At 36.1% G+C, this 68,922-nt stretch overlaps 7 protein-coding genes across 10 annotated transcripts; 4 read left to right on the top strand and 3 right to left on the bottom strand.

Moving 5' to 3' along the window:
• Positions 1 to 26,882: 26,882 nt before the first annotated feature.
• LOC105799161 (phosphoinositide phospholipase C 4) lies at positions 26,883 to 30,253 on the top strand. 2 transcript variants are annotated; one of them, XM_012629568.2, is made up of 9 exons: positions 26,889 to 27,447; positions 27,844 to 28,040; positions 28,178 to 28,313; positions 28,401 to 28,640; positions 28,748 to 28,983; positions 29,132 to 29,249; positions 29,390 to 29,542; positions 29,629 to 29,715; positions 29,819 to 30,253. In XM_012629568.2, the coding sequence occupies exons 1-9, from the start codon at positions 27,133 to 27,135 to the stop codon at positions 30,110 to 30,112; spliced, it is 1,776 nt and encodes a 591-aa protein (XP_012485022.1). In that variant the 5' UTR covers positions 26,889 to 27,132; the 3' UTR covers positions 30,113 to 30,253. The 2 variants fall into 2 exon arrangements, with proteins under 2 accessions (XP_052476373.1, XP_012485022.1); XM_052620413.1 differs by lacking the exon at positions 29,629 to 29,715 and having other exon boundaries at positions 26,883 to 27,447.
• A 1,368-nt stretch (positions 30,254 to 31,621) lies between these two features.
• LOC105799160 (zinc finger CCCH domain-containing protein 66) lies at positions 31,622 to 34,234 on the top strand. The gene is made up of 2 exons (XM_012629567.2): positions 31,622 to 33,752; positions 33,886 to 34,234. Exon 1 carries the CDS (start codon positions 31,645 to 31,647, stop codon positions 33,673 to 33,675), a length of 2,031 nt encoding a protein of 676 aa, XP_012485021.2. The 5' UTR covers positions 31,622 to 31,644; the 3' UTR covers positions 33,676 to 33,752; positions 33,886 to 34,234.
• Positions 34,235 to 41,491: 7,257 nt separating this feature from the next.
• Positions 41,492 to 43,561, top strand: LOC105799159 (zinc finger CCCH domain-containing protein 66). The gene has a single exon (XM_012629565.2). It carries the CDS (start codon positions 41,492 to 41,494, stop codon positions 43,559 to 43,561), a length of 2,070 nt encoding a protein of 689 aa, XP_012485019.1.
• Positions 43,562 to 44,881: 1,320 nt separating this feature from the next.
• On the bottom strand, positions 44,882 to 49,131 carry LOC105799158 (omega-3 fatty acid desaturase, endoplasmic reticulum-like). 3 transcript variants are annotated; one of them, XM_012629564.2, is made up of 9 exons: positions 48,988 to 49,131; positions 46,562 to 46,909; positions 46,382 to 46,471; positions 46,238 to 46,304; positions 46,056 to 46,148; positions 45,770 to 45,955; positions 45,610 to 45,690; positions 45,403 to 45,540; positions 44,882 to 45,310 (listed from the first exon to the last, which is right to left on the bottom strand). In XM_012629564.2, exons 2-9 carry the CDS (start codon positions 46,885 to 46,887, stop codon positions 45,125 to 45,127), a joined length of 1,167 nt encoding a protein of 388 aa, XP_012485018.1. In that variant the 5' UTR covers positions 46,888 to 46,909; positions 48,988 to 49,131; the 3' UTR covers positions 44,882 to 45,124. The 3 variants fall into 3 exon arrangements, with proteins under 3 accessions (XP_012485018.1, XP_052476349.1, NP_001296286.1); XM_052620389.1 differs by lacking the exon at positions 48,988 to 49,131 and adding an exon at positions 47,053 to 47,201; NM_001309357.1 differs by lacking the exon at positions 48,988 to 49,131 and having other exon boundaries at positions 45,125 to 45,310; positions 46,562 to 46,887.
• A 1,195-nt stretch (positions 49,132 to 50,326) lies between these two features.
• Positions 50,327 to 54,760, bottom strand: LOC105799157 (U-box domain-containing protein 44). The gene is made up of 5 exons (XM_012629562.2): positions 54,091 to 54,760; positions 53,210 to 53,998; positions 52,418 to 52,724; positions 51,777 to 52,241; positions 50,327 to 51,622 (listed from the first exon to the last, which is right to left on the bottom strand). Exons 1-5 carry the CDS (start codon positions 54,523 to 54,525, stop codon positions 50,508 to 50,510), a joined length of 3,111 nt encoding a protein of 1,036 aa, XP_012485016.1. The 5' UTR covers positions 54,526 to 54,760; the 3' UTR covers positions 50,327 to 50,507.
• An 8,125-nt stretch (positions 54,761 to 62,885) lies between these two features.
• LOC105799155 (selT-like protein) lies at positions 62,886 to 64,304 on the top strand. Its single transcript, XM_012629559.2, has 4 exons — positions 62,886 to 63,156; positions 63,234 to 63,307; positions 63,413 to 63,731; positions 64,022 to 64,304. The coding sequence occupies exons 1-4, from the start codon at positions 62,983 to 62,985 to the stop codon at positions 64,136 to 64,138; spliced, it is 684 nt and encodes a 227-aa protein (XP_012485013.1). The 5' UTR covers positions 62,886 to 62,982; the 3' UTR covers positions 64,139 to 64,304.
• Positions 64,305 to 64,329: 25 nt separating this feature from the next.
• Positions 64,330 to 67,804, bottom strand: LOC105799156 (internal alternative NAD(P)H-ubiquinone oxidoreductase A1, mitochondrial). Its single transcript, XM_012629560.2, has 8 exons — positions 67,245 to 67,804; positions 66,206 to 66,419; positions 65,951 to 66,111; positions 65,799 to 65,864; positions 65,526 to 65,689; positions 65,274 to 65,388; positions 64,686 to 64,865; positions 64,330 to 64,606 (listed from the first exon to the last, which is right to left on the bottom strand). Exons 1-8 carry the CDS (start codon positions 67,668 to 67,670, stop codon positions 64,454 to 64,456), a joined length of 1,479 nt encoding a protein of 492 aa, XP_012485014.2. The 5' UTR covers positions 67,671 to 67,804; the 3' UTR covers positions 64,330 to 64,453.
• Positions 67,805 to 68,922: the final 1,118 nt, after the last annotated feature.

Genomic DNA, 68,922 nt, shown 5'->3' with positions numbered 1-68,922 from the left:
CCAGTATACAACACTCTGTTTCTTGGACATTCAACCCATAAGATTATCACCAAGATATATACAAAACCCGGAAGTAGACTTGCAATCTTCAATCGAACTTGCCCAATCAGCATCACTAAAACCAGTTAAACTCATACTTGATGCTTGAAACAACAACCTATAATCAATTGTACCCTTATCATACCGCAAGATACGTTTCATAGCTGTCCAATGCACATCATGAGGTTTCTGCATATATTGACTCACTTTATTGACAACAAATGACAAATCAGGACGAGTTAAATACAAATACTACAGACTACCTACAACTTGTCGATAAAGAGTACCATTTGACAAATGTGACCCAACCAAGGATGTAAGAGTCGGTGAACTTACCATAGGAGTGTTCACTGGCTTGACATTCATCATGTTAGCACGTTCTAGCAACTCACAAGCATACTTTTGTTGAGACACATGAATCCAATCTTGATGTCTCAACACCTCAAGCCCAAGAAAGAAACTCAGCTCCCCTAATTTTTTAAATGAAAACTGACGATCAAGACAGGAAATAACAACATCTAATTCAGCACAATCACCACCCGTAACAACAATATCATCAACATAAACAAGGAAATAAACACTTCCAGCACTCATGTGCTTGTAAAACAATGAAGAATCAGCTCTTGAAGGCTTAAAATTCAGTTGTTGTACTAAAAAATTCCTCAACTTTTCAAACCAAGCCCTTGGGGCTTGTTTAAGACCATATATGGCCTTATTCAACCTACATGCCAATGGCTGCCCATGATCATCAACCACTTCAAACCCATGAGGCTGCTTCATGTAAATATCCTCAGCTAGGTCTCCAATTAAAAACGTATTGTTCACGTCAACTTTTCGAAGCTTCCACTTTTGTGACACATCTAAGGCAAGAATCAAGCGCACGGTAATGAATTTGACAACTGGACTGAAAGTTTCATGATAATCCAGTCTAGCTACTTAAGAGAATCCTTGAGCAACCAAGTGAACCTTATTGCGTGCTACACTTTCATTAGAATTCTTCTTGATCTCGAACAACCATTTACATCTGACTAAAGACTGATTTACCTATACTGGAACTAAATCCCACGTATGATTCCTAATTAAGGCTTGAAGCTCATCATTAACAGCTTGCTTCCAAGAAGAAATCGCCATTGCGTCATGAATAGTTAAGGGCTCTACATTACTAACCATTACCATATACGCATTTGGTTTGTAAATCTTCATTTTACTCCTAGTCATCATTGGGTGACAATTCATTGAAGTAGGCCTCTACTGCTCAACAATTGGCGCTAAAGTACCTATTAGACTTACTGAAGTGGAGCCAAGAACACCATCCGAAGAAGAACCCAAGGCACTAGTATCACTAGCTGGACTAGAACCAGCTCTATAATGTGCTAAAATCTCTGCAGTAGGAACCTTGAACACTGGCAAAGTAGTAATAGCTCTTGTGTACCGACCAGACTCGTTGTCAATGACAAATACTACAAAAGTAGACACTTAAGCAAATGGAAAGACATTTTCATCAAAATGAACATATCGAGAAATGTAAACACGTTCAGACCGATCAACACATTTATATCCCTTGTGATTGGAAGCATAACCAAGAAATGTACACCTGTATTGGAGCTTGTGTCGATTATATGGTCGGAGAAGTGGATAGGAAAGACAACCAAAAACATGAAGCTGACGATAATTAGGTTTGTGACCAAAGAGTTGCTCGCGTGGAGATACACCATTTAATACCTTTGTTGGAAGAACATTCATGATACAACAGTAGCAAACACATCAGCCCAATAAGAAATAGGCAAGGAAGCTTGAGCTAACAACACTATTCCTGTTTCAACAATCTGTCAATGACGACGTTCAACTAGACCATTCTGCTTCGAGGTATGCAGACACGACACACGATGAACAATTTCACATTGTTGAAGATATAATTCAAAAGATCGAAACTCGCCACCTCCATCAGTTTGAAGTTATTTGAGTTTAACACCTAACTGTAGCTCAACACATTTCTTGAATGACATAAATGTAGAAAAAGCATCAGATTTCTTTTTAAGGAAATAGATCCAAGTGTGTCGAGAGAATGAATCAACAAAGGACAAGTAGTATTGATAACCAGAGGAGTAAAAAGGAGTTGGCCCCAATACATCAACAACCACAAGTTCTAAGGGAGCAGTATACACGGAATTAGATGTACCAAAGGGTAATTTGTGCTCTTTCCCAAGTTCACAAGCATTATACAATGAGTAATTCTTACATCTAGATACTCTAATATTACAAGCATTCAAAACACTACTAACAATACCATGTAATGAATGACCTAATCTTTGATGCCACTTGTCAACTTAGCATCTGACCCCTACTGTTGAAGAGACTCTGTACGTGATATACTTACAGCATTAAAAGTGAAGTCAAATTTAACAGTATCAAATCAATATAACCCATTCAATTCATTCTGTAAAGCAACGTCTGACGAGTCTTCAGATCCTTGACATAACAACAATTAGGATAAAACTAAAAAATAAACCATTGTCCTTTGCAGGATAAAACTAAAAAATACACCATTGCCCTTTGCAAACTTAGAAATAGGCAATAAATTCTTACTAATATTAGGAACATACAATAGGTCCTTAACCAACAACGAACTAGAATCATTAGCCAACATAGTTGAACCACCAACATGTATAATAGGTTTAGAGAGAACATTACCTAAAATGACCTTACCTTCTCCATTGTACAAACGAGCATCTGAAAGTTTCACCGAGTCACTCGTCATGTGAGCAGTGGCACCACTGTCAAGATACCACACTAGATCTACAACTATAGAAGGACTAGCAAGCACAAGTGACCCAGTCTATTTCATAGTGTAACCACTCATCGAAAAAAACAACTAAGATAAAAGACCAGATCGACGATGCACACAGCCAAAATCATAAGCAAAAGAACTACATGATGTCTAATCAATGATAGAATGTATGTGAAACTGATGACTTGGGCCACGATGAGTTGAATCCATCTTAGAAATTGAATGTAATTGCCCAAATTTAAGGTTATCGGAACAGTGGTTTCGGGACCACAAATCTGATGAGGAAAAATTTATTTTTATTATATTTATATCGCCTAAAATTTCACAAAAAGATTTCATGAAAATTTCGTTCAAAAATTTTGACGTTTGGGCACTCAATTTAGTCAAAAGGACTAAATTGTAAAAGTGCAAAAGTTGAGTCCTATATGTTAGAGGTGTCCAATTGTTTATGAAATTTTAAATTGGAGGTCTTTATATGGTAATTAGACCATTGGTTAAGTTGGTGGACAAAAATGGATATGGTTAGGCATGTTTCCAAAGCTTTTCATTAAGGGCATTTTAGTCATTTAGTTATTAAAATGAATTAAAAACAAAATTAAAAGCCATTTTTTTATCACCTTCTTCATTAGGCCGAATTTAGCAAGGGGAGAAGGCATAGTTAGGGTTTTCAAGCTTCCAAGCTCCATAGTAAGTGATCCCAAGTCCCGTTTTTAATGCTCTTTACGTTTTTGAGATCCCGGTAGCTTAATTTAGCTTATTCTAGCAATTATTTAACCTAGGGTTTATATTTGGAAAAATACCCATAGGTGAAAAGTGTTTATTTTGATGTTTTATGATAGAATATGAAGCTAGAAATTATGTTAAACAACTTTTGCTAGCCGATTTTAAGCGAAAACGAGTAAGTTGACATAATCAATAAAAATCCCTAATGTACATAAGTAAGTGTTAGAGTGAGAATTTGATGTTGTCATAGAAGAGAAAAATGTTCAGCATGTTATATAACATAAGAATATGATATGAAGTTTAATTTCTGAACTTTGGGGAAAAGCGTAATTATGTAAAAGTTTAGGGGCAAAATTATAATTTTGCCAAAGTTAGAGTTGAGGGATGTTTTGATAAATGTGAGTATTAAATGAGTTAAATTTGCTATTTTAGATCAAGAAGAACGAAACTCGAGGTTAGACAAAGGAAAGAATAAAATTGAAGGCTAAGTTGGTGAATTTGGCTATATTTTGTACCGAGGTATGTTTACGGTAAATAAATACAATATTTCAATAATTATTATTAATATTGTTATTTTCCAGAAATTATGCATTTATTTTATGAATTTATTTAATGTTGACTCAAGTATGAGATGACAGAGAATCGGTGTTAAAAAGCCCCGTTGAAACATGAGGAATGTATCGGATACAAATGTCATGACATTTGGGTAAAGAGGTCCCATGTAAGACCATGTCTGGGACATGACGTTGGCACCGAGATGAGAGGTCCCATGTAAGACCATGTCTGGGACATGGCGTTGGCACCGAGATGAGAGGTCCCCCGTAAGATCATGTCTGGGACATGGCATGGGCACCAATATGAGAACATCCCATGTAAGACCATGTCTGGGACATGGCTTTGGCATGTTATTATCAGAAAAGACCCAAGTATCCTTATTATTCCAAAGTGGCTCAACGGGCTAGTAAACGAATCATGTTAATGAAAGTTCATTTAAAAGTATAAATGGCAAGCTTAGATGAGTTATAAGAGTTAAGAACTTACTATATTATCAATTGATACTCAATGTTTCAGCAAGAGAAGAATAAGTTACGATCATGAGTTAACTAAGTAAACCAGCAAGAGAACGAGAATGAGATTAAATAAAGAGTAAACTAGAGATCTTGACATTTGAGTTTAATTATTTGTGTTAAATGTTGTTATTTATTTTCTAGTAAACTTACTAAGCTTTATGCTTACTTCTTTTATTTTTATTTCTCTTATAGTATTGTAAATCTACTTTCGGGAACTTAAAGACATAGGAGATCGTCCACACTATCAACGACAATAACTCGGTATTTTATGATGAACCATGTTTGGGTTATGGCATGTATAGGGACTTAGTTATTTTGAATGTTTGTATTTATGATTTTGCTAAAGAATGATATGTAAATATTTGATGATGAATGGTTGTTAAAATGACTAAGTACGAAGGTGTTTGTTGTTACAAATGTTTAGGTGATAAATCATGCATAGAAATCATGAAAGAGTAAAATTTGCAAAGAAACAGATTTCAAGCAGCAACAGTGATGTGACTTTGAAAAATCACCTAGGATAGTATAAAATGAATTAGAATATTAATGATATATAAAATTAAATTTTATTGAGTCTACTTTCATAGAAAAATAATGGTGTAGCAAAATGAATTTTATATTTTAAGATATGTGAATTTTAGTGAGACAGGGTTAGAACTGTTTTTGGAGTCCTCTATTCTGAGTTTAGAAAATCATTAAAAATTGTACAAAAATGGTTATGAGTTTTAGTTTATATGTCTAGATTCCTTATTGATTCTATTTTCTGTAGAAACAAGTGAGAACACCATATGAAAATCCTATAATGAGAAAGCTTATTTTTAGTGACAAGAGGTTAGGATAGTCGAGTGGTGAAACAGGGGAGACTTTAACTAATAAACTGTACTAATTGACTGAACCAAAAATTTTGAAAAACTTATGGTAAGAATACATATGAGTTTAGTTTCAGGGAAAATTTACAGATTTAAAATTTTAATTTCTTAGCTCGAGTTATAACTAAATTAGTAACTATTGCGCAGGTGGACAGCTTTATTGTGAATAGTGAAATTAATATCAAAAGTAAAATTTTATGCCCCGAATTTTTAAGTTAAGTAATGCCTCAAGCTCGACTCCGGCAATGGTCTCGGGTAAGGGGTGTTACATTGAAGGCTGAATCTAACAAAAGTGGACCACATGCTGCTGGATCAGAAGCATAGTAAGGAGACAACAACCCAGACCAATGTGATCCACCATCTACACAACACATATATGCAGTAATGGGCTTTCGACCCACATGAGAGGAAGATCCAACCCAGCTAGAACGCTCACTATCATCCTTTATACTAGGGATTTCCCCTTCACCGTCGGGCACCGAATCATACCTGTAGAAATATGTTCGAGCAAAATGTCCAAACTTCCCACAGATCTGACATTGAGGTCTTGCACTACCACCATGTCATCCTCGACCTCGACCATGATGAGAAATCTGAGATCCTCGTGACGAACGAAACATATTTGGCGGCGATTTTCCGGCATATGATAGAACGTTTTGTGCCGAAGCAGTCTTATTCACCACCGCAACCTTCGCTGAAAATGACACCTGAGATAAATGCCTTTGTTGCTGAGCCTTAGCATCCCAAAGAACAGTTGTGACACCTTGTAGATCAAATGGCACTTTGCTCGTAGTGATAATCGATACCACGCGATCAAACTTCAGCGGTAAACCATTCAAAATAGCAGACTGTTGTTCTTCTACTGTTACTCGTTAACCACACATTGCCAAGGAATCACAGAGATGCTTGATTTCCATTAGATAGGCAAACATGGACAACTCATTTTTTCGAACATTATGCAATAATGACCGATAGCGCATAACCTTAGTGGTTGAGTGAGACCCAAAGATACGCATAAGAGCCTGCCACAACTCACAAGATGAACTAGAATTCCCAACTAACTGATTATGCAACGATAGACTGATAGTCGAAAGAAGTCATGCTACAATTGCAGAATCCTGTTGTTCATAGCGCACATACAAAATATTCTTAACAAAGACACCATCTTCATCAACAACCATTTTAGGAGGAATAAAAACTTTCCCTTCTAGAAATAGTTACAAGCGATGAGTCTTAACAATTAATAGCACATGTTATTTCCAAGCCAAGAAGTTCCTATCATCTACCAGAACGGCCACCTTCTGCAATGCAAGAGCCAAAAACTTATCCGTTGCCAATTCCATCGACGCCATAACTAACACAAAAACCTCTCAAGAAAAAATATACTTTGATACCATATTACAAAATCATGAAAGAATGAATCTATTCATCAAAGTTAACTATACACTATAGCAATCGTACATTATATAACAACAAAACTCTCAACTAATTTACAACAATACTCTAACAGATTCTAACAGACTCTAACTAATACAATTACTCTAACATTCATTTATCTTGTAATCTTGTTTCTATTGGGCAATTAATTTCAGACTAAGTGTCATGTGAGTGGAAGTGTGGCCGCTTCTAGGAGCTCAAGGGCTTGCCTCTGACAACACTCATGAAAAGAGGACACAAACACTTGGTATAATAGTGTCCTTGGATTCTATACATTGGTCGGTGTTGAAATCATTGTGCGAGATGTGTTCAGTTAATCAAATGGAATAACTGGTTCAAAGCTTAGTTTATCATGCAATTTCGATTAACTTTAACATGTTTTCACTAAATGAAGGTTCAATCGTGAGAAACCTTCATTTATGCAAATTGATTTCCAAGAATATCAAAATCTAAAATATTTTGAAAATGGGGGAAGATTGTTGGAACATTTTCAAATATTTATAGTCTTCCAATAATTATAAATGAATGAGTGCAATTAATCAAAAGTTAAATCTTTTGGTCATTGGTCAAGAGTTATATCACTTGATTTTTGAAAAGAATTATAACTATTTAAACTATATTACTTGAGTAGTTATAATATTAGATGAATAATTATATCTTTTAAATATGTTATTATTCATAAAAAAACACCTATTAAAAGATGTATGTTCTTTATGAAGAGACATGAAAATTCCTATAAATAGGAATGAGATTTCATTTGGAAATCTCACCAACAAATTATAAAAAATTCTTTCTATTATTCCTCATTTTTCTAATATTATTGATTGTTCTATAAAAAGTTACTACAGAAATTCTTTGTAGAAATTGAGTTTCTTGTTATACATTGTTCAATGCTTAATGAACTATTCTCGTTAATGTAAAACGCAAATAGTCATCGGTTTCATTGTATCCTCGAGGTTAATTTACTTGAAACTCTTTTGCACATCGAAGGTGGGGGCGAATATAACCTTAAAATAATGGTTTGATACATGTCTTGGAGTCTTGTCCTATTTCTTTATTTTCTGTTCGAGTTTTATTCGTGTGTTCGAAATATTCTTTACTGGAGATTTGTACTAACATATAGATGGGCCTTCAATCTCTCCAAACAACAAGCCAGTCTCGTTGGGTCATATGACCTATCGTGAACAAGATGGATCATTCAAATGTACCATGGTTGCGGACTCTCCTGCGTAATCCATAACACTAGGCCTTGCAAAGTCCTAGTTGATATTAAGGCTTAGTGGGGTGTGTACAAGCCCAATAATGCCCGGGCCCATATAAAACAAAGCACAGCCCAAATTTAACCCAATTAAACCAGCCCAACATAGTAAAGCTAAGCAAAAAACCCTAGCCTAGGTAGCACCAGCAGTAAGTAGCGCCGCAAGCCCTGCCTCCAACAGCCTCTCCAAGCGCCGTAGGACTCGGAGATCAGCCCCTCCACGCGCGCCATTTGCACAACCACCTGCAAATAAAAACGGACTAAGAGTCCACAATAGAAAAGGATTGTAAACTAATGTATTTTGGTAGGCTTGGTTCAGATTCGAGAAGTAGCTGATCACTTACAAACTCTGGCAGTACAAGCTGACACGTTGAGCGTAAAGTATGAATTGGAGTCAGACCGGGGACGGGAGTTAGCCTCGTTGCTTCAAAAAATCAAGGTCTTAAGTATTAGGGCGAAGTCGTATTTGTAGTCTATTCTATGTAAAGAGATTTGTTTTCTAATAAAGTTTTCCAAGTGGAATTGAATCATAATTAACGCCTTTCCTGCATTCATCTCATGCATCGCATCATATGCATTCAAAACTTTGAATTGATCCTAATTAATTAAAATTATTGCTCAGTTAACTTGGAAACCAACCAACCAATCCAACACCGATACGGCACTCGAGCAAAGACAAAAGATATGGATCAGGGATTAGAAAAGCTTAAACAGCACCAGAAGGAGATGCAAGACCGGTTTCAGCTACAAATGCAGGAACGGTTAGACAAGATGAAGCAAGAAATGTCTGAGAAGATGCGGGAATCTCAAGAGGATATAGTGGCAAAGTTAACCCGACTGATAACAAAGGGAGGTGACAAAGGAAAGGGCCCCATGGCAGATGTTGATGAAGGAAACGATGATGAACTTTTCTATCCTCCAGGTTTCACCCCTCCACATGAGCGAGCTCAAGCTGAATACCCGCGAAATCTACTGTCACCATCATGCCTCAGCAATTTCGAGCTGGTATTTCGAACCTCTAAACTGGGCCAAGTTTTAATCCCGAAAATAATCCTATTAACTCTGCCATGCCTGACTTTGATGAAGTGGTTGAGAAGGAAAGAGTGAAGGAAGAGTTACCGAAGCAGTTGGAAGAAAGATGCAGGTGGCTCGAAGAGAAGTTTAAGGCGATGGAGGTTGCTGAGAGTTATCGAGGCATTGACGCGAAAGAGCTGAGCTTAGTGCCAGATTTAGTACTCCCTCATAAATTTAAGATGCCTGAATTTGAAAAGTACAATGGGACAAGCTGCCCAGTAGCTCACATCACCATGTTCTGTAGGCGAATGACGGGTTATGTTAACAACGACCAACTCTTGATACATCTGCTTCCAAGACAAATTTTCCGGGCAAAGATCCAAGTGGTATAATCGGTTGAGTCGTGCCACGATTGGATCATGGAGGACTTGGCACAATCGTTCATAAAACAATATAGTCATGTGGATCGACATGGCTCTGGCTGTAATCACCCTTCGTAACATGGAGAAAAGCCGAGTGAAAGCTTCAGCAAGACGCAGAGATGGAGGGAGGTCGCAGTCAAGTTCACCACCGCCCCGAAAAGGAAATGATCATGTTGTTCATTAACACTCAAGGCACCGTTCATTACACATATGTTAGGAAGTGCCACAAAAAGCTTTCCTGACATAGTCATGAACGGCGAGATGATTGAGAACGCCATCAGGAGTGGGAAGATCGATGCTGGAGAGAGTAATAGAAGATCAGCCTCGAGGAGGAAGGAGAGTGAGGTGAACAACACGAGCATGTACAACAAGGGTTACTCAAGTCAAGAATAAAGTGAGTCACCAGAAAGGTGGTCGCCAACAAGAAAACTCGTCGAGACAGGAGGTCAGTACAAGGCGAAATGTTGAGAGGCCCCAATTCACGCAAATTCCTATGTCATACAGAGAACTATACCGAAATTTATTTGACGCACACGTAGTTTCCCCTTTCTATCTGAAGCCCTTACAGCCCCCGTACCCCAAATGGTACGATGCAAATGCACAGTGCGACTATCATGCGGGAATCACGGGCATTCCATAGAAAATCGATCGCCTTCAAGAAGGTGGTTGAAAGGCTCATTAGTATGGGTGTTGTTAAATTTGATGAAGCCACCAAAGCAGAAAATCCATTACCAAACCATACTGACAGCGGAATAAATATGATGGGCGAGGACAGAAAAATCAGGGCAGACATTGCGGACGTGAAGACTCCCTTGAGATGGGTCTGGAAAGAGATGGTGAAAAGGGGGCTAATTGTTCCGAAAGAAAGCTGTGAGAAGAGGAGGAATTACTGTGAGTTCCATTGTGAAATGGGGCATGAAATCCAAGAGTGTACGGAGTTCAGAGCCTTGGTACAGGGTATGATGGATAATAAGGAGGTGGAATTTTGTGAAGGAATTCAGAGGGAGAGTCATGTATGCACGTCAGAGTTGGCGTTGGGAGTCCCGAAGGCTAACCGTCCTGTGGTCATCATTTCGCGACCTCAGAACAGTGAGGTTGGGGCACGAATAACACCAAAGGTTATCATTCAAAAACCGGCCGTGTTTACTTACAAGGATAACAGGAGGGTTCCTTAGAATTACAATTATAATGTGACAATCCCGGGGAAGGAGGACGTGATTAATAAAGAGGACCATGATGAAGGAGAACATGACAAACAGGCGAAGGCTCAAGTAGAGCCAATAAGAGAATAAACTTCGATTGGGAAGAAGAAGAAGACAGTCGAACCTGAATTGTTGGTCAATGAACCAATCAAGGAGGAGGAAGCTAGAGAGTTCTTGATGTTCATTAAGCATAGCGAGTACGTTTGTGGATCACTACACAAACAACCACCGCGCATATCATGCTAGCTTTACTCCCGAACTCGGAGGGACATCAAATACATTCTTGAATGTGCTAAATGAAACTTACGTGGTCGACGATATCTCTCATAACAAGTTAGATCGACCGTCGAGAATATAAGCGCCGATAACTTCATCTCTTTCAGCGATGACGAAATACCACCTGGGGGTATGGGATCTACTAGAGCTTTACACATCACTGCAAGGTGTAAATGGTGCATATTACCGGGAGTTCTGGTAGACAATGGATCGGCATTAAATGTATTGCCCCTAGCCACACTCAGCAGGCTACCTGTGGATAGTTCGCATATGAAGTCGTGTCAGAACGTGGTTCGAGCATTCGATGGTACTGAGAGGAGGGTCATGGGAAGAATTGACATTCCCCTGTTAATTGGCCCAACTATTTATGAGGTGGACTTCTTAGTTATAGACATCAAGCCTTCTTACAGTTGCCTATTAGAAAGGTCATGGATTCATTCAAGAAAAAGGTACCGCCATCGTTACGCCAAAAATCAAGCGGTATCAGAAGGCAGGGTTGTGACGATAGACGCTGAAGAAGATATCATTGCATCTGTGACCAACGATGCGCCTTATCTAAAAACGAGCGATGATGCAATCGAGTGCTCTTTCCGTTCCTTGGAATTTGTAAATGCAACATTCATCCTTGAGGGGGGCAAGATCCCGATGCCGAGAATATCAAAGACCACAAGGATGGGTCTGCAACTGACAGTAGGAAAGGGAGCTTCGCTTGAAAAGAATTGGGGAAGTATCTTTAGGGCCGAGTTAAGGCTTTAGTATTGAAAGACAAGCAGGACCGTTTTGGCTTAGGATACAAGCCAGATGCTAGGTAGAAGAGGATAAAGCAGGAAAAGAAACAAATGAGAAGAAAGGCTCGTTTGATCGGGGATGAAGTTGAATGGGAACCCATGACCTTTCCTCACCTATCCAAAACCTTTGTATCGGGAGGATTTGTCTATCCAGAAATGCTAGGGGTCAGAAGTATTAACACGGAGCTAGGGAGTATTCATGCCGTGTATGAAGAAGCGACGAGGAAGAGCTTTGCCGATATCCGCCCCACGAGCCTGAAATGGAGCTAAACAACTGGACTGTAGAAGAAATACCTGTAGTTTTTAGGATTTCCTCAGAGTAATGTCCAAAACACCCTTATTGCTTTTTAGCCTAGAAGTGATAAGGATTCTTTTGTGAAATAGGCTCATGTCCAGAAAATCGTTATTTTAATAAAGTTCATGTTTGCAATCATTTTTGAAGCAAATCTTTCTTTCCATAAGAGCAGTTATTTCAAGTTTCTCTTAAACTACACTTGCATTTCATTCATGACCATATTGCACCAAACAAATTCCTGAATCCATATTGTTTTTCATACTTATAACAGGTCCCACGATATCAATGATGCGAATGCCACTCTTACAAATTTAGAGTCTCATTTTGAACGAAACATGTGTTTAGAGGAATCGCATGATTTTGAAGGCAACGAAGACTGTGGTTTGTCTCCTGACTTGTTAAGGATGGTAGAAAGGGCCGAAAAGTAAATCCTACCTCAAAAGGAGTCAATAGAAATTGTAAGCTTAGAGGAGGGTAAAGAAGTGAAGATCGGATCGGATATCTCGGCAAAGATAAGGTAGGACCTCGTTGAATTACTCCGAGAGTTCAAGGACGTGTTTGCATGGTCATACCAGGATATGCCAGGGTTGAGTACCGACATGGTAGTCCATCGTCTCCCTATAAGAGAATATTGCAAGCCAGTGCAGCAAAAACTCAGAAGGATGAGGCCTGATATCGTGTTGAAGATAAATGAGGAGGTCCAAAAGTAGTTTGATGCCGGATTTCTGTAAGAAGTCAGGTATTCTAAGTGGGTGGCCAACATCGTACCAGTTCTAAAGAAAGATGGAAAGGTACGAATGTGTGTGGATTATCGGGATTTGAATAAGGCTAGCCCGAAAGACAACTTCCCATTACCCCACATCGACACATTGGTAGACAATACGGCAGGCTATTCATTATTTTCCTTCATGGATGGTTTTTCGGGGTACAATCAGATAAAGATGCATCCTGAGGACATGAGAAAGACTACATTCATCACGTTATGGGGGACGTTCTGCTATAAAGTGATGCCGTTTGGATTAAAGAATGCAGGAGCGACATACCAAAGAGCCACGGTAGCCTTGTTCCATGACATGATGTACAGGGAAATCGAGGTTTTCGTTGATGATATGATCGCGAAATCTAGAACGGAGGGCGAACATGTGCGGGTCTTGAGAAAGTTATTCTTAAGATTGAGAAAGTTCCACCAAGCTTAATCCAAATAAATGCACTTTTGGGGCCAGTCGAAAGTTGCTAGGCTTCATAGTCAAGTGAAAAGGGAATCGAGATTGACCTGCACAAAGTCAAGGCAATACGAGATTTACCTCCACCTCGCACTCGTAAGTAGTTCGAGGTTTCTCAAAAGATCGAATTACATCGCTAGGTTCATTTCACAACCGACCGAGAAATGTGACCCTATATTTCGCCTTCTCAAGAAACATAATCCTCGGTACTTGGGATGAGGAATGCGACGAAGCTTTTAACAAGGTGAAGCAAGATTCGCCTAATACTCCAAAGGTTGTCCACCACCTAACCCGGATAGGCCTCGATATTGTATCTAACGGTATTCGACAATTCCATGGGTGTGTGTTAGGTCAACATGATGGAACGGGAGGAAAGAAAGGGCGATATATTATCTCAGTAAGAAATTCACTGACTGTGAAATGAGATATTCGCCTATTGAGAAATTATGTCGTGCTTTGATTTGGACAACCCAAGATTAAGGCAAGACATGTTATACCATACGACTTGGCTGATCTCAAAGTTAGACCCATAAAGTATATGATGGAGTCAACTGCTTTGAATGGAAGAATGGCCGATGGCGATCTTCATCGTCTCAATTTGATATTGTCTATGTGAGCCAAAAGGTCGTGAAAGGGAGTGCAATTGTCGACTTTCTAGCTAGTAGAGCTCGAGGACTACGAGCCGTTGAGTTTTGATTTCCCAAATGAGAACCGATGTGTGTAGCCGCCATCAAGAAAGTCCCCAAGAAGGTCACAATTGAAGCTAAACTTTGATGGAGCCTCGAACGCTATAGGCAATGGAATTGGGGCGATCTGGTGTCCCCAAATGGTGATCATTATCCTTTCACTTGCAAATTGGATTTTGATTGTACAAATAACATGGCAGAATATGAAGCATGCGTCATGGGTATTCGTGGCACTATAGAGCGAGGAATCAAAGTGCTAGAGGTCTATGGAGATTCAAAGATTGGTGATATATCACTCGTGGTGAATGGGAAACGAGAGATCCCAAATTAATCAGTTATCGAAAGTTGGTCCTCGAATTGATTAAGGAGTTTGAGGACATCACTTTTTGCTATCTCCCACGAGATGAGAACCAGATGGCTGATGCACTAGCTACCTTAGCTTCCATGATCAAACCGAATGCATATGGGGATATGAAACCAATCCAAATGAGTATCTATGAAGACCCGCTCATTGTTACAATATTGAAGAAGGGAAATCGATGATAGTCCTTGGTATCAAGATATATTACGGTATGTAAAAAATCGTGAGTATCCTGGCCAGGCAACGGAGAATGAAAAGAGAACTCTGAGAAGACTAGCCATTGACTACGTCTTAGATGGGGAGATCTTGTACAAGAGGGGAAAAGATCAGGTACTGCTAAGATGTGTGGACGCCGTAGAAGCAAAGAAAATTCTAGAAGAAGTCCATGAGGGCATCTCATGAACGCATGCCACGGGTTCACAATGGCTAGGCAAAGTTATGAGATTCGGTACTCATCGGTCTACCATGGAAGGGATTGCATCAATTATTCCAAGAAGTGCCATAAATGTCAAATCTATGGTGATAAAATGCATGCACCTCCTTCACCTCTTCATGTCATGGCTTTCTATGGCCTTTCTCCATGTGGGTATGGATGTTATCGGCCAATATCGCCAAGGCTTCAAATGGGCATCGTTTCATATTCGTGGTTATTGACTACTTCACCAAATAGGTAGAAGTCGCTCAGATGCTAATGTTACAAAATCATCAACAAGAAATTCTTGAAAAGAGAGATCATATGTCAGTATAGAATGCCCGAAAGAATCATATCGACAATGCGTTGAATTTGAACAATGACTCAATAGCGAGGTCTGCAATCAATTCAAGATCGACACCACAATTGTCGCCAGACGCCTCGAAAATGAATGGTGCAAGAGAAGCGCCAATAAAAATATAAAGAAGATTTTAGGAAGATGATCGAGACTTACAGGATCGGCACGAGAAATTACCGCTTGCCCTCATTGCTTATCGAACGCCAACTCGAACCTCCACCGGCAACGCCTTTCTCTTTAGTTTATGGCATGGAGGCGCCTTGCCCATCGGTTGAAATCCTTCACTCCGGGTTTTGTCCGAGCTACAATTGATGAAGCGGAATGTCATCACGTTATGGGGGCGTTCGCTATAAAGTGATGCCGCTTTGGATTAAAGAATGCAGGAGCGACATACCAAAGAGCCACGGTAGCCTTGTTCCATGACATGATGTCTGGAAATCGAGGTTTTCGTTGATGATATGATCGCGAAATCTAGAACGGAGGCAACATGTGCGGGTCTTGAGAAAGTTATTCTTAAGATTGAGAAAGTTCCACTCAAGCTTAATCCAAATAAATGCACTTTTGGGGCCGGTCGGAAAGTTGCTAGGCTTCATAGTCATGAAAAGGGAATCGAGATTGACCTGGACAAAGTCAAGGCAATACGAGATTTACCTCCACCTCGCACTTCGTAAAGTAGTTCGAGGTTTCCTCAAAAGATCGAATTACATCGCTAGGTTCATTTCACAACCGACCGAGAAATGTGACCCTATATTTCGCCTTCGAAGAAACATAATCCGTACTTGGGATGAGGAATGCGTGAAGCTTTTAACAAGGTGAAGCAGATTCGCTAATACTCAGTTGTCACCACCTAACCTGGATAGGCCTCGATATTGTATCTAACGGTATTCGACAATTCCATGGGTGTGTGTTAGGTCAACATGATGGACGGGAGGAAAGAAAGGCGATATATTATCTCAAGAAGAAATTCACCTGACGTGAAATGAGATATTCGCCTATTGAGAAATTATTTGCTTTGATTTGGACAACCCAAGATTAAGGCAGTACATGTTATACCATACGACTTGGTCGATCTCAAAGTTAGACCCATTAAAGTATATGATGGAGTCAACGCTTTGAATGGAAGAATGGCGATGGCGATCTTCTCGTCTAATTTGATATTGTCTATGTGAGCCAAAAGGTCGTGAAAGGAGTGCAATTGTCGACTTTCTAGCTAGTAGAGCTCGAGGACTACGAGCCGTTGAGTTTTGATTTCCCAAATGAGAACCTCGATGTGTGTAGCCCATCAAGAAAGTCCCCAAGAAGGTCACAATTGGAAGCTAAACTTTGATGGAGCCTCGAACGCTATAGGCAATGGAATTGGGGCAGTCCTGGTGTCCCCAAATGGTGATCATTATCCTTTCACTTGCAAATTGGATTTTGATTGTACAAATAACATGGCAGAATATGAAGCATGCGTCATGGGTATTCGTGCAGCTATAGAGCGAGGAATCAAAGTGCTAGAGGTCTATGGAGATTCAGCATTGGTGATATATCAGCTCAGGGGTGAATGGGAAACGAGAGATCCCAAATTAATCAGTTATCGAAAGTTGGTCCTCGAATTGATTAAGGAGTTTGAGGACATCACTTTTTGCTATCTCCCACGAGATGAGAACCAGATGGCTGATGCACTAGCTACCTTAGCTTCCATGATCAAACCGAATGCATAGGGATATGAAACCAATCCAAATGAGTATCTATGAAGACCCTCCATTGTTACAATATTGAAGAAGGGAAATCGATGATAGTCCTTGGTATCAAGATATATTACGGTATGTAAAAATCGTGAGTATCCCGCCAGCAACGGAGAATGAAAAGAGAACTCGAGAAGACTAGCCATTGATTACGCCTTAGATGGGGAGATCTTGTACAAGAGGGGAAAAGATCGCATCGCTAAGATGTGTGGACGCCGAAGCAAAGAAAATTCTAGAAGAAGTCCATGAGGGCATCTGAACGCATGCCACGGGTTCACAATGGCTAGGCAAAGTTATGAGATTCGTACATCGGTCTACCATGGAAGGGATTGCATCAATTATTCCAAGAAGTGCCATAAATGTCAAATCTATGGTGATAAAATGCATGCACCTCCTTCACCTCTTCATGTCATGGCTTCTATGGCCTTTCTCCATGGGGTATGGATGTTATCGGCCAATATCGCCAAGGCTTCAAATGGGCATCGCTTCATATTCGTGGTTATTGACTACTTCACCAAATAGGTAGAAGTCGCTCGATGCTAATGTTACAAAATCATCAACAAGAATTTGAAAAGAGAGATCATATGTCGATAGAATGCCCGAAAGAATCATATCGACAATGCGTTGAATTTGAACAAAACTCAATAGCGAGGTCTCAATAATTCAAGATCGACACCACAATTCGCCAGACGCCTCAAAATGAATGGTGCAGAGAAGCGCCAATAAAAATATAAAGAAGATTTTAGGAAGATGATCGAGACTTACAGGATCGGCACAGAAATTACCGCTTGCCCTCATTGCTTATCGAACGCCAACTCGAACCTCCACCGGCAACGCCTTTTCTTTAGTTTATGGCATGGAGGCGCCTTGCCCATCGAGTTGAAACCTTCACCCGGTTTTGTCCGAGCTACAATTGATGAAGCGGAATGGGTTCAATCTCGATACGATCGTTGAACTTGATAGAGGAAAGAGGCTAAAGGCTATTCAAACGCCGACGCATTAAAAAGAATGATGCGAGCCTACAACAAGAAAGTCCGACCGAGAATTTCACGAGGGAACTCGGTTGAGGAAAATTCTTCCTCTACAAAAGAATTTTAGGGGAATAGACAATACGGCGGCTATTCATTATTTTCCTTCATGGATGGTTTTTCGGTACAATCGGATAAAGATGCATCCCGAGGACATGAGAAAGACTACATTCATCACGTTATGGGGGCGTTCGCTATAAAGTGATGCCGCTTTGGATTAAAGAATGCAGGAGCGACATACCAAAGAGCCACGGTAGCCTTGTTCCATGACATGATGTCTGAAATCGAGGTTTTCGTTGATGATATGATCGCGAAATCTAGAACGGAGGCGAACATGTGCGGGTCTTGAGAAAGTTATTCTTAAGATTGAGAAAGTTCCACTCAAGCTTAATCCAAATGAAATGCACTTTTGGGGCGGTCGGGAAAGTTGCTAGGCTTCATAGTCGATGAAAGGGAATCGAGATTGACCTGACAAAGTCAAGGCAATCGAGATTTACCTCCACCTCGCACTCGAGAGTAGTTCGAGGTTTCCTCAAAAGATCGAATTACATCGCTAGGTTCATTTCACAACCGACCGAGAAATGTGACCCTATATTTCGTCTTCGAAGAAACATAATCTGGTACTTGGGATGAGGAATGCGTGAAGCTTTTAACAAGGTGAAGCGAGATTCGTCTAATACTCCATCTTGTCACCACCTAACCCGGATAGGCCTCGATATTGTATCTAACGGTATTCGACAATTCCATGGGGTGTGTGTTAGGTCAACATGATGGAACAGGGAGGAAAGAAAGGCGATATATTATCTCAAGAAGAAATTCACCGATGTGAAATGAGATATTCGCCTATTGAGAAATTATCTTGTGCTTTGATTTGGACAACCCAAGATTAAGGCGTTACATGTTATACCATACGACTTGGTGATCTCAAAGTTAGACCCGTTAAAGTATATGATGGAGTCAATCGCTTTGAATGGAAGAATGGCGGATGGCGATCTTCTTCTGAATTTGATATTGTCTATGTGAGCCAAAAGGTCAGTGAAAGGAGTGCAATTCTTGACTTTCTAGCTAGTAGAGCTCGGAGGACTACGAGCCGTTGAGTTTTGATTTCCCAAATGAGAACCTGATGTGTGTAGCCGCTACTGAAGAAAGTCCCCAAGAAGGTCACAATTGGAAGCTAAACTTTGATGGAGCCTCGAACGCTATAGGCAATGGAATTGGGGCAGTCCTGGTGTCCCCAAATGGTGATCATTATCCTTTCACTTGCAAATTGGATTTTGATTGTACAAATAACATGGCAGAATATGAAGCATGCGTCATGGGTATTCGTGCAGCTATAGAGCGAGGAATCAAAGTGCTAGAGGTCTATGGAGATTCAGCATTGGTGATATATCAGCTCAGGGGTGAATGGGAAACGAGAGATCCCAAATTAATCGCTTATCGAAAGTTGGTCCTCGAATTGATTAAGGAGTTTGAGGACATCACTTTTGCTATCTCCCACGAGATGAGAACCGGATGGTCGATGCACTAGCTACCTTAGCTTCCATGATCAAACCGAAGACATGGGGATATGAAACCAATCCAAATGAGTATCTATGAAGACCCGCTCATTGTTACAATATTGAAGAAGGGAAATCGATGATAGTCCTTGGTATCAAGATATATTACGGTATGTAAAAATCGTGAGTATCCCGGCGAGCAACGGAGAATGAAAAGAGAACTCGAGAAGACTAGCCATTGATTACGTCTTAGATGGGGAGATCTTGTACAAGAGGGAAAAGATCGAATCTTGCTAAGATGTGTGGACGCCGTAGAAGCAAAGAAAATTCTAGAAGAAGTCCATGAGGGCATCTGCGGAACGCATGCCAGCGGGTTCACAATGGCTAGGCAGGTTATGAGATTCGGGTACTACTGGTCTACCATGGAAGGGGATTGCATCAATTATTCCAAGAAGTGCCATAAATGTCAAATCTATGGTGATAAAATGCATGCACCTCCTTCACCTCTTCATGTCATGGCTTCTCTATGGCCTTTCTCCATGTGGGGTATGGATGTTATCGGGCCAATATCGCCGAAGGCTTCAAATGGGCATCGTTTCATATTCGTGGTTATTGACTACTTCACCAAATAGGTAGAAGCTGCTTCGTATGCTAATGTTACAAAATCATCAGTCAGTAAATTCTTGAAAAGAGAGATCATATGTCGGTATAGAATGCCTGAAAGAATCATATCGACAATGCGTTGAATTTGAACAACAGCTCAATAGCAGAGGTCTGCAGTCAATTCAAGATCAGACACCACAATTAAATCAGCCAGACGCCTAAAAATGAATGGTGCAGTAGAAGCGGCCAATAAAAATATAAAGAAGATTTTAGGGAAGATGACTGAGACTTACAGGGACTGGCACGAGAAATTACCGTTTGCCCTCATTGCTTATCGAACGTCAACTCGAACCTCCACCGGGGCAACGCCTTTCTCTTTAGTTTATGGCATGGAGGCAGTCTTGCCCATCGAAGTTGAAATCCCTTCACTCCGGGTTTTGTCTGAGCTACAATTGGATGAAGCGGAATGGGTTCAATCTCGATACGATCAGTTGAACTTGATAGAGGGAAAGAGGCTAAAGGCTATTCAGCACGGTCAGACGTACCAGAAAAGAATGATGCGAGCCTACAACAAGAAAGTCTGACCCAGAGAATTTCACGAGGGGAACCTGGTGTTGAGGAAAATTCTTCCTCTACAAAAGAATTTTAGGGGGAAATAGATGCCGAATTGGGAGGGTCCTTATGTTATAAAAAAGGCCTTTTCTGGAGGAGCCCTGATCCTAGCTGAAATGGACGGAAAAAATTTACCTAATCCGGTAAATTCAGATTCGGTGAAGAGGTACTTTACTTGAAAAAGGGAAGGAACCAAAGTGAAAACCCGCAAAGGGCGCTTTGATTCCAAAAAAAAAACGGAAAGGCTAAGGTGAAAACCCGCAAAGGGCACCTTAAGACCAAAGGGGATTTGAGTTGAAAACCCGAAAAGGGCAGCTCAAATTTTGATTGGCACGTGGTAGTCTTGCTGTACCTAAATCGGCAGAAAGGAATAGACGACATCTTTGGGCATCAACAAACTACTGTGAATCTCCTAAACACGTGTTGAATTTAGAAGGGTCTTCGAAAAGTTGTATAGAGAAATTCAGGCAGAGATATCTGGGGCACCTGGTCATAGTATTTGTATTGAATTCGTTGTTTTAGAATATTTTATTCTTTTTCAATATAAATGTCCCCAGATAATTCCTCTATCCTTGACAATCCGTTGTGAGCTATGCTCCCAAATTAACTTTGTTTTATTCATCGTTGTGATCTTTTCGCAAGCATGTTGCATCAGAATGACGATTAATGGACTAGTAAAACTTTCACAAGGGAAGTTTTTCATATTACTCTAGGAATCTTTAAATAGCTCAGGAACCTGAAACAGGACTATTGTTTAGACCTTCACCGGGTTAAAAGGTCGGAGATACCTAGGAGTTAAGAGTCAAAATTGAAATTTTCAAGTGTTGACGAAGCATTGTTGTCACAAAGGAAGCCTTAATGAGCAATAATGACTTTAAACATTCAATATGCATTTTTCATGACATAACATTCAAATATCATTCATACACGCCTAGTTAGGAGCATTCGATTCATTTGATCATGACATCCTAATCATTAGGCATAATTAGGCTCACGGAGTGAGTCATACAGGTCATGTTCCACAGAGAGCAGATCGGTGAAATCATAAAGCCTTATCTCCCTGAGTAATAATGGAGCAGGTTGAAAAGTGAAAAGATTGAAGCCACAACGGCGGATCTTACTTCCTTAGCAGTGCAGCGGAGCAGGTTGAAGCCACGACGGCGGATCTGGTTTCCCTGATCTTGCGATTTAAAAGATTAAAGCCACAACGGCGGATCTTACTTCCTTAGCAGTGCAGCGGAACAGATTGAAGCCACGACGGCGGATCTGGTTTCCCCGACATTGCAGTTGAACAAATTGAAGATTACAGATCTTATCTCCCTAAGCAGTAGTGGAGGAGATCAAAGATGGCGGAGTATATTGAAGCCAGTAATTCTATTCCCATGGTTGGCAGTGGAATCGATCAGAAAAAGCAGATCTTGTCTTCATGTATTGGCGTGAAGTAGATCGGAAAAAGTAGATCTTGTCTTCCCATGCTGGTGGTGAAGTAGATCGAAGATACAAGTCTTATCTCCCTGAAGTTGCAGTGGAGCAGACAGAAGTAACCAATCCAATCTCCTTGAAGTTGCAACGGAGTGGATTAAAACCGCAGATCTCATCTCTCTGAAGTTGCAGTAGAGCAGATCGCATCAGATTTATCTTTAAGTTGTAGCAGAACAAATTGAAACTACAAGTCTTATCTCCTTGAAGTTGCAATGGAGCAGATTAAGGATAGCAAATTGAGAAGCTACAGCATACGAATCTTATCTCCCTGACATTGCAGTGGAGTAGATTGAAATGCTAATTCCTGTACCTCTGAAGATGCAGTAGGAAGGAATGAAGCTACTTGAAGAAGAAAAACACCGAAGAAGTCGAGGCTCAGTAAGGCCGGGCACAATTGGGCTTTTAGTCTTTGTTCTATTCCCGTTACAAGACAATGAGCAAAGAGGGGCAGCTGTACAAGCCCAATAATGCCCGGGCCCATATAAAACAAAGCACAGCCCAAATTTAACCCAATTAAACCAGCCCAACATAGTAAAGCTAAGCAAAAAACCCTAGCCTAGGTAGCACCAGCAGTAAGTAGCGCCGCAAGCCCTGCCTCCAGCAGCCTCTCCAAGCGCTGTAGGACTCGGAGATCAGCCCCTCCACGCACGCCATTCGCACAACCACCTGCAAATAAAAACGGACTAAGAGTTCACAATAGAAAAGGATTGTAAACTAATGTATTTTGGTAGGCTATAAAAGCATAGATCTGTAACAATAAGAGAAAGATATAGACAGAGAAATCGAAAAGGAAAACTAAGAGTTCAAAGCTTTTCAAGGTGAATCGGTTTTTATATGCTTTTATTCTTTTTATTTTGTTTTTTCTAAAAAATAATATAAAAAAGGGAGAGGGGTTTACCTTTAAAGCTTCGCCGATGAAGCCCACGTTCGCCGCGTTCCAAATCGGAGGTCCGGCGGAGGGCTGAGGCTTGGGGCGAAGGCGCGTTGCGGCGGCGGCGCAAGGAGGGCTAGGGCCGAAACCCTAGCAGAGCAAACAGGGAGAGGGGCCTCTGTTTTTATTTTTATATTTTTTTAAAAAAAACATTTGTTTTACTTTACTTTTGTAATTATATACACATATTTGTAAATTTATTTGTATACTATACTTACTTGTATATATTTGTAAGCATCTATTCATACATGTTTGAAATCAGGGTATCCGTTTCATGTTATGCCTTAACCCTTTTTAGCATTTTTTTTCCAAATATATATTTTTGATTTTCTCAAAGTGTTAAAATCATCCTCTTTTATAAATTTTCAAAGTATTTGGCATTCATGATTCTCGAAGAAGTTCGTGTCCTAACTTACTGGATCGCGATTATTTTTTCGATAAATCTAGGATGCCAAGTATTTGTTTTGCAAAAAAAACTCAAATTTTAAATAAAAACTTATTCTCGGGAATTCAAAATGTTGGGTCCTAACTTACTGGTCATGACATTTTCTTCTCGAAATAAGAATTTTCAAAAACAAAAGGCAATATTCGGGAATTTTGAAGATTTAAAAACATTGTGCCCTAACTTACTGGGTGTGGTGTTTTATTTCTTTGAAATAAGAATTGTCTTATTATTTTAATCCATTCATGAAATAAAAAGTTTCATTTTAAAATCTTTTCAAATTTTTGACACTAAGGCATTTTAAAAAACTCAATTTGGTACCAATTTTGGGCGTTACGAGGGTGCTAATCCTTCCTCGTACGTAATTGACTCCCGAACCTGTTTTCTCAATTTTCGTAGACCAAAATTATTTTTAAGGTGAGCCGATCACACCTTAATAAAGGATCGGTGGCGACTCCAGTTTTGTTTTTTAAAGTCGACAACCAAATTTTTGTTTTAAAAAAAACGGTTTCGACAGGGTGTCTTATTTATCTTACCATTACTAGACCCAAAATCTTTTATTCTGTTCACATCTTGTCACAATTTTTCCAAGCTCCACGCGTTAAACAATATGATAATGCTTTACGGGTTTTGCAAAGCTTAAAAGAAAAATCCTGGACAAGGTCTTTTGTTACTTGCTAATAATGACTTACAATTGTATGCTTTTTGTGACTCTAATTTGGCTAGTTGCCCATTGACACGACTCTTTTAATAGGTTATTTTGTTTTCCTGGATAAATCTCCGATCTCATGGAAAGCAAAGAAACAACTCACCGTGTCTCGTTCTGCAGTGGAGGCTGAATATAGATCCATGGCCACCACGACTATTGAGTTGGTTTGGCTGAAATCCTTCTTAACATCTTTGGGTTTCTTTCAACAGCGACCCATGGAACTTTTCTATGATTATCTTGCAACTTTACACATTGTGGCAAATCCAATTTTTCACACAAAGCATATTGAGATAGATACTGACTATCTACGTGAACAACTTTTGACTGGGAACATTGTTACATCTTACGTGAGTACTAAGTTTCAATTTACTAATGTATTCACCAAAGCCTTGGGATATCTGCAATTTGTTTACCTACTTCGCAAGTTGAGGGGAAGTATTGAAATATCATAAATATGATAAATATTATTGTAATTTAGATAACATATATTTGTGATTGATATTGTATCCTAAATAAAATTAGTTTTGCTAGTTGTTACACTCTGAATATAAGGGATAACCAATAAATAAAAATCTCAAGACTTTTCTCCAACTAATTTTATCATATTATCTTTTCTCTCATTTTTTTTTCTTACCAAACACACACAAAATTTATTTTCTTTTCACTTTTTCATTCTCTTATTCCATCCCTTCACTTTCCCATCCAACTAAGCACACCTTAAAACTTTACTTAGTAGAGTGGAAAGAAAACCGGAAAGATGAAAAATTGAAGGGATAGAAAAAATAAAAAGATGAAACATATAAAATTTTTCCCATTGGTGTACTTACTAGGAAAGACAGAAAAATGAAAAGAAAAAGTAATTTTCTTTCTATCTATTACTTGGTAGAGTTGAAAAACAAAAGGAAAGAAAATAACTTTTTGGCCCCTAAACTGCAATTAGGTCCATTTTGGTGCCTCTACTTTTTTATTCGCTTTAGTACTTGAACTTGGCACTAGATTCATTTTGGTCTCTGAACTTAAAATATATAACAGTTTGATGACATGACACTCTGAGATTATGCCACATCATCACTTGAAAATTAAAATATTTATATAAATTTTTGGGTGATGACATGGTGCAATCCTAGAGTGCCACATACAATGTTCTAATAACCAGACCAAGGTTACACCATCTAGACCACTAGTTTTCGATTCAACCGATTTGATCGATCCAACTACTAGATCAACAATAAATATATAAATAAATAAAATTTTATTAAATCAATTCAGCTACTAGTTTTTGTCTAAATTTTCGATTTTACTAATTCCGATAAATTTCCTATTAAATCGGTTCAACCACTTCTTCAAATCAATATACTAATTGATTCTCAATCTAATCCATCCGACCAACCATTTAATCTTACTCCAAAATATTAATCACATCAATAAATCTTAACTAAATCCAAATTCATATAAAAAAATAAACCTAATTCAATGGCTAAAAAATATATTATTCCTAACAAAACTTGCAATTTAAATGTGTATATATAAGAATATATCCCGGTTTATAACTACCCTCCACGTGATAAAATAAGTAACCCATGTGCTGCATTTATTTTCTACCACAGCTGTCTTATGTCTTTGGTTACCTTTTTCTTTTATTTTTATGATCAATGCATCTTTTGATCCTCATGTTTATGTGAAAAAACGAAAATTCGTTCAAAAAAATTCCTCCTGTTTAAAATTTAAATCACGCCACTTTAATTTTTGATTAAATTGTTGATTAAGCTTAGATTGATGGCATCGGTATTGTTGTCGGTGCTTGATGGCATAAGTTCGAGTGCGTTGAAGTATATTATTCTCTTATTTAAAAGTTGAGGAGAGACTATGGATAGTTTTAAACATTGTATAATTAAAAATTGATTAATGTTGATTTTTTATTAAATTAAATAAATAAATTAAACACTAAATTAGAAATTGATTATATGATTCATTCTTTTACAAATTAATAAATATAATTATGAGCATATGTTTTATCTTCTCTCAAGAAAATCTAAAAAATAAATACATATAATAGACTTTGAACTCGAGGAACCAAATACTTACAAATTTTAGTTTTACTATTTTAAGCAAATCCTATTTAATTTTTTAAATATATGGTATATGTAAAAAAAATAACCGCATCATGAATATAATATAATCTAATTATACTTAAAACATCTTATTAAGTTAGTGTTGCAAGTTAATCAAATATTAATTTAATTAAAAATAAAAATATCATATTTTAAATTTCAAGTGTCCAAATTAGACTTAATTTTATAAATAATTTTAAAAACATAACAATTAAAAATTTAAATATATAAAGTTATATGCTTAAAATAAAATTGAAAAGGAAAATAATTATATAATGTTATATTCCAATTAAAAATTTTATATATTTAAATATATAAAGTAATATTCCAAGCGTTTTTGGAAAAAAAAATCTATTAAAATAGAAATATGTATTTCAGATATTAAAAATAAAAATAAAAATATTAAAAATTAATTTATTAACTGATTAAGAGAGTGATTTAGCTTAGAAAGCACTTTTACAGCTCAATCCTAACCCATAATGCGGAGAAGTAGGTGGGTAAGCTGTAGCGTGAATAAATAAAAATACAAAGTTGAGGAAAAGCTGAGACTCAAAAGAAACAGAGTGAAAGCTTTGCTGCATTATCATTAGAAGCTTCCATAAATTAAAATTACAGAAACAAACAAAGAAAACTAAACTAAACCCACTTCAGTTTTCATGTAATACAATCTTAATCCATATAAATATTCCTCCGCAATTCCCATATTCTTTGAACTTTTTCAGTCAACATTTCTGGAAAAAGGAAAAAAAAAAAAACAGAGTTGATTGATGGGGAGTTATAGGATGTGTGTGTGCTTTACTAGGAAGTTCAAAGTCACCGAGGCAGCACCACCAACGGACGTTAAAGATGCATTTAACAGGTACGCTGAAGGCGGCCCCCATATGACGGCGGAGCAGCTGCATAGGTTCTTGGTGGACGTGCAGGGGCAAGGCTTTGCAACGAAGGGTGATGCAGAGGGGATTGTGCAGCAGCTGCTGCAGAAACGACATCATATGGCTAAATTCAGGAGACACGCTTTAACTCTTGATGATTTCCATCATTACTTGTTTTCTGCAGATCTAAATCCGCCCATTGGCGATCAGGTGCTCTAGGTTTCGTTTTTTTTTTTCATTTTCTCTCTTTTTTCTTTCTATTTTGGCATTTCTTCTACTGTTTCTAAACCATACCCTGTTTTGGTATTTTAAAGAGTGGATCTTTTGAGCTGGTGGAGTACGATTTTGATGCTTTTAATCTACCTTACCAGTAAAGGAAATATTCATAAAAACTATATCAAAATCAGTCTTCGATGTTTCTTTTTAGAACAAGTTGTTGTCCTTAAGCAAAATGCGGAGGAAATTTGCACAGAAAATTGAGTACCGTTCTTTTTCTTTTTCTTCCTGTTTGATTATTGCAACAGTACTCCGCTCATATAATTTTAAATTTGCTTGCAACTTTTTTGTAAAAAAAATTAATTATGGTGTCGGGGTCTTTATATTCAGGTCCACCATGATATGACTGCTCCCTTGTCCGATTATTTCATATACACCGGCCATAATTCATACTTGACTGGGAATCAGCTGAGCAGTGACTGCAGTGATGTCCCAATCATAAAGGCACTGAAGAGAGGTGTAAGAGTTGTGGAGCTTGATATATGGCCAAATTCCACGAAAGATGATGTGCATGTTCTACATGGAAGGTTGAAATTAAATTCTAATTTCCTTTATCATTTGAATTCTCAATGTGGGAAATGGGAATGATCTTGATAGAACTATTTTTGTTTTGTTTGAAACCATTGACTTTTGAAGGAATTGTCTTGTCTGTTTATGGATCTAGGACTTTGACAACTCCTGTGGAACTCATTAAATGTTTAAAATCTATTAAAGAACATGCTTTTCGTGCATCTCCATATCCTGTTGTGATTACACTTGAAGATCACTTGACTCCAGACCTTCAGGCCAAAGTTGCTCAGGTTCTTTATTCAACAATTCATAGTCTTTTAAATTGGCACTTGTGCTTGGAATCACCTTTGACTGACATGAAAGTGATTTCATGGTAGATGGTTACTCAAACGTTTGGGACAATGTTGTTTTGCCCTGATTCTGAATGCTTAAAAGAACTTCCTACACCGGAGAAGCTGAAGTATCGGATCATTATTTCGACCAAACCTCCCAAAGAGTACCTTGAAGCTGAAAGTAACAAGCGGAAAATGAATAATTCACATAATGTGAAGGAGTCTGATGATGATGTTTGGGGTAAAGAACCAGCTGAGCTTACAGTTGATCAAGAAGATGAGAAGGTGCGCTTGGAAACCGAATAGAGTTACCATCTATGATTTGCACCATCTTCCATGAGTTATGTAGCTTTTTCAGCACTCACTGTGAAGTTCCCATCTATGTTTTGCAGACTGATAGTGATGCAAGCGAGAACAATCAGGACAATGAAGAAACTGATGCCTGTGAACCTGAAGTACGTCTTTCACGAGCACCAGCATACAAGCATCTTATTGCCATTCATGCTGGAAAACCCAAGGGTGGGTTGAAAGAGGGACTAAAAGTTGAACCTGATAAAGTTAGACGCCTTAGTTTGAGTGAACAAGCACTTGAAAAGGCTACTATGTCTCATGGAACGGATGTTGTGAGGTATAATAATTGCTTGTATTAATTTCTAATCAAACATTCCTGGTATAATGTGCTGAATATGTAATGTAAAATCTAATTGATTTCTCTTCTTTACTGTTAACCTTCTTTACTGTTCCCAAGTTTCTAATCTTGATATCGTTGTATTTAGATTTACCCAGAAAAATATACTGAGAATATATCCTAAGGGTACTCGATTCAACTCCTCAAACTACAAGCCACTGATTGGTTGGATGCATGGAGCTCAAATGGTTGCCTTTAACATGCAGGTTTTGTATCTTTTTCTTCAAATGTGATTTATGCTTCTTAGTTAGAATGTAAATATTTGTTGTCATGACCCAAATTCGTTTAACATGGTTCAATAGTGCACTTTATACATCGTACCAACAAGGGTTCGGTTGGATTGCAGGGATACGGTAGGTATCTTTGGCTGATGCATGGGATGTTTAGATCTAATGGAGGGTGTGGTTATGTGAAAAAACCTGATTTTCTGATGAACGTGAATCCAAATGGTTCGGTGTTTAATCCAAAAGCAGACTTGCCTGTCAAGAAAACTCTAAAGGTATGCATTTTGCATTATTAATTGATTCTCATCCTCCTAAAGACCCTTTTTAACTAAACCTTATGGTATGAAATGTCAAGTAACAGGTGAAAGTCTATATGGGAGATGGGTGGCATTTAGATTTTAAACAAACACACTTTGACTTGTATTCTCCACCTGATTTCTACACCAGGGTAAGATGATTGGGACCAGTAATAATTTGAATGAGCACGTATTGGAACCGACTTGTTTACTTCAAATAAAGTTGGGATTTGAGTGTTTCGATTTTGATTGCAGGTTGGCATTGCAGGAGTGCCAGCTGATGAAATAATGAAGAAAACAAAGAAAAAAGAAGATGACTGGACACCTGTTTGGGATGAAGAATTTGTATTTCCATTGAGAGTTCCTGAATTGGCTTTACTCCGAGTTGAGGTCCATGAATATGACATGTCTGAGAGAGATGACTTTGCAGGTCAAACATGTTTGCCAGTCTCCGAACTGAAGCCTGGGATTCGGGCAGTTCCCCTCTTCAATCGAAAGGGAGAAAAGTTCAACTCTGTTAGACTTCTTATGCGATTCGAGTTCATTTGAGACTATGAGTATGAAGATACGCCTTTAGCTTGGTTTAGATTTTGGTTACTGTAACACAAATCTCTTTACTTTCAGTTAGCTAGTTTGATTTAGAACAATGCTCCAGCTATAAAATAGTTACTAGCAGGCCATGTTATTCCATATGCTTCCTTTGCTGCACCATGCTAACCATCTTCATTCCAATAAAAATTTCATCATGAAAGTTTGTAGAGCAATTGCATAGTGACAAATACTTTATTGATCACTAACCACCAGTAAAAGATATTGGAACCAACTTAGACACACTAAATATTACTGATTTTTTAATCAGTCCCTAAATATGTTGGCAAAAGAAAAAAAAAAGACAAAAAAGGATTAGGAAAGAAGAAAAAGTAACATTTCTTATATTATTTGAAAGCAAAGATGCATAGCCTTTTATAGGTTGTACAAGGAACTAGTTTTAAGCAAAAACTAATAAAAAAAATATCATAATGAGCTAAAAGACATTCTGATTTCTGCTTTGTTATCATTTTTTTTTTGTTTCAAAGGTATTTCTTTTTTGTAAAAGAATTTTTTAGTCCCTCCTAATTTTAAAATTTAGCAAATTGGTCCCTCTCAAAAAAATTGGAGCAATTTAGTCCCTGTCAAATTTGAAAGTGGGCAATTAAGGAGAATTAGTCATGTCATTAATGTTCTCCATCAATTGTACATGATTTTGATTAGTATAATAATAAATTTAGTCGTCAAGGTTTACACATTCTGTCAATTTGGTCCTAACTTAACAAATTTATCCCCAACGTTTGTGTAAATGTGTAATTTTTTAGGCTGAATTTGTTGAATATTTTATAATTAAGGCCAAAATGACAAATAGGTAAAGATCGAAAGCTAAATTTCTTATTATACCAATCAAAATTATGTACAATTGATGAAAGACATTAACAGTATGATTAATTGTCATTAGTTTGCTCACTGTCGAAATTGACAGGGATTAAATTACTCCCATATTTTTTAGAGGGGCTGATTTGCTCAATTTCGAAATTAAGAGGGATTGGAGAGGTCTTTCTTTTTTTCATAATGTTGGTTCTTTGTTGTTTTCTGTTTGGTTGGTAGGAAAATGTTAATACTATGTTTGGAAATTTGGCTAATGCTCTGTCCTGGTAGTTAATTTCTGTTGAGGGTTTACTTTTTCGACTTTCAACTGATTTTCTGTTTCATATATAGTTAAACGTTTTGTCTTGTTTCTAATTTCTAGAGAAGTTTAATATATTTTATCTATTTCATATATAGTTAAAATGATTGGTATTTTATCTGTCAAATTGAATGCTTTACAAATAATTTATGATGTGTTTTTCTGTTAGTTTCATGAATTGTGGGGGAAGGGGTTTAAAGTGGTTTCTCTCTATTTGTCCCTTTTTATACCAATTTCAGTATCTGAATTTCTCTAGCAAGTTGCTGAATGTTTCTTTGTCTTGTGTTTTTAATTTTATTTCTTTTAGAAATAAGCGAATTTTCCTTTTGCAGTAGCTCAAAGAGGGAACCAAACTTGTTTAAAGATGAAGGGTGTGTCTCATAAAGTAGATAAGGTTCCCCTCAAGTTCTCTTTCTTATTGGAGTTATCGGCTTCGAATGATCTGATTGGCTTCCGAAATGCTATCGAGAGAGAACGTCGTGATATCGATGAGCGAAGCTTGTGGTATGGAAGGAGAATGGGTTCAAGAAAGATGGGGCTTGAACAAAGGACGCCTCTTTTGATTGCTTCCTTGTTTGGGAGCAAAGATGTGGTGAAGTATATTCTCAAAAGTGGTCGTGTCGATGTGAACAGGGCTTGTGGTTCCGATGGTGCCACTGCTCTCCACTGTGTTGTTGCTGGTGGATCCTTAAATTCGTCCGAGGTTATAAAAACCTTGCTTGATGCGTCTGCTAATATTAATGCTCTCGATGCTAATGGAAACCGACCTGTTGATTTGATTGCTATGGCTTGCAATTCAGCTTTCAACTCGAGGAAGAAGATATTGGAGTCTTTGTTGAAAGGTAGTGGCAGTGATGATGAAATAGAACGTTTGCCTGTTCATTTAGAAGCTTGTGATTCAATGCCCTGGGTTTTGAAAGATGAAACTGAGAAGAAAGAGTATCCCATTGATGTTACTCTTCCAGACATTAAGAATGAGATGTACGGAACAGATGAGTTTAGGATGTATAATTTCAAGGTAACACCTTGCTCCAGGGCTTACTCTCATGACTGGACTGAGTGCCCCTTTGTTCATCCTGGGGAAAACGCGAGGAGACGTGATCCTAGAAAACATCAGTACAGTTGTGTTCCTTGCCCTGAATTTCGTAAGGGATCCTGTAAGCAAGGTGATAATTGTGAGTATGCACACGGTATTTTCGAGTCCTGGCTTCATCCCGCCCAGTATCGAACTCGTTTATGCAAGGATGAGAGTAATTGCAACAGGAAGGTTTGTTTCTTTGCTCACAAGCCTGAAGAGCTTCGTCCCGTGTATGCTTCAACAGGTTCAGCAGTGCCTTCCCCAAGATCTTATTCAGCTACTGGTCCCGCTTTAGACATGGGTTCAATGAGCCCACATGCTCTTGGTTCTCCATCTATTTTGATGCCTCCAACATCAACACCGCCGTTGACACCTACCAGTACGGCTTCTCCTATGGCTGGGGTGATGTGGCCAAACCAGTCTAACATCGTACCGACCTTGCAGCTTCATCGTAGTAGGTTGGAAACTGCACGATGTGCTCAAAATTTGGATTTAGACATGGAACAACTTGGGCTGGAAAGTAATTGTCGCCGCCAGAAGCAACAACTAATTGATGAGATACCTGGTCTTTCCTCCCCAACCAGATGGAACAATCCCTTATCCACTACTTCAGTGTTTTCTGCTTTTGCAAACCGGACTGGCGAATTAAATAGGTTTGGAGCGATAAAGCCCACTAACCTTGAAGATATCTTTGGATCTCTTAATCCTACTATTTTGCCACAATTACAAGGAACCTCACTCGATGCTCCAGCTCATCAACTACAGTCTCCCACTGGAGTTCGGATGCGTCAGAATAACAATGAGCAGCTCCATGCTAACTACCCGACCAACCTACCATCCCCTCCCTTGAAGGCATCTCAATCCTTTGGGAGTGACCCATCTAGACCGACTACAACTGCAGTTTTAAGTTCAAGACCAGCTGCCTTTGCAAATCGGAGCCAAAGCTTTATCGAGCATACTTCGATAAATCATCATTCAGGGTTTTCTTCATCGACTTCTTCAGCAAGTGCAATGCCTTGTAACTTCTCAGATTGGGGTTCACCAGATGGAAAATTAGACTGGGGTATACAGGGAGATAATAAACAAAGGAAATCTTCTTTGGTGTTCCGAAGCAATGGCAGCAATTTTGGAACTCCAGTAGAGTCAATGTCACCAACTTCTGATGAGCCAGATGTGTCTTGGATACAGTCACTAGTAAAGGACACCCCTTCCAAGCAAATAAGTTTAGAGGACGAGCAGCAACAAGAACAATGCCATCTTAACATCGGGGGTTCAGTGGAGAAATTATATCTGGAGCATGAGAAAATGGTCACCTAGAAGCTAAGCTATCCCCACCATTGGATGTTAAACAAACATACTTTAACTTGAATTATCCACCTGATTTCTACACCAGGGTAAGATGATTTTGCTTCACTAACCAAATTAACAATCATTTGTATGAGCATGTATTCAAATTAAAACATGGACATGATCTCGAACTTGTTCATTTCAAATAAAGTTCTGATTTGTTTAAAATTTTGATTGCAGGTTAGCATTATAAGAGTGGCAGTTGATGGAATAATGAAGAAAACAAAGAAAAAGAAGATGAATGTACATTTGAAACGTGAGTACCTGACTTGGCTTTAGATTGAGTTAAGGTCCATGAATATGACATGTTTGCTAGCCTCTGAATTGAAGCTTGAGATTCGATTGGAAGAGGGAGAAGTTCAGCTCCGTAGGACTTCTGCAATTCATATGAAGATATCTGTTAAGGCTAGTTGAGATTTTGGGTACCTGATCTCCATTCTATTACTGTAACATAATCTCTTTCACTTTCAATTAGCTAGTTTGATTCAGAACAATGCTTCAACTACAAAAGAGTTTCTTGCAAACTAAATTATTCCATGTGCTTTGCTTCCTATGTTGCATCATGCAAACCCAATAAACATTTCATTAAGAAAGTATGCAAAGAAAATGCTTGAGGTCAAAAAATAAATTGAAACCCAAAAATTATTGCACGTTTTAGTGAACTTCAAGAAATATCCAACAATAAATTGTGTGTGGTAATGGCAATCCATTAGGAACGCCTAGAAAATAGCAGCACTCACAAAACAATGTAACAAACAAAGATAAACTCTCCATCATTTTTGCTAAATGCTCATATAATTAGGTAATAATGCCCAAATAAGATGAAATCATTTGGATTTCAAAAATATCCTAAACTAAAAGATAAATCGTTACATATATGTTTTTCAAATTAATGGATTTGTTGGATCTCTCCGAATTTAAAATTCTTAAGAAATTTAAGTTAGGTTTATTGTACTGAAAATAATTTTTAGAAAATAGATTTTTTTTTTGAAAAAGCTTATATTTTATGATGTTTAGTTGATTTTATGTAAACAAGCATAGCATAAATTATATTTGTTACAAAATATCATGGAAACATTTCTCTTTGATAATCGAATTTATTTTATAATAAACTAATATTTTATAATAACTAACTTCTTAGATGGGGTAATAATAATCAATCCTAATTAAAACTTACTTTGATTTTTTTTTGTATAATTAAGTTGTACTCTATGTTGATTTTATTGGAAAAATCCTGTTTGAAAACGGTTTTCTGTTACAATGAAAATTAAAATTTTGAAATTCAATTCAATTCAATTCAATTCAAATAATCAATATATATTCAACATATATATACCAATTCAATCAATATAAAGTCAATAAATTCATCACATGCTAAATCAATCTATTTCAATTGCAAAACACAATAATTCTCACCTCAACACTTACCATATACATTAAAATTGAATTATAACAATTAACAACTAAATTCGGATTATAGAAATACAAACCGAAATTTTGAGCTATTCTTCGTCAACTTTATCTTTTCCTTTTTAGTTGAGGGTTCGGTATGATGTTAGCTACTGAAATTAAAACAATTAAAATCATCAATACAACACAATTCAATTTCATATTGAATATTTCAATTTTACTCAAATATTGCCTAAATTTCAATTTAGTCCCTAAACCGAGACTAATTTTATTTCTTCACATTTAATCTTATATTTTCATACAAATTCCACTTTAAACTAAATTTAACTCCTATTTTCACTCAAATCCCTAAATTTTGAATTTTTACAATTTAGTCCATATTACTCAAAATTTACAATTTATTCTACAATTTAATCATTTTCATTTCTAACTTAAAATATATCAATTTAATCCCTAATACTAAAATTATTCAACATAGACAACACTTAAAAACTCAATAATTTCTAAAATTTTGACATGGGTCGGGTAGTATTTAACACCGGGATTCCAAAAACATAAAAATTACAAGAAAATGGGACTAAATTGACTAACCAATTGAACTTGGAAACTTTTGAAACCCTAAGGCCCTTCGTCTATTTCTTTCTCCTTTTTCTTTTCTTTCTTTCCTTTCTAATTGTGTTGGCTTTCTTTCTTTCTCTTTTTTTTTTTAAATTCATTTACTTATTATAATATAATATATATACTTAACATTGGCATAATTGCTTCTTTAGTCCCTTTAATTTTTCTTTAATCTATAATTAAATTTTTACCCTATATACAATTTAGTCCTTTTACCTAATTACTCTTAATTCATGCAAATTCACCTAACTAAAACCTAATTAACCACACAACTAACTTACAAAAACGGAGTCTCGAAGATACATTTTCTGACACCTGTGACTATCGGGTCATTACATAGCTTGAGCATCGACGAACTTGTTCTTACTTGTCACATATAGAGAGTCCGTCAACATTCTTGCACTTTCAGACTGTCCGCCAAATGACTTGAACTGTCCGCCAGATGGCTTATAGCCTGAAATATCCGTGATATGTTGTCCGCCATATGTACTTGCCACTATGTGGTTGGCCATCATGCTGCGAACACCAATTTCCCTCCTAAGCCTTTCAAACCTCGCCTTTCCCAAAGGCTTGGTCAGAATAAATGCTGGCTGATCTTCTGAGCTACAATAAATTAAAGTTACTTATCTACTTTATTCAAATTCTCTCACAAAGTGATACTTTATCTTGAACTATTTTGTTCTCCCATGAAAAATGGGATTCTTCGTAGTTGCAATGGCGAATTGATTGTTACACAAAATTTGTGTTGCTTCTGTCTGAATAAGATTCAAATCACCAAGAAGTTTTATCAGCTAAATAGCTTGATTTACTGTTGCTGCTGCAACTGCATATTTCGCCTCAGCTGACGATTGAGCAACAATTTGTTGTTTCTTGGAGCTTTATGAGAATACGCCAGATCCAAGCGAAAAAAGATAACCAGGGGTACTTTTCATATCATCCACTGATCCTACCCAATCACTGTCAATGTAGCCAACTAGCTTTAATGCTTCTGCCTTTTCAAACCATACACCAAGCTTAGCAGATCCCTTGATGTATATCAGCACGGTCTTAGTAGCTTTAAAATGTGATACGTTGCAGCAATGCATAAATCTTGATAACACGCCCAATGCATACATAATGTCTAGTTGAGTTGTTGTTAAATACAAAAACATATAATAAGACTTCTATAATATTTCTGATCGACCCTCTCAAACTCATCATTCCTACTAAGGTTTTCTCCAAGTACCACTGGTGTGCTGATTGGTTTACATCTTTCCATGCAAAACATCTTTAAAATCTTCAAGGTAAACCTCTTTTGATTGATAAATATTCCTTTCTTGACTTGTAGCATCTCCATCCCAAGAAAATACCTCATTTCTCCAAGATCTAACATCTCAAATACTTTCTCCATCTGTAGCTTAAACTTTGTCACCGAGTTATCACTGCACCCAATTACCAACAAGTCATCAACATATAAAGAAACGATTAATGTTGTAATCTTTTCAACTATCTTCACATATAAAGTTGGTTCACTTAGGCTTTTCTAAAATCTCAAATTTTGCAAGTATTCATTGATTCTTGCATACCAAGCCCTTAGAGCTTGTTTTAGCCTATACAAGGCTTTCCTAAGCCTATAAACCTTTTTCTTCACTTTCTTTAACCGTGAAACTAGGTGGTTGATCCACATATATTTCTTTTTGCAGATAACCATTCAACAAAGCTGATTTAACATCCAATTGATGAATTTCCCATCCTATTTGTACTGCCAAAGCTAGAAGTAACTTGATTTTATCCAGTCTTACTACTAGTGCAAAGGTCTTCATGTAATCAACCCCATATTGCTGACTGAACCCCTTCATAACCAACATTGCCTTCAACTTGATGAGTGAACCATTAACATTGAACTTGGTTTTGTACACCCACTTAACACCAATAACTCTTTTGTGTGATGGCTTATCAACAAGCTCCCAAGTCTGGTTCTTGTAGATCATTTTCAAATCAGCCTGCATTACTTTCTTCTAGTCTTCTGTTGATGCATCTTCTTAAGAACTAGCGGGTTCAAGAACTATCATATCAGCCCTTTCATAAATTTCACTGATAGGTCGAGTCCCCATTGCTGAAAAATCATCATCAGCTTCTTCTTGCTCATATACTCCAGCTTTATTAGTCATAAAAATATGTCTTTCACTGACTTGTTCTGGTTCTGACTTTTCCCAATTTCATGCTGCATCTTCATCAAACAGGACATCCATGCTTGCAAACACTTTGTTGGATGATGGATCAAAAACTTTATAGCTCTTCTTATTGCTGCTATAGCCCACAAAAATACCAGGTTGTGCCTTTTTATCCAACTTGTCACTTTTAACTGTTGAAATATGAACATAATAGATGCAGCAAAAAATTTTTAAATGAGCAACTCAAGGTTTAAAGCGAAACCATACTTCAAAAGAAGGCTTCTCCTTTACAACTTTAGTTGGCAACCTGTTCAAGAGATACATACTTGTATTTATTGCTTCAACCCAGAAAATCTTAGGTAAGTTTTTCTTAAACATGAGGCACATGACCATATCTATCATGGTTCTGTTTTTCCTTTCACTTACACTATTTTGCTGAGGTGTATAAGTGGTAGCGAGTTGGTGCTAAATCCCTTAACCTTTACAAAACTTTTCAAATTGTCCTGAGGTCTATTCAATTCCATTATCAGACCTCACAATTTTGATCTTGCACTTAGACTGAGTCTCTATAGCTAACTTAAACTTCCAAAACACTTATGGAACTTCAAAATTCTTTTTCAGGAAGTAAACCCAGCAAAATCTTGAATAATCATCAATAAACAAGATAAAATACCTACTGCCACTTAATGATTGAGTTCTTATGGGTCCACACACATTGGTGTGAACTAAGTAAAACTTTTTAGAGGCTCTCTAGGCTTTGTTCATAGGAAACGACAGCCTACTCTACTTCTCCAACAACATACTTCACAAACATATTCATGCTCAACCATTTTTTATAACTTCTCAACCAACTTATCCTTAGAAAACTGAGATAACACCCTGTAATTAATATGACTCATTTTCTTATGCATAACTTAGATTTATCTACTGAAGTTATATACGTTTTAGATGTTGGTAAGTTCCAGTCCACAACAAAGCTTCTGCCAAACATAGCAACTAATATAAGCTCACATCCACATGGATCAACAATCAAGCATTATCTATTCTTAAACACAACAGAATGGCCTCTTTCAAGCAACTGACCTACACTTAGCGAATTCTGATTGATTTCTGGTACCAAAAGAACATCTGAAACAAGTTTTGTACCTAATGGAGTGTTGATTAAAACATCTCATTTTCCTTATACCTTAATATACTAACCATTTCCAACTTTGATCCTAGAGTTTAAATTTGTGTCGATACTTTTAAAGATGTTTCCGTTTTGGGTCATCTGATTTGTGCAACCACTGTCAATGAGCTAATCCTTTTCAATGTTGTTATTTATAGCACGGCACGTTGAAGTAAACATGAGCTTCTCTTGAGCTTGGTTTCCATCAGCTGCTTGTGCCTGAGCATTTTGCTGCTATGACTGTTGATATTGTTGTGGTTTCCCCTTATTATTGCACATATTATCTATATGGCCAAGTTGCTTATATGCTCTACACTGAACATCAAGTCTAAACCAATAAAACCTTTTTGAATGGCCCATCCTTTTACAGTGAGAACATGGCAGATATTTATTCCTTTCCGCGTCTCTCTTTGGCTTTTCTCTCTCATCTGTCAAGGCTTTCTTTCCTTTGCAATTGTTGGAGCTTGAGCCGTTTTTACCTTTTGCTTGAAAGGCTCCCTCAACACGCTCCTCTTGTCTTGATGATCTCCTTTTTTTTGAGCATATATCGTATTGATCAACTCTAATAGTGAAATTGTTGACAGGTCTCTCGAGTCTTCAAGAGAGGAAATTTTTTACTCATACCTTTCAGGAAGTGTTGTTATAACATTTTCAACTACCTTGCTGTCTGTGAACTGATCTCTAAGCAGCTGGATACTGTTGACCACTACCATTATCCTAAATGAGTATTACTTCACTGTCTCGGCTTCTTTCATCTTCAAATTCTCAAAATCTCTCTTGAGATTAATAAGAAGTTGTTGCCTAGTCTTATCCAAACCTTGAAACTCTTCCTTTAGCTTATTCCAAGCTTCTTTGGAAGGCTTAAATGCCATAATCCTGGTGAAAAACACATCTGAAATACCACTTTGTATGCACAATATACCTTATACTTCTTAGCACAATCATTACTATGATGCTTGATTTGTGCTATGGTAAAATTAGCCCTCAACGGTGGTGACTCAACATCGACATTCACTACCTCCCACAAGTCAAAAGCTTGAAGGTAGGTCTTCATCTTTACTACTAAATATGGTAGTTTTCACCATTGAACTTAAGTGGTGGAAGAGCTGAATAACTTACTAAAGACATTTTTACAAATACACAAAAAAGGCCCTTAAAGATCAATGGCTCTCGATACCAATTGTTGGTTTTATGAACAAATAAAGAAAGTAAAATAGAGAAAATTAGCAATCCAGTTTGACTTGATACATGTCATCATCATTTTCATGTCAGAACTTAACTAATCCCACTAATACAATATATATTAGTTGATTCATGTCAAAACTCAACTAATCCCACTAATACAATCTTGAAATTTGAAAAAACTTGTACACAAGCTGATTTGTGTCAATCAGCACCTAAACACATCAAAAAATCCTACCAACTAAGATTGATTTTATCAAACACGCGTAACATAACTTGTGCAACATGCACCAGAACATTTCCATGCAATTGGCGGATACAATCTGCATTTCTTCAATCTGCCAAATAGTCAGCAGTTTCATAGTTCGTCGTACAATGCGCAGCTTGAGCATCAACGAGCTTGTTCTTACTTGTCGCAAATGGAGAGTCCGCCAACATTCTCGCACTTTCAGACTGTCCGTTAAATGACTTATGCTTGGACTGTCCGCCATATGTACTTACCACTGCATGGTTGGCCATCTCGCAACATAAGCACAACATGCATGATGAAAACAAGTAAGTTGGTAAATAAATGAAATGAAAGGTTTAATCCCTCTTGAGGACTCTAGAATATAGTGAAGAGCATTTTTCACATTTACTTCACTCTCTTACTAGCATAGCATAGTGCTTTCAGTTGTCTCCAATTGAAGTCTCTTTATTTTGTTAAGAACTGTGTTCCTTTTTTACCATTCACTTGTTCTCGAAACATGTTCAAAGGTATGTTCTTTTTTATGTTGGTGGCTTGTTTGTTTTTTTTTGTTTGGTTGGCGAGAAAATATGTGGAAAAAATAAAAGAAAGACTCTAAAGTAATTTTGTTGTTGCCACCTTGGGATAGTTAACTTTTCTATATTACTACTACGTTATGGTTGGAGCTTTATTATAGTTTTTTTTTTCATTTTTCCAATCGTTTTTTTGTTTCTTATATGGTTAAAACTTTATGTCTTGGCTTTTAATATTTGGATGTGTTTATTTGTTACATATTTAATGGTTATAGTTTCTAGGGATTGGTATTTTATTAGTTAAATTGAATGCTTTATGAATAACTTATGGTGTTTTTCTGTTAATTTCATGAAGTTGTGGGGAGGGGGTTTAGAGTAGTTTCTCTCTATTTGTCCTTTTTTATATCAATTTCAGCATCTGAATTTCTTCAACAAGTGAATATTTCTTTTTCTTGTGTTTTTAATTTTATTCCTTTTGGACCTAAGCAAAATTTCCATGTTCAGTAGCTCAAATAAAGAACCATTTCAAACTCGCTTTATGATGAATAATAGCTCTCATAAAGTAGATAGGGTTCCTCAAAAGTTTTCTTATTTATTGGAGTTGTCGGCTTCGAATGATCTAATTGGCTTCAGAAATGCTATCGAGAGAGAAGGTCGTGATATCGATGAGCGAAGCTTCTGGTATGGAAGGAGAATGGGTTCAAGGAAGATGGGGTTTGAAGAAAGAACACCCATTTTGATTGCTTCCTTGTTTGGGAGCAAAGATGTGGTCAATTATATTATTGGAAGTGGTAGTGTTGATGTTAATAGGGCTAGTGGTTCCGATGGTGCCACTTCTCTCCACTGTGCTGTTGTTGGTGGATCCTACAATTCAACTGAGGTTGTAAGAACCTTGCTCAATGCGTCAGCTGATACCAATGCTCTCGATGCGAATGGAAATCGACCTAGTGATTTGATTGCTCCGGCTTATAATTTAAGTTTTAGCTCGAGGAAGAAGATATTGGAGTCTTTGTTGGAAGGAAGTGGCAATGTTAGTGAAATATATGGTTTGCCTGCTAAAATAGAAGCTTGTAATTCAACGCGTCGGGTTTTGAAAGATGGAGTTGAGAAGAAAGAGTATCTCATTGATGTTACTCTTCCAAACATTAAGAATGGGATGTACGAGACAGATGAGTTTAGAATGTATAATTTTAAGGTAACACTTTGCTCTAGGGCTTACTCTCATGACTGGACTGAGTGCCCTTTCGTTCATCCTGGGGAAAATGCAAGGAGACGTGATCCTAGAAAATATCAGTACAGTTGTGTTCCTTGCCCTGAATTTCGTAAGGGATCTTGCAAGCAGAGAGATAATTGTGAGTATGCACACGGTATTTTCGAGTGTTGGCTTCATCCTGCCCAATATCGAACTCGTTTATGCAAAGACGAGACTAATTGCAATAGAAGGGTTTGTTTCTTTGCTCACAAGCCTGAAGAGCTTCGTCCTGTGTATGCTTCAACAGGGTCAGCAGTGCCTTCCCCACGATCTTATTCAGCAGCTGGTTCTGTTTTAGACATGGGCTCAATAAGCACACATGCCCTTGGCTCTCCATCTGTTATGATTCCTCCAACATCAACACCGCCCTTGACCCCTACCGGAACATCTTCTTCTACGACTGAAATGACATGGCCAAACCAGTCTAACATCATTCCAACCTTGCAGCTTCATGGTAGTAAGCTAAAAGCTGCACGATGTGCTCGAAATTTGGAATTAAACATAGAACAACTTGGGCGGGAAAGTCATCTGCGCCGCCAAAAACAACAACTAATGGATGAGATACCTGGTCTTTCTTCCCCAACCAACTGGAACAACCCCTTGTCCACTACTTCAGCCTTTTCTGCTTCTACAGACCAAACTAGCGAATTAAATAGGTTTAGAAGGATGAAGCCTCTGGATCTTACTAGTTTGTCACAATTACAAGGAATCTCACTTGATGCTTCGCCTCATCAACTGCAGTCTCCCACTGGAGTTCAAATGCCTCAGAATTTCAACGAGCAACTCCATGCTAGCTACCCAACCAGCCTAGCATCCCCTCCTATGAGTGCATCTCAATCCTTTAGGGTTGACCCATCTAGGCCAACTGCAACTACAGTTTTGAGTCCAAGGCCAATTGCCTTTGCAAATTGGAGCCAGGGCTTTATGGAGCATACTACGGTAAATCATCATTTAGGGTTTTCTTCACCATCTTCTTCCGCAAGTGCAATGCCTAGTAAATTTTCAAATTCGAGTTTGCTTGATGGAAAATTAGAGTGGGGTGTACAGGGGGATGAGCTAAATAAACTAAAGAAACCTTCTTTGGCGTTTCAAAGTAGTGACACCAATTTTGGAAATCCATCACAGTCAATGTCACCAACTTCGAATGAGCCAAATGTGTCTTGGGTCCAGTCTTTAGTGAAGGACACCTCTTCAGAGCAGCTAAGTTTCGAGGACGAGCAGCAACAACAATATCAAGTTAACACCAGGGATTTAGCGATGTTCCCTACTTGGGTGGAGCAATCGTATATGGAGCAAGAGCAGATGATGGCCTAGACGCAAAGCTAGCCCCACCATTGTATCCTAAGTTAAACCTTACTAGATTTTTTTAATTGGGGTTAATATAAAGTGATGAAAACAAAAGGTTTCGATTAGAAGTGATGAATGATTTGCAGAAGAGGGTAGTTAGGCCAAGTTGCAATTAGTCTAATTTCAGAGTTGCATTTATTTCAATATGCAAATGGAAGCATGGTGCATTGGTTTTTCTACTTTCTTGAGCATATATTTTTCACATGGTGAGGCTGTACATATTTAATGTACCAGGAACAACTGCATCATTCAATGAATATATACATATTTTAAGTGGCAACTTGCTTATATGTTCTTGATGCTTTTTCTATATTGGTAAAGTGGAAGATCAGATAGCTTTTTCTCCCCTTTGTATCTTTTCCTGCAAATCAATCCCAACATTCCATATTTAATTGGAAAAAGAAATGGAAATGGAAATGGAAATGGAAATGGATCTTCGGATGTGATTGTTGAGCAGAAGTGAGATTATTTTAAGTTGGTGTTGGATTTCTTAATCTCAATGGTTCTCTTAATTTAGTAAAACCATAATGTTCCAAGTTTGCTGCTTCTAAATATTCGTATAACTAAAACATTAGGACAAAATCAAGTTTATGGTAATCCAACTTCTCATTTTCTTGTTTTGACTGACAATAAATAAAATAAAAGCTAAATTCCATAAACAGTCCTTATACTATGTCTTCTTGACAGACTTATTCTCTATATTATTTCAGATGTCTCTATTTTTCAATTTGATGTAAACCAAACACGGAATCAAATATAATATTTTTCTAAAGCATATTAAATTTAGCTTTTAATTTACTCATTTTTTATTTTAGCTCTTATTCTTTTTAGGTCATTTTCACCATCAACCACAAATTTTAGTTAAATTGTTTACTTTTGACTGAAAAATTAGCTGAACTGTTAAAATTTTAATTTACTACTATAATGGATAAACTTTCTAAAAATTTTTATAATTTTCTTTTTGAAATTTATTGAATTTTTAAAATATTTATTATTATGAATTTTGATTTTTTATGAGTTATATATATATGGGGGGTGGATTGATGTTTTATAAAATTTAAACTAAATTAAAAATAGGTGCAGTGTTGATTTTCTCGAAATCTCAGAAGACAGGGATAAGTACTCTAGCCCCATGCCCTGGCTGCTTTTGTGAAAGGCTGTAAGATCCACATGTAAGTGTCGATTGCTATATATGTAAAGGATGTTCATAACATGTGAGATCATGTGCTGATAATCAATCTATGAAAGTATATTTGTTCAATGGAAAATATAAATAAAAGAATGAAAGAATCCAAAAGTTTTTATATTTTTATTACATAATAATAAAATTTGTATTTCATTCTCCTACAGTACCGTGTGTATGTTTGGTAACAATAATCATGTTTTTGATGAGACTACAGGAACTTCAACCTTAATTATTTTGAAGACACAATAAGAAAAAAAAAAAAAACAAATGCAAAGTCCCTTCTAAAAGCGAAAAGAATGAAGGCCCTTGTTTGTTTCAGCTCTATGATCTCTAAATAAAATGGCTCATGCGGATTTGGGAGGCGAAAACAGGTTGGGATCCGTCTGATAAAATACTATCTCTCCGCTGTTGCTCACGTAATGATCTTGTTTCATGCTCGACACTAGATTCTCTATTAAGTGAAACGGAATCGGCCCTGATTTCTTCGGCTCCCGGTAGTATTTTCCTATCACCGGTTTCGCTGCTTTTGTCTGCACCACACCCCGTTTTCAAGCTTACTGCTAGGTGATGGAAACATTTTGAGGAGTAATCTAAAATTAACCCAAAAATTGAGAATACTTACAGCTTCGACTAAGTGATAATGGGGGATCTGAGGAAAGAGATGATGAATGACATGGGTGCCAATGTCATGGTGGATACCATTGAATATACCATAATCACGGTCTATTGTTGTAAGCCCTCCTCTCAGGTAACTCCATTCCTGATAGTCGTCACACAAACAAAATCATTGATAGTGTCAAATGCAATGGAGGGGGGTTGTAATTACTACCTTGCCACGATACCAAGGAAGCTTCTGCTCGTATCCGTGGTGGTGAAGGTAAGTCACCACATCCAGCCATGCCACGAAAATCTAATGGAAATGGTAACAATCATATATTCATTACTCAGAGATAGATATATATATTGTGAATTTGGTAGAAGTGGCATACCAAGTAGGGAACACCGTAGAGCTTGAATGTCATGGATGGACCGATTACAAAGGATAAATACACAAGGAAAACCACCATTGCTATCCAACAGGTTGTTGATGTCATTATATGTTTTCGTTCTTGGGGAGCAAACAAGTTGCTGTATGGGTTGAAGTGAGATCCTGTCTTTCCTGGACTTCTGTGCCACTGCATATCCAAAATTTACCCAATGTTTATTTACTTCAATCTTGTTAAATCATGACTAATTGTTAAAATCGTCTTTTGCATTTCAATCAATGTCTCTCACCAAATAGACGGGGTATGCAAATAGGGGGAATGGGATTTTGAATCTCAGAAACTTGGTCCTGCTGCTCAAACCATTATAAAGATCTTCGGACATCTGAAATTTAAAGTGTATATATATATAAAGTGAATGTATATTTGAGTTTCGACTGCATGAACTAACTGAATTCAATTCGACATACATACCGGAACCCAAGACTCATCCTTCTCCACATTTCCATGGTTTTGATGGTGAGTTCTATGGCTTATTCTCCTATATAAGAAATTGTTCAAATGAAGTTCCATAGTATATGAAGAACAAATGTTGAGCTAATCAAGTCATGAACTTACCATCCATGGTAAGGAACAAGGATGGTAGAATGTAAGATATGTCCCATCACGTTATTAAGTATGGGATTATCAGAGAAGCTTCCATGTCCACTGCAAAAACAAAAACAAAAATCCCAGGAGTTAATTAACCGAAATGGAAAATGGAAGTGAAAAAGAGATTGATAAAATGAGTCGTGGTACCAATCATGTCCAAGGACAAAGAGAGCCCAAAACATGGTCCCTTGGGCAACCCAGTAGACAGGCCAAAAGAACCAGCTACGGAAATAAAGTGCAGCTGCTAAGAGTGCAGAGATGACAATGGCGTCCCTGAAAACATAACTCATAGACCTCCAAGGGTTCTTGACCCAGCAGTGCTTTGGAATAGCAGCTCGGATATCATTAATACGGAAAGGAGGGGCTTCACTTGGATCGAACAACTTATCTTGCTCCTTCTTCATTATCCCATTAACATCCTCTCCCTTTTTCTCCATTGTTTCTAATGATGTTTCCTTCATTGAAGGGCTCATTCTTCCAGTACCCCGTCTCTCTCTGCACCAACCCACACTCCAGTTTTAATAGGGCAGAAACATAACAGTCCGCCAATTTTAAAATAAATAAATAAATAAAAGGAAAAGGGTGTTTTCTCTCTTAAAAACAAACAATTTATAGATTCCAAACATTCAAACACGTACTGTTCAACGTTGCTGGTCTCTTTTTTCGACGTACCACTATTAAATTCTCTTATTCAACAACTGTATGTATGTATGTATGTATGTATGGTCCCGGCAGATCAAGTTTCCAGCTAGTGTGGTATAATGAATATTTGTGTACGGATCAAAAACCCATCTCCCTATAAACCTCATTAATAGTTGCAAACAAGTGGGTTTAAAAACTTTCACCTTCCAATTATTGCACCTCGTCTACAATATGTTCATTTCTTTTTGAATGATGGGTAATAGTTTAAAGGGATATTGTTTACATAGGATTGAAATATAAGAAAAAATCAAAAGAGTTTTGATGGAGCTAGGGTTTGGGAATTGCCATCTAGGGATTCACACCATTCCATTTGGAATGGAGATACATGTAACCATTAAAATGTTAAAAAGAGCATGGATTTAATAGAAAATTCAATGATAAGAAAAAGGCAGACAATAAAGTAAAATTCCACTATGCATATAAATATCTTCTCTGTTCATAATAATTTAGTTTATAATTGAATTATTAGATTTGGGGTAAAGATGCGGTTGGTGAATATATATATATATAGTGAAATTGCAGGCAGTCAGGGACCGTTGGGCGAGGCTGGTGGATGAATTTATAAAACTATAGAAAAAGGAAGCGTCAGTCAGCCTCATGTACTCTAATTTTATACCATTCTTAATATTAACCTCTATTTTTGTACTAGGTCCCTGTACTGTGTGTTCCTAGTGAAATTAGTCCTCTGGAATCTGTTTTCAGACTCACTTTATTTTCATTTAATATTATAATTAGGTTTAAAGATATTAAGAAATGTATGCAAAATAAAATAAAATAAACATTGAGGGACTCAAGAATAAAGGTAGGGTTTAGCTATCTGCCATCCACCTCTCATTTTCACATGTCATGTGCTGACCAGCTCAAAGCCAAACCCACTTAATCCTTCCCATTGCTTTGCTAGTTTTTAAAATCAAACCCTTTAATTTTATAAAAAAAATCATTTTAATTTTTAAATTTGTATTGTTTATCAAATCACTTTAAAATAAATGGATAAGTTAACGTCTGTTAACTTCACTAACATGACATATGTGTGGATTGTTACATCAAGAATTAATTAATTTTTATTTTAAAATTCATAAGTAATTATTAAAACTATTTTAAATTTTAAAATTATTTGAAAAGTATAAAAATTATAAAAACATGTTTTTAATAGTTTTAAATTTTAAAATTAATTAATTGCTAACATAGACCTCAAAGTTAATAGACTTTTAATTTTTTATTAATTTTAGAGTGGTTTGATAAACAATACAAATTTAATGACTAAAAGAGATCAAAAGTTAAATGAAGAACCAAGGGCGAAGTCAGAAAATTCTTTTAGGGGGGTCGAAATGAAATTTTAATCTTTAATAGTTTATATATTTATAATTTTTAAAGAATTAAATCAAATTTTTATAATTTTAAAAGGAACCAAAATATAATTTTACCTACTTTTATAAATGACCTAAATAACAATTTACTATTTTAGGATAGACGAACTACCAACCCGTAGATTCACGTACGTGAAGAACTAAAATATCGGAAACTGAATAGAAACAATTTACGATATTGGGGTCCAAACAATTTCAAATAAAACATTAATGCTCAACAAATTGTGGAGGTTGGAGTGGTGCCGGGGGAATTTAATATTTAGTCCCTCATATAAATTAAAAATTCAGTTTAATTTTTTAAACATTTTTTTGTCAAAATAACAAATTGTTCTGTTTCAAAAACAAATGATTGAATTTAGATAAAAGAAATTCAACCCTCAAATTCTTGATTAGTGCTCCTAAAAACAAAGCAAAAAACAAACAGGAATAAAGAAAAATGATTTGGAAATGAAACAGAGACAGATTCCCACATGGAAAACCAAAAAAAAAGGAAAGGAAAGGTACCCGAAAAAGGAGAAGAAATTTGAAGCCACGATGTTGAGATTTAATGCAAACCAGAACTCTTAAGCAAAATTTCTTTCAAAATCATCAAAGGGAACGACTTACCTTATGGTATCGTCGTTACCTTAAAGTTTTAAAGAAGGGGAAAAAAAAAGAAATGGAAAAGCTTTCAACACCTTACTTGTTTTAAGACCTATTTCCGTGGTCTACCATTATTTTAGCCTTAAATGCCTAATCTATTTTCTTTTTCAAAATCACCCATTGTCCTCAAATTTCTTCTCTCCCTACACTCTCTTTTGTGTCTGAACTTTTCTTTTTCCTCTTTTTTGCAAAACAATTTGTCACGGCTTAAATTATTGAATGGCTTCTTCTACTATTGTTTTGAAGACTAATTAACCTCACATTAACTCATTTTGATTAAAATTTTCTATATTTTGATTTATTACTATAAATATAAACTGTACCTCTATATATTTTTCTAATGGACAAAAAGTGAAAATATAATAATCATATATGAATAAGAAAATGGTAAAAGTATCTTGGAGGCCCTGTATTAGGAGTCTAATTATATTTTACCTCTCTATTTAAAATGGGCAAATCAATCCATGTACATTAGATGAATTAGTAAATCGATTATTTCATCCATTTCTATTAAAAATTGTAAATTTTACAAATTTGGTCTTGTTAAAATGGGATAATGAGTATTTTGTGTTGCTATTGTTAAAAACAAGAAAAGTAGTCCTTATATGTTAGATCAAAGAGTAATTTAGTCTTTTTTTTAAATTTCATCCATTTATACGGTTAAAACTGACATAGTTAATAGAATAATCAGAGATTAACATGTGAAATGCCACTTTTACCTCATGCTGATGTATAAAGATCAAATTTTAACTGTAGAAATAAATAAAAAATTTTAAAATGCAATTTGAATCCAAAAATAAGGACTCCATTACGTCATGTATTATGTATGACATGTTCTTTGCAGTTTTCGTTCAGTTTTTTTTTCCTTGTTTTTGCAATATGCATCAACTTTGCTCTTCACGTTTGAAAATAGATAAGAGGCGCTTCATTTTGCTCTACTCGATGATGTATAGAAAATAAGGACGATGACGAGATTTCGGAGCTCAAGACATTGAGGAATGTGGAGGAAGCCAAGAACCAGGCTGTACAAAATTACTTGGTTTTAATAATCTCGATACCACTGTTATATGTCCCCCATAAATTCAATTTATCTAAAGCAAACCATACTTGCTTTTCCCAACATGTTACTTTGCTTTTCAAAGATTGAGGCAGCATGTTGTCGACAAATCACATCGCAAGAAAATAAAGCAGCAAACAAGAGTGAACTAGGAAATCATACTGCCGAGCCAGAAACGAGGATGATGGATTATTCATTAATGATGAATAATACACAGGAATGAATACAAAATTTGGTGGCTGTGATGTGAATGCTGTACAAATTTGAAGCATTATACTGTGTCTACATAGAAAAACGAGGGATAATGAGTATTTTGTGTTGCTACTTACCTCCGCGCCCGAGAGTGACTAGAGGCTTTTCCGCTTACACCTGATATCTGTTTTAGGTTGGTAAGAGCATCCTGAGCATGTCTCTTTGCATTAGCATTTCCATGCTTAAAAGCTTCCACCAAAGCCCTAACCAGTGACTGATTGAGGGAGTACTTATGGGCAGGGCCATCCACTCTCAATGCCTTCTCTATCATCCAAAGTGCCTTCTCTTGAAGCACTCCAGGACGAATTTCAGTGAAAAGTTCGATGACAGCCATGATTACATCCTGCTTTTCTAGCTCATCCACGGATCTTTTGTAACCATTACCCATATCTAACATAAGAGTTGAAAGTGCCTCAATGGCAGCTATTTGAACAAAGGTATCTTCATCGCGAAGGTGGTCAACCAAGGGTCTGATGCAATTGGATTTTAGTAAGCACAGTTGATTATTGTTTTCACATGGAGCATTGTGTATAGGACAAGTCGAAGGTTTTGGAGGTGCCCTTCCACACACGAATACCAAGGGAGCACAGAAACCTTGGGGAGGTGGTGGTTCCGAGTCTGCAGCTGCAAGCGACCTTCCAGCTTCAGACAAGTTCTTCAATCCAACAGCAGCAAGCTGCCTCACTCTAGGTTTTGCAAGAAAACTCAGCTGCTCACAGAAAATGGTCATGATTTGATGCTCCTTGACCACACTAATGGTCTCTTGATCAAGGCTCCTTGTAAAGTGGAGTAATAGACCTAATAGTCCTTCTGCCATGCTTGATATAGGCCGGGATGTTCTTCCATTCGAGATACCCTTCTGCTTTTTAAGAGTCATTATTGTCCATTTAACAAAGCCTGCCTCCATGATTGTTTTTACCTCATCTTCGGAGAGTGGAAGATTAGCAAGTATGCATGCAGCATTGGATTTCTCACTTTCTGTTGATTTGTCATCGAGTAATTTCTCCTTAAATAAGGAAAGCTTGTCAGAAAGTTTTAGCTCTTGAGCTAAATCATGACCAAACCTTTCCGCAAGTACTCTTGTAAGCTTAAAAGCGTAAGTTCGGTGTTCAACCTCTGGGTATTCAAGAAACAGAATGATTGTTTTGATGCCATCCCCAGAATTTTGTATATGCATAGCTACTGACTCTGCAAGTTCCAACATATTTGAATAAATAAACAAAAATTTATATATATAAATAGAAGGATACTTTAAGCAAGTCTATGCACAATAAGTCCAAATTCCTTCAGAAATTTCTTCATAAGCAAAGAGATAATGGTTTCATGTTGTCAAAAAGATCACCTGCAGCTTGCGGTGAGCTAGCCATTCCATATAGGATGCGGAGAATAGAAGCTTGACATTGGGAAGATGCAACAAAAAGAAGTCTAACAAGACTAAAGACTACTGATTCTGACTGCATTGAATTCCCTTTCCTGTCAATTGAAGCCAGTTCCCAGTGCCCAGGATTTGATACTATGTTTGCAATTACTGATGCTGCAAGTTCCTTCCAATCTGGCGAAGAACCTTCATCTTGTAAGAGAATAGCCACTAATGCAGGAAGAACAGCACAATCAACCAGAATGGTTGCATTGTCATCCAACCCTGACAGGTTATTTAAGGCTTGCAAGCTCGATGTTCTTCCTTCTGGTTTAGATAACAATTCAACTAATGTTTGAGCACATTGCCTGGCAATTTGTTCTTTATTGTTATTTGTCAAGGTCATTCTCCCAATAATTGATGCCATCTGTATTTTAATATCATCAGGTCCTGTTCAAAGTAAAAGAACACTTTCAAAATTGTATACCATCATAAGTTCTCTAGAAGTAAATGATAGAAAGAAAGTTTCTCTGTTTTCTCCAAAACTGCAGTTACTTCCCAATTTTACATCCCCATTTCTATATCTATTGGATGAAAAACATGAAATGATTTAGCATAAGAAATACCTTCACACAGCCGACTAAGTAAGGGTTCAAATCTTCCTGCCGCTGCTAAATGCTGAACACTATCATCGGTTCTCTCCATTTGTGTCAACAGCTCCTCAGCCAAGTTGGCTACAGCAGGATGCTCCAAATTTCCTGCCATGCTTGAGAGAAGTACTAAGGCCCCTTTCTCTGATGCAATTCTCGTACAATAAGCTTCATCACTAGAAAACTCTAGTAATAACTTCACAGCATACTCCCTCTCTTTCTCTGAGCTTCCAGTAAGACTATGTATGGCCAGCCTAGTCATGCCTTCATCAAGCATTATTTTCTACAAATATTTTGACACAATATCAGTCAGTCGGAGACTGAACTCCATAAGCATTAAAGAACTTATTCTTTTTGAAGTAACATACCCTACATTGCGATGAATAAGCATAAAACCTTTATAATAAAAAGGCAAGAAAATTTTCTTTTTCTTTTTGTTTTGAAAGAAACAGAAACTAAACTTTAGCTTGCAAATCCCAAAAAAGAGATAAAGGAAAACATTTGGAAATTCAAGTCAATAAGACATGTCTACTTCAGTATTTCCTCAACTATCTGAAATGCTACATGCATCATCTTCATTTATAAGAGTAACAAACCCATATCATTTGCAAAACACATAAGTCAACCAAGCATATAAGGCCTTATCTTAAATGTAAATAAGGAAAGCTTGACACAGTCAAATTCCAACTTTTTGGCTATCACATTCTAGTTTCTACTCTCAACAAAGGTAACAAAAAAGTATGCAAGAGCATGTTATGAAGCACTAACCTTGCTTTCATCATCCTTTGCCATGGAAAGCAAAGTCATAAGAGCTTTACCTCTCAAAACAGTCCCAATACCATTTGAACGATTCTTTAGCAACTGAACAATCATCACAACAACCCCACCATTCCTAGCTCGAAACCTATTCGAAGGATACTCCTCTGATATCTTATAAACCACATCCAACACCCTCTCAACACCTTCGACCTCCACATTCTCCTTGCTTAGCTGCTCCACTGCACCCTTCACCAGAATCTCAATGTTCCTATTAACCCATTCCTCAATAGCACCCGCCAAACCGATATTCAGTTTCAACTCCAAAGACTTCAAAACCTGACCTGTTACCGGACAAGTCGGATCTCTTCCATCATCCAAACACCTCTCAAACCAATACTCAATTGCGGTTCTCTCATAAGTCTGTGATGACTCTAGCACAACAGGTTCCTTCATAACTTCCTTAGTTAACGGGCACAAAAAGTTCTTAAACGGTAAAATGTGAGCTTCTTCTTCAAACTCACGGTCAACGCTTAACGTTGACAATCCAGGATCCACTGACCAGTTATCTAAGATCGTTTCTAAGGAAACTAAAATCCGCCTTGCGGAAACGGAAGTAGAGTTTGCTAAATCCTCCTTTAACAATTTAACTTGGTTTAGTAACTCGCTGTAATTATCAGAATCAATACCTAAACATCTCGCTAAATCCATTATAATCGCAGCTTGAACTGCTTTACTTGTTTGCGTTCCTTCTCCTTCTTTTTGTAGCGTACGGTGAACTCTATCTTCATTTTCAGTAACCTGACATGAAAAAGAAACAAATTAGTCAAATTTAATGGGAAAAAATGTATAATTGAAGAAAGAATGAAGTTTTCTTGGTGAGATATTTATACGGTGAAATGAGACTGTCTCAAGTCAAGGGAGAGATCGGAGATTTTTTTGCGGAGATCGGGGAAGTTATCGGAGAGGGAAGATTCGATCAAGGCGAGCCAGGAAGCGATGGCGGATGAGTGTTGCTGGAGGGAAGAAGAGAGAGATTTGCAGTTGATGAGGACGAAGATCTTGCTTCGTTTACGGTAAGCCGACACCGTTTGGACGGCTTTGGAAAGATCCGAGGCGATTCCTTTGAGTGCAGTTTGAAGAGCCGGCGGGAGAGAGTTGGAGTTGAGGAAGTGGTGATGGTTGAGGATGAACTGGAGTCTGGAAGCGAATGCTGTGAAGCGGCTGGGATTGTCGAAGGAATCGGAGGAAGAGGAAGTCAGTTCCGGGAGGGAACGGTGGATGGACTCCACAGCTGCGGATATCGTGGACGTTGGAGGTGACGCCATTTCACGCCGAGATTGACATTGAAGAAGTCAAGAGGTTGATATTAGCTGGGGAAATTTGCATTTACAAAAGAAAAAGAAAAAAGGAATTTAAATGTTACGAAAACAAAATTTGATTAGCTAAAAGGCCGACGCTATCTTTTCTGTTATGGAAGTAAAGCGTTTTTCCAAAGGAATTTTATTTTGGGGGGAGATTAGTCAACGTTCGACGTTGGCGAACGCAAACTTTCCATTCCCACCGTGGAATTATGGTTCAAACTCGGGTTATAGTTCTTCAATATTGATATAGATTCAATCATTTAATTATAATTTTTAAAGAGAGATTTTTTTAAATAAAAAGAAAATTATTTATAAGTAAAATGTCTTTAAATCATATTTTAATTGCGCTGAAAAAATTAATATTTTAGTTAATAGAAATCAAAAGATATTTTAGTTATTATCCCATTATCACGTGTCTTGTTTAGTTTTGTTATAATTATTTGAATGCTAATTTTTAGATTTAACATCTTTATTTGTACCTTTCAATATCTGATTTGACATTTTATTATTCAAACAAAAATATTTTATGTAGAAGATATCAAACACAATTTGCCGGTAACCTCTCTTTAGATTCAACTTGTGGATTTAACTCAAAATCGATACGATAGGTTATTAATTTGGGGTTGAAATTGATCTAACTCATGCAAGTTTTCTCCGAATCCACGTAACGATTATCGATTTAATGATTCGAAATCTCATTAGTCCTAAAACTCTTGATTATATTAATACCCACGTATATTAACCCTTTTAAAAAATCCATAAAGTCAACCAAAACTCTTAATTAAAGCCGTCCCAAAAAAATACATAACTTTTTTTACAAGCCGTTGAATTTTGTTAAAAATATATATAGTTGTAATTTATTTTAAATATAATTATTTTCTTTAATTATGTTTTGAAATTTTATTTTCAAGTTTGAAATACTTGAAGCGATAAGGTAAGTACCTATATAATCAATCTCAATTTAATTTAAATTAAACTATTTTTATTAAATAATATTTCCATTTTATTTAAAAGTATGAATAAATTGTATGTTATTTATAATGTGATTATTATAGATATATAGTAATTAGTGAATAATGTAGGAATTATGTTATTATATGTTTAAATAAAATAAATATTGTTATATACTCACATTTAGTAAATATTGCAATAAATTTATTGGTATATAAATTTTCATATTTAATTTTAAATTTATAGAAAATTTGGTTTAGGGTTTAGGGTTATTTTGTTAAATAAATAATTGTTTTATAAAAGAATGTGTATTATTGATTTGTAAATATTTAAGTAAAAATTGTGTGTAGTATGTTATGGATTTTGGTATTATGAAATATATGTTGGTTTAGGTAAGGAAAATGTATTATTAAAATTTTGGGCCTGTACAAAACAGGTTCTAGGTATGACATTACTTAGATTGGATCACGTGTCTGATGAATTGTTGAATAAGATAAATTAAATTACTAATTATGAGATTCTAAAAATATATTTAATTTTTTTATTGGATTGATTGACTAAATAAATTAACAGGATGTAGATCGCATCCCCCATAAGCGGGGCTAAACTCAGATTGATTTAAGGTCGATAGATAATCGAATCCATGAACTCTAATAACTCCTAGTCTTTTCTTTCCTTCACTTCACTTAACCCTCCTCTAACTAAAATTAACTTCTAACAAATTTAAAAACTCTATTAACTTCTTATTTTTTCTTTCCTTCACTTCACTTAACTCTCAATTCTTTTTTAACAACTCTCTGTTTTCTTTTTCAAATTGATACAAATGGTCCCTAAAAATTTAGGGTTTTTAAAGAACCCTGTGAATGGTAGGTCCAGGAATCCCAGAACTTTGGTCATGTCGATGTAGGGGGTAGAGATTCCCTACTGCATAGGGAACCCAAATCAACATAGCGACTGCCGATTTGGGCTTCCTATGCAGCAGAGAATCTTTGCCCCTTGTACTAACATGACAAGGCATGAGAAACACCAAATCAGTATGGTGGTTGTCAATTTGGGGTCCCAATGAACTAAGTGCATCGATTTCAACCCTAAATTGACAGTTGTAATGTCGATTGGGGATTCAAATTTTCTCTCTCATTATTTTGATAAAAAAATTCCATATTATTTAAGTAAATAATTATTTTTTGTATTATTCTAAAAAAAACTTGAAAAAATATATAATTAAAAAATTATTTATCAACTCAATTTTTAAAGTCAATTGTTCCTCTCTTAATCATATTAGAGTTAGGGGTTTGCTCCATGTATAACCATTGTTTTGATAACAATTATTTTTTATATATACAACTCACATGCCTTTGGCAGGATCCTCAACTGCCACACTTGCACACACCACATGCAAGTGATCCTTATGACTCGAACTCAGGATGAGGTTCAAAGATTAACACTCAAGACGAATGAGCCAAATGCTGAGGTTCAAGTTAATTAATCAAAACGTTGGGAGTTACACTAAAAGGAAAAAAAACATCAACTATTGTAATTAAGGTCATACATGACAACTAGTTATCTCTTTCATCACTTACATCAATAAATATTTCAAAACTTTGGAAAGTATCAATCCCACACTATTTGCATCTTAGCGAACATATTAGTAAGGTAACATTGAAATACCTTTAACATAATCTTCCATCTTTAACAAGAGACCCTTCCGTAAAGATTCCCAACGAATCTTAGTCGTTCGCTTACGTTGTTGAATGTCAAGCATGCACCACAACATAATTAGGAACCAAATAAAGTTGATGAAAATTGAAAAAAAAAATACAGTGTGATTAATTGAAATTGACTAAAATTTTCAAGACTCTTTCCTACAATGAAAGCACTTCCATCCATTTATAGTTAGAATCGAGAAACGAGAAAAGAAAATAGAAAAAATGAGGAGGACAACAGTAAGGGAGGAAGGAAAAAGAGGAGGGAAAGAAAGAAAAGAAAAACCGGATAAGTATAAAAGGAGAGGAGAAAGTGGAAAAGGAAGAAGATAGATGGAAAAGATGGTGAATGACAAGGAGCCACAGGCTAGAGGCCAACACCATCAGCCTTGATGACAAGGGTTAGGTTTATACATTTTCAAAGTTGGGAGAGCTTTGGCTTTTCAAAGATTTACGATAACCAAGAATAGTGTCTCAAGACAATCTGCCAATTGTCTCTAGACATACTGTAAAATGTCTCAAGATAGGCAGCTCCTAAAGCAAATTTTTGCTTTGAAGTTTTTATGTCTCGAGACATATAGATGTATGTCTTGAGACTTGCATACCAAGTTTCCTAAAAAATATTTTAAACACTTTAGAACACTTTGGTATTAATCCAAAAATATTTAGATAAATTAAAACAAATTTAAAACATATCTTTTAGTATTTTGCAAGTCTTTGAAAATGTTTGAAAATATTTGACAAAATTTTTAATCATATTTTGCCAAATGATTTAGGACATATAATACCTATAAAATTTAACTTAAATGTTGTTATATTAAAAGTTTGGGACATCAAAACTAACAATTACTTAGTAAAATAAAATCAAATTAGTTTGCAGTACTCCGACAACGTAATGTGACATCATACATTCAAATCTATTGATTGGATTGGGTGTGGACTGTCACAGAATTAATGTCACCTCCCCATATTTGAATTTCTTTTCTCATGAGACACACATCTTGTAATAGCCCGATTTTGGGCCTAGTCGGAACAGTGGTTTCGTTCCCACAAATCCGACGAGGAAAAATTTATTTTTCTTATATTTTTATGGTCTACGATTTCATGGAATGATTTTGTGAAAATTTCGTTCGAAAATTTCGACGTTTGGGCACTCAATTTAGTCAAAAGGACTAAATTGTAAAAAGTGTAAAAGTTGAGTTCTACATGTTAGAGGTGTTCAATTGTTATGAAACTTTAATTTGGAGGTCCCTATATGGTAATTAGACCATTGGTTAAGTTGGTAGACAAAAATGGGCATGAGATAAGTGAAATAGGAAATTTTTAAGTTAGGGGCAATTTGGTAATCTAGTAATTAAAATGAATTAAAAGGGAAAAAGATGGCAAATTGGGCTCATCTTCTTCATGGGGACGAAATCAGCAAGGGGGGAAGCCATTGTTAGGGTTTTCAAGCTCCCAAGCTCCATAGTAAGTGATTCTAAGCCCCGTTTTTAATGTTCTTTACATTTTTGGAGTCCCGGTAACTTGATTTTGCTTATTCTAGCAATAATATAATATAGGGTTTATATTTGGAAAAATACCCATATGTGAAATGTGTTTATTTTGATGTTTTATGGTAGAATATGAAGCTAGAAATTATGTTAAGCAACTTTTGCTAAGCGATTTTGAGTGAAAACGAGTAAAACGACATAATCGATAAAAATACTAAATGTTCATAAGTAAGTGTTAGAATTGGAATTTGATGTTTCTATAGAAAGGAAAAATGTTCAGCATGTCATAATACATAAGAATAAGGGATGAAGTTTAATTTACGAGCTTTGGGGCAAAAGTGTAAATATGTAAAAGTTTAGGGGCAAAATTGTAATTTTACCAAAGTTTGAGTCAAGGACTGTTTTGATAAATGTGAGTACTAAATAAGTCAAATGTGTTATTATAGATCAAGAAAGAAGTGGAATCGACCTTGACCGGAGAAAAGGAAAGATTAAAGACTAAATTGCTAAATTTTTATATTGTTGCATCAAAATAAGTTATGTGTAAATAATAGTTATATTTTTATAAATTGTGAATTATATTTGATATGTGAATTAATATTGAATGTGGAAGGAAAATTATTCATGAATTATTCAAGTGATAAAGTGTTTAAAATAAAGTGTTAAGTGTAAATTCCCGGTTGAACTTAGGAATAGAAGTGGATACAAGTGACATGTCACTAGAGATCAGTGTTATAGTGTTACAGTGAGTCCCGGTGCTGGGTGATCTAGCATGTGTTGCGAGACACGACGGCTTGTGTGAGCGGGCCGTGGACATTTCGGTGTTATTGATCGGTGGTAGCTTGACTACGTATCGATGGTAGCCGGCTACGTATCGATGGTAACCGGCTACATATCGATGGTAACCGGTGCGTATCGGTGGTAGCTTGACTACGTATCGATGGTAACCGCTACGTATCGATGGTAACCGGCTACATATCAGTGTGGCACTTATGTGCTAATTCTCTACGTATCCATGTATATTCCGAGTGTTCAACGGGAAATTAACTAAGTGTAATTGAATAATGAATATAGGTGTGGAACTAAATTGAATATCGACTTAGAAATGGAAAAGTGAATTTTGAATTGAATTGTGATTGAAAGTGAAATTATGAAAGAGTACATTTAGCAACAAAACAGTTTAGACAGCAACAGTTGTGTGAATTTGAAAAATCACCAAAAATGGTGGAAATTTAATTAGAGGCTGAATAATATATGAAATCGAATCTGAATGAGTCTATTTTCACATAAAAGAAATAGAGAAAGCAAAAGAGTTATATATTTTGAGATATTTGAAGTTTAATTAGACAGAGTTAGAATGAGTTTGGAATCCCTGTTTTGACTTTGGAAAATTGTAAAAAATTTACAAAAATAATTATGGGATAAAGTTTATATGTTTAGAATTATCAGTGAATCTATTTTAGGAGAAACAAACAAAAACTATATCCGAATTCTGTACAGTGAGATAATTAATTTTTAGTGAAGAGAGGTCAGAACTGTCAAACAGTGAAATAGGGGAAACTTTAAAGAATAAACTGTACTATTTGGCTAAACAAAAAATTCTGAAAATTTTATAGTAAGAAGATATGTGAATCTAGTTTCGGAAAAAATTTACGGATCTTAATTTGGAGTTCTGTAGCTCTGGGTAAAAATAATTTAGTGACTATGACTCGAATAGACAGCTTTGAATATACATGTTAGTAAATAGTGAAATTATAGTTAATGTTGTTTAAATGTGATATACACATTAAGGATGTGGAATGGAGAGGAGGAGGAGGACAATAAAATGTATGAATGAATTGTGTATAAATGGTCATATACCCGATTTTAATCGGTAAATGATAAATTGAATGGTAAATATGTATTGGTCTCAAGAACTATTGCGGTTTTGAAAAGCAATTGACCAAATGTTTAAGAAATTTAGTCATGATATATATATATATGTATGATAATAATAATATATGGATGATTATATCATTGAGTTACATTGATTAATTCGGTTTATGTGATGGAAATGTTAAGAACATTTGTCTTTGATATGTGATGATCATGATTTAAGCTCATATGGAAAAATAAAGTTTCATAGTATGAGAGTGTGGTATTGAAATATATATATTGGATTGAGAAATTAATTTGAATTGTGAACACGAAATATTGTGAATTGAATAAAATGGAAATGGAGCTTTGAATTACATGAGTAAGTATCGGGTCTCGTAGGCCCTATTTGTTATAAATATAATATTTTGAGGATATGTTATAAAGAATTATAAAAGCATGTTAAAAATTTGAAGAGTTTAAATTTGAATGAAATTTTGTAACTTGGTTTAATACGTTTACATGTGTAAGTGTTCTAGTAATGCCTCATACCCTATTCCGGAGTTGAATACGGGTAAGGGGTGTTACACATCTCTTCCTTTTAGAATGCCTTTTCATATCCAAGAATCTGCTAATCTTATTTCAACCCTTAGGAAATACTTGTTACTATAGTACTTTGCTTGAAATGACCTAGTTAGGATGAAGTCTTGTTTTGTCATGTGTCATGCTTGCTTAGCTAGCATTCCTCCTTTTGCCAAGCATTTTGCTTCCTAAAGTGCTAGTTTGTTTTGAGTTTTATCAAAAAAATCCCTGGATTTCTTTCTTTTTTTTTTTTGTCTGTTTTGAATTAAACCAAATTCTGTTGGGATCTAATGCCCTTAGTATAGTGGTATTGTCAAATGTACTCGTAATTCTTCAAACATATTGGTTTAATAAAATTGCATCATTTTCATTAATATATTTCAGTATAATGTCTTTAACTATTTTTGCACGCATAAAACAAAATAGAAGCAAATATTAACTTATTGATTATTTAATTTTAACTAATATTATCAAAACAAAATCATATGATAATGTTAGTGATTTAATTGAAAATTTTCATAGTTGAGTGACCAATACAAAAATACGCTAATGATTGAGTGGCTAATTGTATGGTTTACTCTTATTATTATATTTGAATTGTTAAATAAGTTAATATATTTTAATTGTTCAACAATTTGAAGAAAAAATAGTTTACACTAATTAAAATAATTAAAAATGCTTTATTTTATCCTTTAAAAACACATTATTTTAAAAATTAATTAAAAAATAAAAACTTAAAATCACGTGCAAAACATGAGACATTAAAAACTAATTTTATATAAAAAATACAAAAGGTAAAATATCCTCATAATAAAACAACTTGCTTCATAAAAGCATGTATTTTAGTCATTTCATAATTGAATTGAACCCGATTAATGGGTGATATCAACTTATTTAAAGAGTTAAACTTTTAAATAACAATATAAATATAATATAAATGACTAAATAGAAATTAATGTTAACAACATAAGAGAGCAGCGGTGAAAATTCAAACTCAATTAATATAGTAGTTTGTTCTCGAATTTGTAACCTTTTTTGCATCAAATAAAAGATATATTTAATTCTTAATAAAATGCTACTATATTCTCTCTCCTATTTGAGTAAACTACACGTGTAATCATCCAATTATTAATAAGTATCATTTTATCACTCAATGGTGAAAAATTATAAAATAATTACCTAACTTTTCGGTTTTATTTTGTTTTTATCACCAAATGTTAAATGGTTAACGAGAAGATGATATGACAACTTTTGAAATTGACATAATAACAATTTTAACCCTCAATATTAATACATCATACCAATTTAGTCTTGATTTTAAAACATTCAACCCTCAACATTTACACAACGTAATTTGCTTATTTTTTGTATTATTTATTTGTTGGTGACATTAAGAGTCAATTTAAAAAAAATTTTGATCAAATTTAATTGATAAATTTGTTTCTTTTAGCTATTTGAATAAAATGGTCTTAAAGAAAAACAAAACTGTAAAAAGATCAAATTACCGTGTAACATTGATGGTTAAATTTCTTTAGAATTAAGACTAAATTAACACAATATATAAATCTTGAAAATTAAAATTAAAATAATTTCAATTTTAATTTAACTTCAACTGTTAGTGACAAAAAATAACGATGATAAATAATTATTTTGTAATTTTTAAAATAAAAATTGCTTGGAATACACGTGTAGTTACAAATTTTTCTCCCGAGAAAATGCTATTAAATTCGTTGTTTATTTACTTCCCCAAGCATTGTTTTCTCTTTTTAGATCTTTTATTTTCATCCACTCTCGAGGATTTCCTCAAGTTCCCATCTTTGTTTGGCTTTCGCATCAGCTCCATGGATCGGGCCCAGCTCCTCCTCGTAGGATTACCTCTCTTCCTCTTCGCCACCGATCTCTTCAGCCTCTTCACTCCTCCGCCCCCAAAGCCGCCCCCCCATCACCATCACCACCATCATCCCCACCTACCCAAACCTCCATTCAATCCTGAAACCCTAGATATTTCTTTACAGGTAACTTTAATCAGTCATCCATTATTTTAATTGAATTTCTTATTCAATTTATCTCCTCTACTTTTTTTCCTTCGAAGAAACCCAGCGCTATTGGAGGAATCGGCTATGGCAGCACGGTTAATATCAATTTCTGCGCTTCATGCTCTTACAGGTTCTATTTTATTTTTTTTCTTTTGATGCTTCCTTTTCTTTGGATATTATAGTTGATATTTTTCCTCAAGTGACAATTGAACATGTAATTGGTGAAAATTTGCAGGGGAACTGCTGTGACAATGAAGAAGATGTTAGAAGCCCAGTTTCCTGGAATTGATGTAATCCTTGATAACTATCCACCATCATTGCCGAAACGTTTGCTTTCGAAAGTGGTTCCAGTTTTCCAATTTGGAGTTATAGGGATTATGATGGCAGGTGAACAGATTTTTCCTATGATTGGGATTACGACACCACCGCCGTGGTATTATTCCTTGCGTGCAAACAGGTTCGGGTCCATTGCAACTGCTTGGCTTCTTGGGAATGTAATGCAGTCTTTTCTGCAAAGCTCCGGTGCTTTCGAGGTTTACTGCAATGATGAATTGGTTAGTGACCCTTCTGCTATATATGTGTGTGTCCTGAGCAGTTGAGAAACCAAAACTCAATTTCATATTGTTTATTGATTGATGGAGTTGTTTTAGCTGCTTAGTAAACCTTTGATTCGATTCTGATATTAGTATGAGTTCTGTCCTGATCTAAATGTTTTGTTTGAATGCCCTCTAATATAAAGACCAAAGTGGTGTTGAAGCTCCACTTATTTTCTTTTTGGTTACATTTAAAAATGCAGGAATTGGTGTTTCTAGTTGCTTACCTTGTTTACTTTCTGAATTTATAGGTTTTCTCTAAGCTTAAGGAGGGAAGGTTTCCTGGAGAGATTGAGTTGAAAGATATTATCGCCAAAACATTGGCTAATTCAAGAGTGACTAGCAACCTTGGAGTAGTGTTGTCTTAGCTCTGTTGGATTGAAAGCACTTGATCATAACAGGACAAGGTTCAGGTTTCTCTTTCGTTATTACTTAGATTACTGTCATGAAAGCATGTAAAAACACGGGTTCAGGTTTTACCTCGTGTATCTGAACTTTTCGTTGCACTTATATAAGCCACTTTATTCTAACAAACATTGTTATTCTTAGTACTTGATAGTTTTCCAAATTGGTCAAGTTTTATTTTAGTATTTTGTTAAACATAGAAGTTAAATAGTATTACTTATGGAATAGGATGAAAGTATTTGGATCTAAAACCCAATAGAAGTTGACGCTGGTTGAATCTATAATCTGCTAATGTCACGACCAAATACAGAAGTTGTAAGCCAGTTAATAACCACATAGAATCTGTTCCTCCAGCTAACGACCCGTGTTAGATATGCTGAGCGCCATATAAACCAGCTGAAAAATCCTGCTAGGGATACCCCTTTTGCCTCCTATAAAAACAATCAAAGATGCCTCACAAATCATCCGAACTAATAGTTCTCAAATGTGAAAAATCAATAAATAAATCACCTTGCTCTGTCTTAGGTCAACAAGAGCCTTGAATCTGCCAACGGTTGCCATGCTTCCTAGATGCTTGTACTCGAATGGATCCCCAAAGTCTAATGCCTTAGCACGGTTAGCATGTCCTCCACCTTCTTTACCAATTTTGTTCAGTAGGTCTGCCAGATATTTTCCCTGTCTTTCAGCAACCTGTTCATGAAAGAAACATTAGCACCCCAGTTTTGGAAGCCACAAATACATACATCGTCTGGTCTGAAAACCTAGCAAGAAGGTTCACCATAGTGCTTTTGACTCCGATAGGCGAAATACATAACTTGGTATTATCTTGTATTCTGTTGTACCCGAATTTTGGATGGAAACTGGACAGAGTAGCTTAAATTAAACACTGTTGAGAAGAATGAAATCTGAATCTGTTCCTTTTCAGGACATGAACAATTAAAGGTAGGTCGACTTATATTATAGCTAGCCATTGTTATGAATCCATGTAGCAACAGAGAGGCAGGTGGTTCATGTTGAACACCCAAGTCTAGTTTTTATTAGAACCGGTTGATATTACGTAAAGCAGAAAAATAATTGAATCATAGCTTAGAAAAGTACCTGTGCTAAAGCAGGAAGAACTGGTTTACCCGTACTCTCCAGAAACCCACTGCAGTCGCCAATTGAAAACACATCTTGGGCAGTAGGAACTCGAAGCCACTCATCAATACCGATCCTGTTAGTTATACAATTAAGATCAACCCATAGTAAACTAAAGCTTCACAAAGCATTGATGCAAACTATGAAAACCAAATCTATGTTCACTTTTTCACCTGGTATCAGACTCAGGAACCATACAATAGATTGTCTTACCTTCCACCAGGAGATTTTGGAAGTCTTAGAGAGTTTACAAAAGGAGAAGGACCAACACCAGTTGACCATACTAGCAATCCGTAAGGAACCTCCGAACCATCACTAAGGGTTACATTTTCAGGTCTAACATCCTTTACAGTCCCACGAACTAGACGTACTCCTGACTGAGAAAAACTACTGAATTAAACCGAGGAAAGATTAAAATGAGAAAATTCCCTTGAACAGGTAAGGGGAAAAGGATCATCTTTGCATCAATCAACTCTATCTTTTAACCTTTGTTAACTGCTTAATTGCGTAGTGACGAAGGCGATCATCGAAGGAAGACAGAATATCATTTGCCTGGCAAAAGAAAAGAGTAATTCTATATTACAATGGAAAAATCACCAACTTCAGACAAGACTTGAATAACTTGGATGGTGACTAACCTCTATCAGTGTTACATGGATATAGTCTTTTACATGTGTGTATCTTTGGTGAACATCGCTCCTAATAAAATCGCTAAGTTCACCACTAAACTCAACCCCTGTAGGACCACCTCCCACAACCACACAATGCAGCAATCGACGTTTCTCTTCTTCCGAAATCCCTGCCTCAACACCCAACTAGTAAGCCAAAACATCTATAATCACAGCTTTGAGTTATATTTGTTTTCACCATAGAAAGTTAAAACAACTAGTTACCAGGCACATCGGATAGCATCAAGTTCAGAAGTAGCTTCCTGCGAATTGCCTGAGCATGGTGAACTTCGCGTAAAAAAACCGCATGCTCTTTTACGCCATGGATTCCAAAAGTAGATGCTTGTGCTCCTGATGCAATAACCAATTTATCATATGAAATCTTAAACTTCCATGCCTCCGATGTTTGATCTCCTTCAGTCACTGTCTCACAATGCACCTTCAATGCCCGAGCCAAATGTTCCATGATTAAGCCATTGAAATACCCAACATTTTACAACGTTTCGTATAATTTGTACTATTTTTCTTTTCCAACGAAGAACAATAAAAAAGAACATATTTTATCGTTCAACTTGGTATTCCAATGCTGCCATCAATATCTTGAAATAAGATCCTCTCATATATAAAATATGTTGTCATAACACTATTCTCAAATAATTGTGTAAAAATTAATTGAATTATATTTGTTTCAACTCATAACGGTACCTTAAAATTTCAAGTCATCAAACTCAATTCTTCAATCCAAAGTTAATATTTTCCCATTTCAATCTCCCAATTAGGGTATAAATGAGATGCTTATATTCATAAGTTGATCGAGTCTTACTTAAAAATATTTGAATTTGATTCGCAATTGTAAAGCATTTAAGCTATTGAACAAGTTGAGTTTAAGCTTAATCGTTTTTTTTTATATGTTTATGATTTATCTTTAATGTTAAACTATTGCTTTATTGTTTACATGTATACACTTAGAACTGAAGCTTAAAATTTGTTATTTCACTATCAAAAAAATTATATATGAAAAAAGTTTAAACTTGAGGCTGAGTTTATAAATTATGTAGATGAACTTAATCAAGTCAAACTTGAATAGTACGTTTTACTTCGAGTCAAGCTTAAGCATCTATAATGATATCTAATCAAGCTTAACTTGAGTTTTGAGCTTGAACTACTCATTGTTAAGGCTCAGCTCGACTCGAATACAATCTTCCGGTAACAGGGAATAGGAACTATTTTAACCCAATAAAAGGCAACATTTTGTTTCACATACCTCGTGGCTCTCAGTATTGACAGCAGTACAATTAGCAAGAAAAAAATAGGAGCCAGGTGCTGAGGAAATGGAGGGTTGAATCCTGGAAATGGGTTCAGCGACGGACCTGAACTCGAGAGTCCCAACACAAGTGGAAGCCAAGAGGGGAGTAAACACCATATGATTCCTAGGGGAAACGCAAACGATGTCATACAGCTTAGGGTCCAAGCCTTTCATTAGCCTGGAACCAGCCCAACCTGAGCCTAACACCACCACCCTTGGTTTCTCATCTGCTTTGGTGGGTCCAAGACCTGAAGCTTGAGCCGCAACTGGGGGTTGGTTGGCGGTGCTGAAATGGGATAAAGAAGTTAGTATAAGGTTAGTGGTGATGGGGCTCTTAGCTTTGGTAGCTGTCGAGATTTTGATGAAATTCCTACACCAAAACATGGCTGATTGATTACCACTGTTTCATAATTTTATTTTCTTTAAAAATGTTAAAAGATTTGTTGGGGCATTAAAGATGGGTTTTTCAAGGTCCAAAGATTGTGGATATATTTCAGATTTTCTGCGGAATTTATGAGTCTCAGACTTTTGAGGAAGATTTTTGTTCCACAAAAATAGGATTTACTAATGTGACGGGTTTGTGCCACGTGTCCATTGGCTAAACTTATCTTACAAAAAGGCAAAAATTGATTACTGAATTTAGCAAGCATAAATGCATTCATGCGAATTAATAAGAGAATTATATTACTACAGTTTTTAATGAATAAAAAACTGGACAATAATCAGATTAGTGATCCAGAAATTGTAACCAAAGTTAAACTGGACAATAACCGCTTTAATTAGCTGATTATTTAATTATAAGTCATTATTAATATATTAATTAGTTACTACATAATATGTATTCTATTTGTTTTAATTGTATGGTCTTCAATATAATTTTTACTGATTTAATTTTTTACCTAATGTTTTTTCATTGTTTTAACTATTAAATTAATTTTTACCAAAGTTTTGATTCTGGTACATTTTGAAAATTTAGAATTTAGTCCTTATACTCTTATTTTTAAAAATAATTTTTTACTTTTTAGATTCTGAATTTTAGATTCAGTTGTTAATACAATTAATTTTTTATTATTGTTAAACTCATATTAATTATAGCATATATATATATATATATTTAAAATTATATGACTATTAATTTTTTTATTCCAAAAGATAAATGCATTGCTACTAGGCCATAAACATTATATCTCTACCCATACCAGCATTTGTTAGAGCATACACAAAAGAATTAGTCTTACGAATGACATGAACAAAACACACCATCCTAACATTAATTTTTGGGATCTAGTGAAATTATATAAAAAAATTTAAAGAGTTCAATTAGAATTTTTTAAAAAAATTGGGGTCTAATTAAAATTTTTAATTTTTTTGAGATTAGTGAGAATTTTAAATATTTTAAGTGAGTTTAATTAAAATTTTTAAAAATTTAAAACTTGAAAATTTCTAAAAATTTAAAAAAAAATCATAATTTGTTAAAAAAATTTGGAACCAAGGGTTCCTTTAAACGGTCTGCCTCTCCACACCTTCCCAAACATCAAAATCAGATGATGAATACTATTGAACAACTCCCTAAATTTTCAAGTAGGGCGAAAATAGAAATTTTTTTGGAGCGGAATTAAATTGTATACTTTTATAA

This window comes from Gossypium raimondii, chromosome 9 (assembly GCF_025698545.1).
Source record: "Gossypium raimondii isolate GPD5lz chromosome 9, ASM2569854v1, whole genome shotgun sequence".
NCBI lineage: Eukaryota > Viridiplantae > Streptophyta > Magnoliopsida > Malvales > Malvaceae > Gossypium > Gossypium raimondii.
Note: the sequence above shows the minus strand (reverse complement) of the source record. Positions and strands in the feature narration are given on the sequence as shown.

Coding starts and splice junctions, on each gene's coding strand:
- LOC105799159 (XM_012629565.2), top strand. CDS start 41,492: ATGTTCAGTAGCTCAAATAAAGAACCATTTCAAACTCGCTTTATGATG.
- LOC105799157 (XM_012629562.2), bottom strand. CDS start 54,525: ATGGCGTCACCTCCAACGTCCACGATATCCGCAGCTGTGGAGTCCATC. Junction 53,999..54,090: donor TGAGACAGTCTCATTTCACC/GTATAAATATCT, acceptor TTTTCATGTCAG/GTTACTGAAAATGAAGATAG. Junction 51,623..51,776: donor TAGCTCACCGCAAGCTGCAG/GTGATCTTTTTG, acceptor TGGAACTTGCAG/AGTCAGTAGCTATGCATATA.
- LOC105799158 (XM_012629564.2), bottom strand. CDS start 46,887: ATGAGCCCTTCAATGAAGGAAACATCATTAGAAACAATGGAGAAAAAG. Junction 46,305..46,381: donor CTTGTTCCTTACCATGGATG/GTAAGTTCATGA, acceptor TTTCTTATATAG/GAGAATAAGCCATAGAACTC. Junction 45,956..46,055: donor TTGCATACCCCGTCTATTTG/GTGAGAGACATT, acceptor TTGGATATGCAG/TGGCACAGAAGTCCAGGAAA.
- LOC105799160 (XM_012629567.2), top strand. CDS start 31,645: ATGAAGGGTGTGTCTCATAAAGTAGATAAGGTTCCCCTCAAGTTCTCT.
- LOC105799155 (XM_012629559.2), top strand. CDS start 62,983: ATGGATCGGGCCCAGCTCCTCCTCGTAGGATTACCTCTCTTCCTCTTC. Junction 63,157..63,233: donor CCCTAGATATTTCTTTACAG/GTAACTTTAATC, acceptor TTTCCTTCGAAG/AAACCCAGCGCTATTGGAGG. Junction 63,732..64,021: donor TTTACTGCAATGATGAATTG/GTTAGTGACCCT, acceptor CTGAATTTATAG/GTTTTCTCTAAGCTTAAGGA.
- LOC105799156 (XM_012629560.2), bottom strand. CDS start 67,670: ATGTTTTGGTGTAGGAATTTCATCAAAATCTCGACAGCTACCAAAGCT. Junction 65,389..65,525: donor CCAAAATCTCCTGGTGGAAG/GTAAGACAATCT, acceptor TATAACTAACAG/GATCGGTATTGATGAGTGGC. Junction 64,866..65,273: donor TTCTTCCTGCTTTAGCACAG/GTACTTTTCTAA, acceptor TTTCATGAACAG/GTTGCTGAAAGACAGGGAAA.
- LOC105799161 (XM_012629568.2), top strand. CDS start 27,133: ATGGGGAGTTATAGGATGTGTGTGTGCTTTACTAGGAAGTTCAAAGTC. Junction 29,250..29,389: donor TGGTTGCCTTTAACATGCAG/GTTTTGTATCTT, acceptor GTTGGATTGCAG/GGATACGGTAGGTATCTTTG. Junction 29,716..29,818: donor CACCTGATTTCTACACCAGG/GTAAGATGATTG, acceptor TTTTGATTGCAG/GTTGGCATTGCAGGAGTGCC.